We start from the raw sequence: 72,089 nt of genomic DNA, 5'->3' as shown, positions 1-72,089 counted from the left end.
CGAAAATATGATAAAACAAATTTTTAGGCTCTTTATAGGTTGCTATTTGGGTTTAGCAAAAGCTACATGTTGCAGGTCGTACTTTGACCTATGAGTGTTTACTCTTACAAATTATGACTTGGATGGAGAGTTTTCTCATTGGCTCTTATACCACATCTTCTTATTTCTATTCATTGCAAAATGCATCATTGAATTCACAGTCAGTTTTAAAAATATTTCACAACAATAGCTATAAAATTATCTACTCATGCATAATGTGGCGAGATGGTTTGTTTTATAAAATGTTATTGAATAATATAAATGGTAAGATGTATAATGTAGTGATACTCCTCCAAAACCATACAAAGTCGGATATATTTGTGATATGACGTATACATGTAGTGTTTTGTACTTCCTTTATATGTCTTTGAAACAATCTTTTTTTCCTCAGAAAAAGCCAAAATATCCAAATTCGGACTGCATGCTTAATCCACGTACTGCCCGCGAAATGCAAAATGGTCAGGTTTGGTAATGTTCACATATTTGTATATACAGATTGTTTATTTTCAACTTATTTCAATGGAGATTTTTTTAACGTATTGAGAAAGGTGTGTGTAATTGTTCTCTTGTGTTTTTTTTAGGGGGGGGGGAGTCGTGAAAAGTTTATGTCTTTGGAATGATTGTTTTTTTTCCCCTATTTCACGGTAATAACTTGGAAAATAAATTAGAGGAATTCCCATCTTTCCTACGCCGTCCCCACCACCAATGATGAAAATGACAATAATTATAATTTACTTATTTTTAAATCTGTTCTTATAATAGAAAAAAGAAGACGTGGTATGATTGTCAATGAGACCACTCTCCACAAGAGACCAAAATGACACAGAAATTAACACTTATAGGTAACCGTAAGGCCTTCAACAATGAGCAAAGCCCATACCGCATAGTCAGTACAAAAGGCCCCGAAATGACAATGTAAAACAATTCAAACGAGAAAACTATTTTGCTCAGAAAAGGTTTCCCTATAAATAAGTATCAAGATAAAAGGTAATAAAACAACAATACTCATAAGAGCCAAAATTGCGCAAAATGGGACTTTAAAATTTACCATAAAATATATTCAGACACATTTTTTTTTAATCTATTGCAGTTTTAAAGATAAACCTAAAATATTAAAAGTCACCGCCGTAAATCTTCACTTAGAAAAAAATAAAACACAACTCTCTATATGTCAGAGACCACCAGGCCTCAGTAAACAAAAACTAAATAAAGTATTTTTATGTTCATTCAGACACAAATCTAATTAAATTATAGCTACTGTGTGTCCAAGCTATGCTTACGCGGATCTGAAAACGCTCCATTCTATTTTCTGTTTAAAGACCATTGGGATTCTCGGTTTTGTCGGATTTATATACACCTTCAAAAATGTGAAGGCTGAATGTCATTGGCTTATGTAATATTTACTAGAACAGAAAGTATCAAAGGACTGAAGTACTGAACATCGGATGACCACAAGTTCTCGTTGATGGCCACACGCACTTGTCTTAAAGAAAATCACATCACAATACCTGAAAGTGAGGTTAACTTACAGAGACATATTTTTTTCTGAGACAAGTTCGTGCGTGGATGATGAACAGGCTCGTCTAGATATTCAACATGATATAGTCAGTATCAAAAACGAAACTACCTATTATTCGATATATAACAGTTACATGTATACATAATTTTTATCCAAATGCTATAGCATTCTATTCTACTATTCTAATAATAGTGCAGTGCAAGTGCATGGTGAAAACACTTCTATAATAATTCGGATTTTCTAATAGTTTGGATTTATGTAGGCATTCATTTTTCCCGTATAAACGTTCTTGAGATGTTCTTCCGAATGCGTTAACACAATTGTCCTGTATGTGTACCTAGATATAACTTACTTATAACTTAAAAATATATTTCTAACGACGCAACATTTTCATATAATTAATTTAATATGTTCTAAAAAATTTTTTTTTATTATGAGTATTACTTGAAGCGACAAGGAATGCTATTTTGCACTCGGTTATGTCTGCGTTTTTATACGATCGGTAACATGTACTAGTCAAAGTCGAAAGTCAAATCTCTGTTGCGACAATACATCGGAATGCCCTCACGGTCATCGTGATGTAAACATGAAGTGTGGGCAGGAGGACGTGTGCTTCCTTGTTCCAGGACAAACACTATTGTTTTATTTTTTCTCTCATTTTCTAATATTTATCAGAATAATCTGTCCGGGTAAGGTGAAATGAATTTCTGTGAAGTAGCATGTTAAAAATCCGACTCAGGGTGTTGGTCTATTACAAAACAGGGTTAATATTCATTTCACATTAATATGTTCCCGTACTAATATGCACCTGTCCCAAGTCTGGAGCCTGTAATTCAGTGGGTTGTCGTCTGTTGATGTGTTACATACCGGTTTTTGTTTTTCGTTCAGTTTTTGTACATAAATTATGTCGTTAGTTTTCTCGTTTGAATTGTTTTACATTTGTCATTAAGGGGCCTTTTATAGCTGATTATGCGGTATGGGCTTTGCTCATTGTTGAAGGCCGTACGGTGACCTATAGTTGTTAATTTCTGTGTCATTTGGTGTTTTGTGGAGAGTTGTCTCATTGGCAATCATAACACATAGTCTTATATATATATATATATATATATATATACAACTCGTCTAAACATCAACCCAACAATGTTAGATCTGTAAATTTGCTTTCGCAAATTTTTGGTTCTTCCCTCGCCGGGATTCGAACCCATGCTACTGTGATATCGTGACACCAAATCGCCTGCACTGCAGTCGTCCCGCTAGACCACACGACCACCTGGGCTCTCATTAAAAGAGCTTTCGCTGGCCGTGTGTTACCTTTCCACGTCAGTTTTAATCTAGCGGCGTACTGCAGTACATGATATATAAGGCATGAAGATGTTATTGTTACAGATCAGCTAAATTATCTATAGTAAAGGATCCTACAAATGAATGTAAGATACAGTCACAGAAAATAATTATATTCATAAGTACGACTGAGTCAGTGACAACCCTACAACAGATGTATCCATCGGATCGCCATCAATGATGGTGATACATGGCTGTGTACATAATGTATATACAACTCGTCTAAACATCAACCCAACAATGTTAGATCTGTAAATTTGCTTTCGCAAATTTTTGGTTCTTCCCTCGCCGGGATTCGAACCCATGCTACTGTGATATCGTGACACCAAATCGCCTGCACTGCAGCCGTCCCGCTAGACCACACGACCACCTGGGCTCTCATTAAAAGAGCTTTCGGTGGCCGTGTGTTACCTTTCTACGTCAGTTTTAATCTAGCGGCGTACTGCAGTACATGATATATAAGGCATGAAGATGTTATTGTTACAGATCAGCTAAATTATCTATAGTAAAGGATCCTACAAATGAATGTAAGATACAGTCACAGAAAATAATTATATTCATAAGTACGTCTGAGTCAGTGACAACCCTACAACAGATGTATCCATCGGATCGCCATCAATGATGGTGATACATGGCTGTTTACATAATGTATATACAACTCGTCAAATATATATATATATATATATATATATATATATATATATATATATTTCAATTTTCCACTGGACGTCAAGCATACATTCATAATCATGTAAGTGTGCAATAAATGCATGAAAACATAATAAAAAGATGCAACCAAGTGTCATGCACCGAGTTGAAGGTCATCCCATATCTCCTTTAATTCCTTTTTTTGGGGGTGGGGGGGATGGGGGGCTCGGTTGGCGAGTAGTCCATGTATCTAGCCTGTCAACACTTACATGTAGGTTGTGAGTTCGAATCCCACACGTGGCAGGTAAGCTCGACTCCAATCTTAATTTAATAGAATTATTAGTTAGTTTTTCCTACCGAAAGTCGGTGGTTCTTTCCGGGGACTTCGGCTTCTTCCATCAATATAAACTCACCGCCACGATATAGCATGATAGTGTTGAAAGTGGCGTTAAAAAGCAATAAATCAACAAATTAATCAACCAATCATCCATACCGGTACATTTATAAATGCAAGAGAGGATAATTTTGTAGCTATCGTTATTAAATATTTTTAAAATTGACTCTGAGTTCATTGGTGTCTTTTGCAATGAATAGAAATAAGAAGATATGATATGAGTGCCAATGAGACTACTCTACATCTAAGTCATAATGTGTAAAAGGAAACAATTATAGGTTAAATTACAGCCTTCAACACGGAGCTTTTACTCAAACCGAACAGCTATAAATAAGAGCCACAAAATTTGTTTTATCATATTTTCGCCGCTGCAGGGAAATTCTTCAACTAGTTCCTGTATCAATTGATCTTAATCTTCCGCCGAAATGTTTGTAACGTTAATTTTTGTTAAAATGCATTGTCTCACTTTATCTTAAAAATGCACTTTCGCTTAAAAGATTAAAGATCTATTTCTAACACGTAATAAGTTAACTGCATATGCTCAATATTGTAGATCTCGTATATTCATTATTGTAGACCCATCGATAAAAATTCATAATTTGACAATTTTCCATCAATAATATCTGGTGTGATTTTTAAAATGCATTGTCTCACTTTATCTTAAAAATGCACTTTCGCTTAAAAGATTAAAGATCTATTTCTAAAACGTAATAAGTTAACTGCATATGCTCAATATTGTAGATCTCGTATATTCATTATTGTAGACCCATCGATAAAAATTCATAATTTGACAATTTTCCATCAATAATATCTGGTGTGATTTTTTTCATCTTTAATCAAGGAACAAACATGTCAAGGTTTTTTCTGTTTACATCTCAACCATTTTCCAAACGATAGCTAAAGATTTGATCCGGGTTTATATTAATTCTGCAGAAGCAGATCGGAATCACTTCTGATGTAGTGAGTAGTAATCGCTTTGAGTAAACCAGTACCCATACCCTCCTTCCTTGATGGGTGCATTTTACATAGACAAATATAATCGTATAATATAATCAAAATGAGGATGTTAATTTGATGTATGCCTTTTTGTGCTTCTTCGTTACATTTGTTGTTTTTATAGTGATTAAGATGATAACACAATGTTGACTGCTGTACCCCTATTTTTGACATTTTTACCTATTATGTCTGTTTGTTTTGTTCACGCATCGGTGACTATATAATGGAATTTGATGCGACTGTCATACAAGTGAGAGGTTTAGCTAGCTATAAAACCAGGTTCAATCCACCATTTTCTACATTTGAAAATGCCTGTACCAAGTCAGGAATATGACAGTTCTTGTCCATTCGTTTTTGATGCGTTTTGTTATTTGATTTTGCCATGTGATTATGGACTTTCCGAATTGATTTTCCTCTGAGTTCAGTATTTTTGTGATATTACTTTTTAATCGTAATAATGTTCATTGACCATCAGGACGATGCATGCACATCATCATAATGATGTTTCGACATCATCATAATGTTGTTCAGACACCCTATAAAGATGTAAACCGAACCACACCCTATGATGTTACATTGTCATAATATAATGACATTACCACATCATATAACGATGTTAGCACATAACATAAGGATACGTTCACATCATATAAAGAAGTTTGCACATAATATAAAGACATCTGTACATGATATAAGACCATTTGCACATCATATAAGATAATTTGCACATCATATAATATAATTTGCACATCAGATAATGTCAAATTATCATCATATAAAGGTGATTGCACATCACATAATGCCGTTTCTACATCGTATAAGGAAAGCATCACATAATATAAGGACGCAATCACATGACATAATGGAGAAAGTACATTATATAATGAATTGTGGACATGATATAAAGATGTTTGTACCTCATATAAATGTGTTTGGACAGCATATAAGGACAACTTCACATCATATAATGACAAGTGTACATCATATAAGGACAAGTTCACATCACATAATGACAAGTGTACATCATATAAGGACAAGTGCACATTATATAATGTCTTTTGCACATCATATAAGGGTAAAATAACATCATATAAAGGCAAATGAACATCATATAATGAGAAATGTCATAATAAGACAGTGTCGGCGTTCCATAGTTCAACTATTTTATTTTATTACTTTAAATAACATACGTTTGAAAATTAGCAGAAGGAAAAAAATCGAATTTCACCGATTTTAACAATGCAAAAGTACAGGGCCCATTTTATCCTAAATATAAAAAAGAAGATGTGGCATGATTGCCGATATGACTATTCTCCACAAGAGTCCAGGAATAAAGTCCTTAATAAAATATGTTAATTATATTAAAATGCATCAACTTATAATTTAGAAATATAAAAACTTGATAGAAATGAGTGTTAAAAAATAATTTTGCTATCACAAATTGTGGAACTATTAACAAAGACAATTTACTTATCCAATAAAAAAAATGGAAAATGGTGTGATAAAAAAATGATATCTTAATTTGGTCTACTTTTGACCAGTTCAAACCAAACTAATGAAGTGTACAAATTTTCAAATAAATATAATTAGAATTATTCTATAGAATCTTCCCCATTTTTCAATTGGATACAATTGCTTTTTCTTAAGTCTTATTGATACTTAGTAATACCACACAAACATGAAAAAAAAGTATGAGTTAATTCTGTTTTTCAACTGCTAAAATTACTAAATAAACTAAATTATCGATTTTTTTGTTGCCAGTTACAAATATTTCATGAATGTTCCGGAACAAATTAGCAATAAATAAGCAGGGAGAGAGTGTGCATAATGAAGACATAACCTTTCAATTATAGTTTAATTGAGGTCTGGAGCTGGCGTTTGGCAGTAACTGCTAGCTTTATATATGTTAGTTCTTTGTTAATTTATATATCATTGTCATTTTGTTTAGTTTCTTTTCTTTCCTATTCTAACATAGGACTTTTTCTATTTTCGAAATTTTAATTAAAAATTCAAAAAATCAAACTTTCAAAAAGTGAAATAATCAAAATTGCACGTTAGGTTTAGTATTAAAACGATATTTAAAATTTTAAAATTTTAATAATTTGGTTGAAATTTCTAAATTTCAAAATTTTTACACAATTTGAAATTTTGATATTAAAACTTTGATCAAGATCCCAAAAATCTAAAATTTCAAAACTTTTTAAAACTTTGAATTGATATGTGTTACACTGACCACGGACATACAAACTGACAATGATGAAAGTTAATACCTCTTCGCTACGGAAATAGTCAGATTTCTTTTCATGATCTTTTTTTTTAAATAATTTTCAATTTTTGTTCAAATACTAATTTAAATTAAGGGATTTGTCCATATGCATAAGGTTTATGTATATACTTTCCCGCTTTTCACGTGCACTCTAGTAAAAGTGCAGCGTAATCGAGAGCGTAATGATTGGCATGAATACTAAAAAGATGAGGCTGTTACATGTATGATAACAAAATTCAAGAAGTCATTCAACCTAAGGTCACCGAAATACAAGGAAAGCTACGTCATAGTACTTTATCTGTACATGCGTATTTGAATCAGGAAAAAGTTTGTGATCGAGTCTTGTTCTTGTCTAACTTGGAAATTAATTAAACATATATTTTTTATTTTTTATTTCAGAAATCTCGCTTATCCGAAACACCCATTGACTTGAGCATAAGGAAATGCTCAAAAGCAATTGGAAGCTGTTAAAATCATTCAAACGAGAAAACCAACGGTCTAATCTATAAAAAAAAAAAAACAAGAAACGAGAAACACGTAGAAATTACATAAAATAACGACTCAGATTGCAAGTGTGCATTCAGACTTTAATTTGGTTAAAGCATGGGAAGTAGGTCAAAAATTAAAACGTTTGATTATTTTTCTTCAAATTCAGATGTAAAAGCTTACATTTTCTAATCTTTTAATATTGGTAAATTCATACTCCATTTCAGTCAAGCTTTTATATTCTATAGTTTTTTTTTAATCTTGCCAAAGGATCTCACTTGCTGTTTTTACGTTTTTATAACACAAAATTTTTAGCAAATAAACTATTTATTGTTGTTTCTTTGTTAAAGCATATAATTACATGAATTTAGTTTGTTGAAATTGACCGTCAATTCAAGCTCAAAATATTTTTTTTTATACCGGTACAATGTACATCAATTTTTGATAAGATGGCAAATTATGAGTATCACTTATTAGAATAAGAATATCTTTGCCTTTCGATTGTATATTTTCTGATAAGGTTGTGTACCTTTAGTAATGTAATTACTAATTGCACCGTATTTACCCATCCTGGTATTGCAAATGTTTAGATGTTAATGTTTCGAATAATGTTCTGTATAAAGTTATTTTAACAATGGCTGTAGAGTGTATTAAAGAACAAAGAACTGTTATAAAAAAAAATCATTTAAATTATAGTTTTAAATATTTTTTTTTTTATAATTTAACGAACTCGAAGGAAATACTCATTAGAAATGATTGCTCTTTCTTAAAAGGTTGTTTTTCATCCGGTTTCTATTGTGAACCGTATATTGTTTAAACAATTGTTACCAACCACGTGATAATATAGACATATGAGTTGGCAGGATTAAGGTCAACCTATTGTTAATGAAGCTTAAATATATAAATAACTAAGGCAAGGTGGTACAACAAACCCTGACTAAAAGTTATTTGGGTCGTTTAATTTTTTCAAAATCTTTACAAAATATCTACTTTGACCTTTGGCAAAATAAAATCAAAATACTTGACCCAGAAACTTTCTCGTAAAAAAATCATTGGATATATAGCAGTTTGACAAACAATAATTTTGATAATTGAGAAGCTTAGTATTTCCTAAACAATAAAACGTAATTTAAACGGAGTTATCTCCCTGTAGTGTTACGTACCACCTTAAAATTAAAAGAATACACGATTAGCTCTAATCATTCCAAAAATTAACCAATGATATGTACAGTATGAATAATAGACCCAAAATTTGGACTGTAAACAAAACAGGTGACCATGATGTACATAAAGCGACAATTGGCCTTTTTAGAATCTAAAGAATCATGGGTAATTTCATTGTTCGTACCCCAAAATGAAAATAACGTCACGTCATTGGTTGAATTTCCATTGTTTATGACATTTTTAACCAATCACGACGTTTTGTTGTACACTTTTGAAAATATTGCCCAGGATGCATTATATCCGAAACGGCGAATTGCCTACCTTTGTTCAAATCTCCATTAAAAAGGGATAAATTAAATCAAGGCAATAAAGAAAATCCAACTAAATTGAACACTTAAAGTAGAAAGAACCGTTGAGTCGACAAAGTAAAGGTATCATACTTTTTATCAGCACCTGTAAAATGTCATAATCGAAAATAAAACATAATCAGTAAATTTACAATTTAGACGACAATCATAGATATATATAGATAAAAATATAATACATTTTTTTTTTAAATTACTTAAACTTAAACTTACATAAACATGATAAATAGAATATTATGAATGGAAAAGCATATTGAAAAATTATCATCATTATATATCTTTGTTAAAGAAAAATGGGGGCAGAAAAGCCAAGAGATCATTCAAACTCATTAATTGAAAAAGAAACCGACAAAACCATGACTAAGAAGAACAACACAGGACAATAGACAAAACAAAAGAGAACATAACAGTCCTTAATTCCCAAAATATTACTTACCAATTCTAATAGAACACCATCTTTCACTTCGTCACGAATCTTATTGTGCATAGATACAATTTTATCTTTTTGTTCTTGGGATAACTCTTCAGCCATGAAAATGCTGACATAAATGACAACCAATCACAAGCAATCAAACACAAACTGATAATTAAACTTTTTTTCCGATATATTCAAGCTGCAATGAAGACGCTATATAATATATCAGGACCTTTGAATGTTTTATTTTGTTTCGTTATTCCTATTTATAGTTTACCTAGATTAACACGTGCAACTATTATGTTTAAGCGGAATAGTTCCAATTAACATAGTTAATCTAATTTTGGGATTGATGTCTTATGTTCAGATTGATCTATTACGCAATTCTCCTTCCACACGCCAATTAATACAGGTAAATCGGATGCACTTTTTTATATTTTGAAAGTGTACATAATCATAAAGAGGTTAATATCATGGATATTGATTCCTCTTAAGGTATTTAAAACAAAATTATAAAAACTAGCGTTGTCAAATTCAACATTTTGAACTAAACAGATTGAATGGTTTTACACTAGTACTTTTTGGGGCCCTTTATCGCTTGCTGTTCGTGTTGATGACCATACTTAAACCTATAATAAATTATTTTTATAAATTGTTACTTGGATCTAGAGTTGTCTCATTGGCACTCATACCTCATCTTCGTATATCTAGTTACTCCAATAATATGTCAACCGATTAACTGGAAAAGAGCAAAGATGTACATAATATATTGTTCACAACACTTTTTATGTTTAAGTTTAACGTGAAATCCTTCGGCAGTCAAAGGTTTGTATTTTTGACAATTTGTAATGAACTAAAAATAGAAACTAGTATTTTTGATCATGAACTTCAGGGAAAAAAAGGCATGTTTCCTTTAAAATGACTTATATCCAAGTACATGTAGACATAATTTCAGTTTCACAATCTATTAATCCGCCTTGTGAAATATGACCAAATTAGGATGATTAATAATGCATTTTATCCTGAACATGTACAATAGCAAGTTTATATCAACTATAAACAGTTCTCACTCTATGTTTATTCTCAACATTAAAACAATACAGATCATGTTTTCTTTGAATTCGTCCCTAATCTAATAGACAATTTTTTCAAGTTCCGAAATATCAATTTTTGGTTTATGGCACTACACTAGTATTGGTGTAATCCCCCTTACACTGCAGATAGCATGCATGTTGGTTTATATGATTTTGAGAGATATGTCCTTGGAGGACGTGTAGATAATTTGATATTGAACTGTTCTTTGTTCAGAGTTTATTGACGTTAAGGTATGAAAAAAAAAAAAAAAAAGATAAGTGCTCAAATTTGTTGCTTAAAGACATAATTATTCAATGAGGCCACGAAGGATTTATGATTTGCAAGTTTCATTCAGATAAAAAAAAATACGTTTTTGTACATTGAATTACCCTTAAATTCTTTGAGAAGACACTCATAGTGAAAGAATTAACCAACAAAAATAATATTACCACTACTACTAGTACTATTACTTTTACTATAGGTACAAGTAGACATATGCAGACACTAGATTTATATATATATATATATATAATTACACTTTAGCTAAGGATTACAGTTGTCGAAATACAAGGTGTCGTCTCAAAATTAAAATAACCTCAATAGAAATACATAGTACAGCATAATGCTTTTTTTTTATTATTAAATATTTATGAAATAAGTCATTTCCAAGTCACATTAATGCATTTTTGAATCGCTGCGTAAGATGTCTTCTCAAAATCCCCATACCTTTGTATTTTTCTAATGCTTTAATGAAGTGCTGAATCTGTACTCAATACTGTGTTCTAACTCTATCAAGTGTTCAAAACTCCCTCGAAATACTCTTGGATTTTCGAAGAATACGCTATTTTATATAAGGTGGCCATACTGTATGTTTGATTGGATATATTTTGTCGCACAACAAAACGACAATAGAGAACCATACGCGTTCACCGAGAAACAGTTCTTTTTTAATCTTATTTTTCTGAATATATATATTTAACATGTATAAGTATAGCAAACATTTATTTAATAGGATATTCTGCAAACGCTCCACATGAAAATCTTGGAAAAATGCGCAGACAAGGAACACAATATTGATATTAACGCGCCACAACGCAGTGCATTTGAAACAGTATTGATAGTTTTCTCTTAAGGTTTCCTTTGCATCTGCAGCTGCTCCCTAACAGACTTTTGTGAAAGGAGCTAGAACTAGGTTAAGGGAAATAACTCTTAAAATAATCACTATGTTAGTGTCAACCATTTTCAAAAATATATTCTTAGCTTTTAGGTTGCATGGATTGCTTCCAATCTGTTTCAGGTAAATGCATAAAATACACTGATAACTTGACTTTTTCAAACGCTTAGCTGATCTAAAGAGTTATCTCCCTGAACCATGGTTCGTCTCCTTAATTAGTACGTATTTTGCTTTCGCCTGATTTTGCACATTGTATTCCTTTTAGTTTTTTTTTACATGGACGCCGTTATAAGTGCAATCTATATTACTATTTAAAGTACATTGTAGCGGGACTAGTATCAGAAGATATTGCACATTGCTTGGATATACTCGACTCATCCTTGTGCATAGGAATGATGGGAGAGAAAAAAAACATTTGTCAATACTTGAATGAATTGCAAGATCTCTATAAAATTTTGCACAGAAAAGATAACAACTTGCCATATCTTTTTTGTTTGTTTAAAAAGAAAGACTTTAAACTTTTTGAATTCGCCTGTTCTCATATTTCAACAGAGTATGACGAATAGTTTGACCTATATACCTAGTAACTTATTTTAAGATTTTAATACTACTTCTACTAGTAACTTCACTTCACCAACAACTACTGCTACTTCTACTAGTATTACTACTAATAATTATACTTTTATGATATGTTATTATATTCTATAAATATTTGCATTTTAATTTTCCAATACAATAAGAAAAACAAGTAAACCAACACCTTCTAACGGCACAAATAAGTTGCTGTGTTTCTGTAGCTTTGTTGTCATATCAATAATACATCGGAAATATAAAGATATATAAGCATTCTAATTTTTGATATATTTCAATGTCATTTATTTTGTTTTTGAATATAATCTCAATCCATAGTGATATTGAAATGATTGAATCTAATTTATAATTCATGTAAAACTAATACTTTGGTCATTTCAACAAGCAGTAGACTTTTCAAGAAAATGTTAATATAGCAAAATATCTGTAAGACATTAATAATTGATAATAGCCGGAGTATGTGAGTCCTAGTGTATGATATTCTATGCTATAAACAAAAAATACTTAAGATGACCTTGGACAGAGGAAGAAAAATGTAGGATAAACGATGTATTGATTTGCATTGGTTGCAGATGTAGGTAACTGCATTCAATCAAAAACGCCTTCAATATTATCACGTGTAAATGTAGACATTGCAAAAAAAATAGTTGCCACTTGGAATCTGTACAACTCGTCTCTACCCACACAGGACGATATTAAGTGACATTTTTAAATCAAAATATTGAAGATGTATTTTTTTGATGAAAATGTTGGAATAAAATAATATATATGTTGAAATATCTTTGCGAAATTTGTATAAACTGGACACTAATGTTTTACATTTTTATAGTAAAAATGTTGTCATTGGTTCATTATCATTAAGTAGAAGTGGGCGTAACTTCTATATGTCGTAAATCGATAGCACTATGATAAATACATAACAACTGCATTACAACTGTCGTACGCTGCAAGGGTGAATATAAACGGTCTGATTGTAACCCCTGAGAAGCTAAAATGCTCACTCTAAGTTTCTCTTTATGTTCAATACTTGCAATTTTGAACACGACGTTTGCAGCTTTGGAAATAAAGCAAAATATACTTTCCGTCTACAAAGACAAAAGTATAGTTTTTCATAATGACAACAGAGCTCATAAGATTTTTTACAACCATAGAATTGTATGTGCCGTGCAATGTGTAAATGACATGAATTGTTGTGGAGCAAGCCATAATGTTTCCAATAATATGTGCTCTCTTTATTTGGAGACATCTGTGCGTTGTTCATATCTTATAGAAACAGGTTTAGGAAATAATGTTTTACACAAAGACGATACGAGATGTAAGTATTCAAATTGTCAGAGTTTTGCATGTGTTTTTGATAATTGTTGGTATGACGACTTTAACTTTAATTGCAAGCTTCGCCTGATAAGTATTAAGTAGCGTACTTAAGGTGGTACCAAACACCTTGAATAAAATCATTTGACAAAGAATTTCCTTTGATCCTTTGACAAAATATGAAGAATTTTATTTTAGAAATAAACACTTGAACCACACAACTTATCGGAAAATTTCAATGGGTATTCATAGTAGTTTGACAAACATTAATTTTGTCATTGAGAAACTTTATAGTTCCTCGATAATATAATTAAAATGGCCAGCTGACTTTTACAGAGTTATCTCTTTGTAGCGTAATGTACCACCTTAATAAATAATTGCAGTCTTTTATTAAAGCTGAGCCATCTACATGTAATTGATACTAATGTTTCCCCATCAATAATGCGAAATGATAGTATTTCTAGAGCCTTTTTTTGATGAACACTGTGATAAATGCAACAATAAAAAACATCTAATACAAAATAAAACTAATCAAGCTTGTAACGCCATGTTGGCTTATTACGGATTCAACAGTAGCATCATCACCCACGACATTTTTTAGATAAAGTACAAGTTCATGAAAATAAATGTCCATGAGTTCTTTAAACTGTCTGTAAAGAAGTATATGTCAGAGAGAATATGTTAAACAGAAAGGATCTTTTTTTTTGATAACAGTAAACATATTTCTACGTATTTTGTATTCAGAAGTTAGCTACTCCAAGTGCGAATTAACTAAATAAATGCTACTATTTTTTTCTAGTGGAGTGCTATCTAAATGAAAGCAAGAACTATAATGGATATGTTAACTACACTAACAGTGGAAAAACCTGTCAAATGTGGAATCTTCAAACACCGCACTCACATGAAATTACTGCACAATGGATGTCACGGATGTCGGACTTTAATTCAAACTATTGTAGAGATCCGGATTATGAGTTATCTCCTTGGTGTTACACAACTGATCCGTCTGTTCGTTGGGAATTTTGTCCAGTCGCAAAATGTTAAATTCATTTTAATTTATTAAAATATAATAAAATGTTCGTGTTTTATATTTTCTTAATCTATACAAAACACTAAACCAAAATATGTATGTTCTGTACAACATTTAAAAAATCTTTATTATTAAATACATATTTGTATATTTTATACAAGATTTACTTGAAGTTCATAGTCATCTTTGGATATTGGTCTATGGATATTTCATAACTTTTAAATATGTCTTGGAGACTGATATGCCTTGAGTAGATGGGTTTATTTTTGTTTTCTTTTTTCTCCTTCCAGACATTTATTGAGGAAAGGTCTTTAGTTGCCCTTGTTATAATAACTTAGCCAAAGTTACAAATGTTCATTGTGTGGTTTATTTACAGCTACCTATTAATTGTAAAATCATGTATTCTTGAGGCTGTATTGTAGAAGTTAAAATTTGTGTCGTTTTTTTTATTGTGTGTACATGTTCACAATCAACTTTATGGAGAGAAATTAATTTGGATTTTTTTTCAAATAAGCACAATGCATATCACAATAGTATATTATTGAAATATAATTCAATTTTGACAGTCAACAGGCTGTGAGTTTGGGTATTTCATGGCAAGATGGCGTGATTTAAGCTTCTTTAAAATAAATTTGATTTATATCTTTGGATGTGGTGTGATTGCTAATAACTTAATTAGAAAACTCGACCAGAGACCAACTGACAGAAATAAGCAACTAAAGATTAATATATAGCCTTGAACAATGAGCAAAAACCATACTTCCTAGTAAGCTGTAAAACCAGGATCAATCAATCATAAATAAATAGAAATTGTAAAAGAAAAAGACTATTGTTATAAATTTTTCAAAGTTACAGATGTTTATTTTATGGTTTATTACATGTCTTAAGATGTACTTTTCTGCTTGTTTTTTATATAATTGTTTTTTTTTTTCATTATTATTTTTGGTGTCATTTGAAATGTTTGATATAAAGCTGCTTTGTTGTTTTTTTTTTTTTTTTATTGTATGTTCTCTTTTGTTGCTGACAGATTAAAAAAGGGTTAAGATTATAAAAAGAATGTTCCTGACTTTAATCAGAAACCTTGAAAACAACAACAAATAGTCAATCACTTAGTTTAAGATAGATGTGTTATGATTGGCATTGAGACATCATTATATATATTATATGAAGTCTACATTAAGTTGCGGTCGATTTCAATGAGTATGTGGCTAAAGGTAATATCTTTGGTTTGCTGACTTGCTAGCTGAACATGAAAGTCATTGGGTTAGGTAAACTACCCTCCTCTAAGAGTAGACTAGTGTGACAGATAACCAATCTAGTCTGTAGGACTAGGCTACTTCGAAAGGAGGGTAGTATACCTTACCTAATAATGAATCCAGGTTCAGCTAGCAAGCAAGCTAAAAAAAAGATATTGCCTTTAGGTACATACTCATTAAAATAGGCTGAACAGCTTCCAATTGCTTTTGGGCATTTCCATATGCTCAAGTCAATGGGTGTTTCGGATAAGCGATATTTCTGAAATAAGAATGTTGGAAGGCAACACGTTTTTAAAATGAACTCAATATAATAATGTAATTAGACCTGTTTCTATTTTTATAGGACATTATTTATTGAATTTTTTTATTTTATCATCTTGAACAAGAAGAATAAATAATTAAATTATCAATGTTTAAACATAAGGAGAGAAACTAATGTTATCCGAATTTCGAAAGAATACATAATACATATTATCAAGGAATAATATCTGTTTATCCAAATTCGGATAAGAAGAATACATGACCTACCGCACATGGTTACGTATGCAATGTGACGATCCATATCCAAATTCGGATAAGTACTAGTACATCTATATTTAATATAAAGTCGTCTTGGTCGTTATCCGAATTCGGATAAGAAGAAAAACAAATAGTTCATTAAATTTTATGATTATCTTTTCCGAATTATAGGTACCAAAAGAAAATGTGTATATCAAGCAGCCTTATTATGAAAGACTAGATTACACATCAATTTTCTTATCCTAATTAGTTAATAATGTGATTGATGATTTATTATTGTTTGTTTTACGTCCAGTGGGTCATATTTCATGTACATGCACATTTGAAAGCAAAGGTTTGACGGCACATTGGGTTCTCCAAGTATTTCTTTTGTAATTGGTACAGGTTAGTATGTTAGACTGCAGTAGAAAAAATATCCTCCAATATGCCATCAAAAGGAACAATGAGAACCTCTCCACTGATTGTTGTATTTTGTTAAAAAAAGTTTTGACAGTGCTATATTCTCATTGTACATCAGAATATATCGAAACACCAAATCGATGCGACTAGTTCGAATATGGTTAGACACGGATGAAAGAAGTGAAGGAATTTTTCTTTTTCTTTCCTAGATCGTTCGTTGTTCTATTTCTTCAAGGTTTTACATGTCATCATATGTAATGCTTTAAATTCATAGAAAAATATAACATAAAGAGAAAGAAGATATTTCGAAATACTGTATTTTCATACAAAATAAAATAATATATGAATATGAAAGTTTTTGTTGAATTTACTGATTCAATGTTATCAGTTGGAAGAATGCATCTTGAAGTTGAATATTTAGATACGATTGTTCGTCTCGTTTCACATTATCATTTGGAGGACTCTTTAACCATGACTCTGAATCGTTTGCCAGTGAGTGTTTTGCCAGTGAACAACTTCGTCACGTATAGAAAGAGATGCAGATCCAAGGTTTTGAAAAAAAGGAGGGGGGGGGGGGGGTTCCGCTACCTAGAATAAGTTTGGGGTTAAATAAGTAAAAAGTGTAGATGATGCAACAGTATATGAAGCATCTCAAGTAGGTGGAGGTGATGCCCCCTCATTTAAATCTACCTCTGAGTGAAAAGATTTCTTAAAGAAGATATGAGCACACTTTTTTCATTGAGTTTTGAATTTGCTTGTCCTTCTGCGTGTTTTCAAACAATCATGGCGATTCGACCAAATCTGGTATTGTAGTTTAGACAATCAGTTCACACTTTATTTCTATGTAAAAACTGTCAAAATTTCTGTAAAAAATGAAAATATTTAAGACCAAATCAAAACATGAAAAATTAATTTATAATAGATAATTCTGTTACCTGACTGTTTTAGCTTTAATGTGACAAATAGTATCGTCAAATAATTGATGCAGCTCGTTGTTTAAACATTTAACATCTGATTACCTTATGTTGTTGTATGTTGCTACTGAAATCTTGTTTACATATATATAATTTACACCTTACTTGTACATGTTGTATATAAAAATTATACATATAAACAAATAATTTACCTTTTGTAAAAGAAAAAAAATATATATGTTTAATTAATTTCCAAGTTAGACAAGAACAAGACTCGATCACAAACTTTTTCCTGATTCAAATGCGCATGTACAAATAAAGTACTATGACGTAGCTTTGCTTGTATTTCGGTGACCTAAGGTTGAATGACTTCTTGAATTTTGTTATCGTAACAGCCTCATCTGTTTAGTATTAATGCGAATCATTACGCTCTCGATTACGCTGTTCTTTTACTGGAGTGCACGTGAAAAGCGGGAAAGGATATACATTAACTTTATGCATATGGAAAATCCCTTAATTTAAAAGAGGGACGAAAGATACCAAAGGGACAGTCAAACTCATTAATCTAAAACAAACTGACAACGCCATGGCTAAAAATGAAAAAGACAAACAAACAACAGCACACACGACACAACATAGAAAACTAAAGAATAAACAACACGAACCCCACCAAAAAACTAGGGGTGATCTCAGGTGCTCCGGAAGGGTAAGCAGATCCTGCTCCAAATGAGGCACCCGTCGTGTTACTTATGTGACAACAAATCCGGTAAATAGTCTAATTCGGTAGGTCACATTCATGAAAGAGAAGGGGATTGTAGTTACGAAGTAAGGAACATATCCGATATCATTTGTGAAACGGTTATTCCATAACGGTCAATCAACTCGTGATGGCGTCCGTAAAATTTACAAAGGGATGATTTCAACTTCACCATTTGGAACCCTTGGTTTAATAGCTTCCTTGTGAAGAGCAATCCTCTATCAAGAAAATCATGATAGGAAATGCTAGCACGGGAATATCATATCAATTGGGAGATATATACCCCGTATGCAGGTGCTGATGGAATGTTACTACTTAGAAATGGAAAGTACACAATTGGAAAGCTGAAATCATCTCTTTTGACGTAAAGTTTTGTTTTCAACCGACCCTCATTGTCAATTTCTAGATGTAAGTCAAGATATGAGGCCGACTTAACTGTATCTGTAGTATCCTTTATCTCTATCTCGATTGGATAGATGTGTTCCACATAGTCACCAAATTTTGAATTATTTAGTGAAAGAACATCATCTATATATCGAAAAGTAGAGTTGAAGGATATTGCTAACTTCTTATCGTTCTTCCTAAGAAGTTCCTGCATGAAGTTAGCCTCATAATAATAAAGAAACAAGTCGGCAATAGAGGGGCACAGTTTGTTACCATTGGAATGCCGACAGTCTGTTGAAAAAGACATCCTCCGAACGTAAATTATTATAAGAACAAAAATCGAGAATTATTTACAAAAAAGATCAACAAAAGAAATCTGACTATTTCCGTAGCGAAGAGGGATTCAGTTTCATCATTGTCCGTTTGTACGTCCGTGGTCCGTGTAACACATATCAATTTAAAGTTTTTAAAAGTTTGGAATTTTTAAATTTTTTGGAATTTTGATCAAAGTTTTAAAATATCAAAATTTCAACCAAATTATTAAAATATTAAAATGTTAAATATCGTTTGAATACTAAACCTAACGTGCAATTTTGATTTTTTCACTTTTCGAAAGTTTGATTTTCTAAATTTTTGATTAAAATATCAAAAAAAGAAAAGGGGCGAAAAGAGTGGTACCTGTATACACTGATCTGAACACGGCTCTGATAACAATCATTCTTAGTTATAAATAAATAGCACGAAATATATCAAATTATTCGGCGCTACTATGCTTCGGTATAAGCACATATTGAAATATAAATATACGTTTAAAAACATTAAAAAAAACATTGAGATGTGGTATGATTGCCGATAGTTATACTACATTTTGTAATCATAAATAGAGCTTTCTTACAATTTGATGAAAGGTATATATACTTCACGAATCATACGTTAGATTCATTTTAAGGGATCCTTTATTTTGACATATTTATGAAATCTTAATCGAAGTGTCATGGAATTTCGATGGTGTTTTATCTTCGTGTTTGCCTATTTTAAAAGGAATAATACACTACATGTAAAGACAAGTGTTAAACTTGATTATTCGTAAGACAAACGAATTGCAGGAGGTACGAAGGGTAAAATACTATAACTATTTTTTTCCGTTTCACTTTTGTTTTCTGCAATCGCAAGAGTCTCATTTTTTAAAAAAATATATAAATAGTAATATTAATAGAAAAAAACTTTATCGCAAAATCTTTTCCACAGATTTAGTTCACACTACTTCAAAACATCGCAGCATACTTGTCTCGCAAATCACGATGATCTGCGTTGACAATTTGATGATGACATACTCATTAAAAATAAAAATAATTGTGAATCTTGGCGTTAAATTTGGAGTATAAAACTTAAATAATTTCATTAAAATGTTAATTGTGAAAACCATTCCCGCACAAATGTTGGATCAAAACGTGTTTGGTTTTTTTCACATAAAGGTATGTGTCGCTCTTCGTGTTTTTCATCTAATTAGTGCAAGAAGTTCACAACAAATGGACGTTTTTAACGACCTTGACTGACTATACAGCCCTTGCTCAGTCAGCCCTGGCTTGCGTCTTTTTGAGTATTCAATAATTTAATTTTCTCAGAATTTGCCGTTAAATCGAATTTGATCGCTTGTTATAGTTTAGTTTTTGCGTTTTGTTCTATATATCATTTACTGTAGGCAAAAGGTCTACTTTATTTGGTGTATGGAATGATTTAATGTACTAGATGTCTAGCATGTAGTTCATTGCTCAGTGTTAAGATTTTGTTTTTTGTGATTTATTTCAAATTTCAGAATATATAGGACGTTTAAATGTTATCCATCTGCAATAAGTATTAACCGAATTTCTTTCTGTATCAGAGGTGGTTGTCAGAATGTTCTGAACTCATAAATTATACATTTCTGCACCTGCGACATCATGGACATCGACCTTGTAATTTCTCCATCACTGGTTGATTGTACAGAATTCAAGAATTATATCAATATTACAATAAATTTTTAATGATTAATCGATTACAAAAACAAATTCATGCACATGATCATGGTATATTAATTATATATTATATTATACAATTTAGAATAATTTATTAACGTACAATATGTGTTCGTTTATGTGCTTATATACAAACTATAATATTATGCTGTTTTAGTTTCTTTGAAAATAATTTTTCAAACTAACTTCCCTTGTATAACTAACAATTTACCAATTTGTTCTTCTTTCGGCTTTGTAGACTTGCTACAATTCCCTTTCTTTTATTTAATTTTACTAACTTATATGTTTACTGAAAACTGGAAGTATACTGATTGCCCTTGGAGAAAGGCTCTGCAGATGTCAGTATAATGGTACTCTTAGTTATAGCATAAAATTGTTATAGGGGAAAAATTGAATAAGAAAATAATACATATCTGAGAGTAGAAAATTGAGGTCATTTACGAATCTTTTCTCACGAGCTATCAAAGTGACATGTTAATGAGGTTAGATAAACCAGTTAACATGATTTTTACTATGCCCATCACTTGCTTGTTGCGGAACAAACTTAAGACAAACCTATGAATTTGTTGATTTATTAATAGATTTATGTAATAGATACTTAGGCAGTGGTTAATGAGGTTAAAACCAATTTCGTCATTTTGACTAACATTTGTTCGAGCAGAAATGAATTATATAGGTTAAAACAATAATAGATTATAAGGAAACTATTGATTTTATGATCTACAAGATACAGATGGGTGCGGTCCTAACCTTGACAAAAGTTAACTTAGAGCAGACTTGTTGACTGCTTTCTAAGTTAACTTGAGAATTTTTAACCAGACAAGCAAGTTAACTTCGTCGTTGGTAGACCAGACATACGGTCTGCTTTTTAAGGACCACTGGAGACCAATCGACAGGTCTGCTCCAGACCAGACATTTGGACAAATCTGCTTTTGACCAGTCCTGAGGACAAGTCTGCCCCAGACCAACCCTGTGGACTAGTCTGTTTGACCAGTCCTGAGGACAGGTCTGCCCAGACCAGACCTGTGGACAGGTCTGCTTCTGACCAGACCTGTGGACAAGTCTGCTATTGAACAGACCTGAGCACATGTCTGCTTATGACAGATTATCGTGTTTACGAGTTTTCATATCAGACTTGAGCTTTAATTAAAATATGTCAATAACATTCGAATTTTTTTCCCCATTGCATTTTCTTTACTCGCTAGACTCTGCTAGATATTATACATATCAACAAAATCTTTTTTTTTTTATTTCATTTATTTTTTATATACATAAAACAATGGCTATACAATCACATAGAGCTATCATAAAGGAAATGATTTTTTTTAATTAGAAGGTGGATAGAAAGGTTATCCAACAAATCGGAAGAATATTCTAATAATCATAGGATATCAACATCATTTTCGACGTTGCTTCGTTCCCCGGATTTTACCTGTCTCTTCCTAAATTTTACGTTATGCATTTATATAGTACAGCCTGTGACATTCTCTTAATTATGTCCGCCCTTTTGCATGGTCAACATCCAATGGTGGTCATTTATTGGGGTATTCAATCTTGAGATGTTGGCCATTTATTGGGGTCATAAAACATAGGTTGATGTTTTATCTAGTAATGTAACCTGTTGTAATCAATCAGGGTTGAAGTTTTCAACTTGTATGTTTCTTTAAAATTTACCTGTACAGGTAACTTAGGTTTCTTTCAAAATTGACATTTCACCCTTTTTTGAAAATGTAGAATAAGACATTGTTTTAGTCTTTGTTAATTAATATTATTTTTGATTTTTCTGTCTTTTTTATTTATTCAAATTTTTTTTTTTTTAATTTTTTTATTTGATTTTATTCATTTTAGTATGATTTTGTTTCATTTTCTTTTAATGTCTTCTTAGTAAGAATCTTGAGAAGCAAAAAGACAAAAATATCAAAGATAAAGTTATTGACTAGCATTTGAAAGACAACAGACTTTAATTATTTTTTTTTTAAATTAAAAATAAAATTAATGTACATGATGCTCATTGTATTTAATGGTTTATTTCCATTATTTAATGAATTATCATTAATAATAACTAATAATCGAGCAAATGATATTTTTAAAGAAACCATGAAGGAAGTAATTTTTAGCAAGCCTGTTTCTTAACAAAATAAAATGATCAATCCTCTATATCTTATAATAAATTTTTATAACATCTATTATTATTCAGGAAAACTAACAAATATCATATACGGTTTTAATAGGAAAAAAACTATTTTTGTCTATCTTTTTTTTTTTAATCTGAAATCAGGAGTTAACATAATGGACATGTTGAAGAGACATATTATCCAAAAAAATATTTAAAGAAAAAAACTGTCTTGCTTTGCCTTTTTGAAACAACTGTGAACTAAATATGACATCTTCAGTTTGGCTAATATCTGTCAGTAAAAAGCCAGAATTTGACAAAATACACTTATATAGATGGTTACACTTTTACGGTCTATTAATTAAATCATTTTTGTCTGTGTACATTTATATTGTTGGAAGTGCTGGACTGGTATGATACATATTCTTGGTATACATTTGCAAATGTTTCCCTAAACGCAGGCCTTTTAGATAAAGTTAACAATTTCAGGGACTTGAATGAATTAAGATTTTAAAACCCTTGGTGAAAAATCAAGATAAAGAAAAATATAAGAACATTTTTGAAAATAGATTTTAAGAATAAAAACTGTATACTCAAATGTGTCACATAGAGAGTAAGTGGTCATAATTTAGAAATAGAAATTAGTGGACAATATAAAATTCCTAGAAAAGATAGAATGTGTAAACTGTGCCACTTGCTGAACAATAAAGATCACTCCTTCCTTAATTGTAAAATTAACAAAACAACTTGAGATAATTTATTTGAAAATTGTTTACCTTTTCATAATATTGTCTCTTACTTTAGAACTAAAAGTGAAAGAAATGCTAAACCTTTATAACATGGGTATGTTGAAAATATTGGCTCCCTTATAAAATAGTCATTATTAGAACTGAGGGCAGAAACCTAAAAAAAAATCCATGCGTTTTAATTTCTTATAGAATTGTTAATTCTTTGCATTATAATTGGTTTTTGTTTATTTGTTTGTTTTTTGTCACAAACTAAATACCATATGTTTATATGACAATACAAATATTATCAAATTTTGTTGAAATAATGAATATTTTGAATATATTTATTCAATAGAGAAATAAAGAATTGCCTAAATGTTATTTAGAATAAGGTCTAAAGACAATCTTTAACATTTGTAAAACAGTATTGAATGCAGATAAGTCTATCTACTATGATTTAAGTATGAATCATTCTTATTTAAGAAAATTATTTTGAGAAACAACTTTTCAATAGAAAAAGGCAGGCATTGGGAAAGTTTGCATTATATTAGAAGATGATATTCATTTATTCTTCACTTACCATAAAGTACATGTAAAAAATAACTTAAATTGATTAAAAAGGTATAATGTCAAAACAAATAGTCAAATTAAAAAAAAAAACAATCAGCTATTTATTCCACTAGTTTATTATTTCATTTTATTTTTGAATTTTCTTGTCATAATCACAGTAATTAAATTTCACGAACACATACATGTATATTTTACCTGAGACACATGACCTGTAAGTTATATAATTTTACCACTTCAATGCAGTCAAGATTTCCCTGTATCCTTAACTATTTTTTGATTAATACCTTGTGTATTAATTAAGCGACAGGGGGTATAATACTGGACACACAGGGCCCTTATGGTGGTCATAATTTTTATGGCCACCATGAATAAGATAATGTCACAGGTAGTACTGTACATGCATGGTTATATTTCATTGTTATTCAACTTGTTTGCATGGGATTTACTATTCTATTTTCCGCAGAATATTCTGACGAAACTTGTACAGTGTCCGGATACATACGGGGTGTGGTAATACTCGTCAGATTTGTCGAGAGATTTGGGACGTCCCAAAATGATACTCAATGCACTTGTGCACTTGAATGAAATAGTTGCCACTTGACCTTTAACTACAAACAAAATCAATCAACCGACATAATAGATTAACAGTATACTATAATTACAATTGCTTCGGTAATAATTCCAAGAAGAGAACCTTATATACTTTTTTTATATTAAAAAGTACAAATGAATTCAGACATGTCAGATGATCATGTCAGTGTTGGTACTTGAATGATGCGGCCTTACAGTTTTGTTTTACACACCATCCTGAACTACTATTCAAAATTATGAATACAGAGACAAAATGCTGCCACTCTAAATTTATGTAGAAAAAAATTGCATTAATTGTTTTCCAATATTATTGCTTAGACATTTGCTGTCCTACTAAAAGTGAACAGGAGCGCCAGGAAAAGACATAAAGGCGCCAGTTACGTATCAATATTTTGAATAAAAGGAGGACATTCTGGCACCCAAAATTTATGCGAACTATATAAATTGAAGTACACATGTGGTCAGTTTTGGTCAATGCGGTCAAATAATTTTGTTGTACAAGTCAGCATGAAATATCAAAACTACTGAAATATTGTTACGTATCAATATTTTGAATAAAAGGATGACATGCTGGCACCCTAAATTTATGCGAACAAAAATTTGTAGTCATGTAGTTAAAATGATGCTTTCATTTTGTATAGTAAATTCTATCCTAAAATTAAATATTGCTGATTGTGGCTACATAGATCAAGGACATATAACTAACAAGGACGTATAACTAACATCTAAAATACGTCCTTTCATAGATATACATATAAATAAAGTGCAAATATGGTTGAATTTGATAAGTATTGGAATATATATTCAGTGCCCGTTATCATTGTAAACAAGATTTTTTAATTTTATAGATTGGCAGATCACAGATAAATTTGTGTTACAAGCAACGTTTTCTGCATACTTTATTTTCAAAAATTTGTATTAAATTCTGTTTATATAACGGAAGTATTGATTTTACTTTGTTTTCGATGTTTAAACTACGAAACAAGTATATTAAAAAATATTTTTAAAAACTCGGTGTAGAGCGGTCCTGGTTACAAGTTAACTTAGTGTTGAGCAGACCAGTCAAAAGTTAACTTGGGAACAGGTCTGGTTTCGATCGGATTTGTCAAAGCAAAAGTTAACTTATGTTAACTTTGTGGCAGGACTGGTTTTGAAGTTAATTAACTTATGTTAACTTTACGGCAGGACTGATTCGAAGTTAACTTATATCAATAGCGGACCTGTTCCGAAGTTAGCTTTTTGGCAGATATAAAAACAGTCCTAGGACCAAATCCGCTTTTCAAGTTTATTAAATATCGATAGCGCTGAAAAAGTTAAAACTGTGTAGGCAAATATGGAGTCGTTTAGTCTAAATCACATTAAAAAAATTATGAATGCAGATGTTTTTTATGGAATGGCAGTCTTACTAGGATATCATTATGAACGAGAAGTTTGACAAATATAAGAACTACACAGACACAGTCAGGATTCTTCTTCGTCAAAATTATCACCCCATTACGCCAGTTCATTTTCACAATCGTAGAAATGGAAGCCATTGTAGGGATGACGCGCTGCCAATTTTGCTCTTGGAAACCGATAAATTTATCCACATTGCATCATTACGATCCTTATTTGTCAATTGTATTTTCAAAGACAAATGTATCAACAGATAATGAGCATCAGTTAATGATCTTGACTGCATTTATTTAACATAAAACTGTTTTCTGATCGGTCGTCAGGTGGAATTTTCATGAATTCATAAACATTTAAAAAAATTCTAATTAAATATTTCGTTGAAGGGCAGACTTGATTTTTTTAGTGGTTGAAGACTATAAACCTTAGTTTTCACACACAAAAAAATGTAATTTTTCGAAGATATGCATTTTCATCATCCAACTTGAAAGACTGTCGTCAAGTACTTTTAGTAAAAAAAAGCTATTCGAACACATCTACTCTGTTTTTGTGATTCATTAGATAGGTATTACACTTGACCAATATAGTTCATCTTTTAGTACTGTGATGCTTTTATGTTATAAAGTCAACCTGTAGCTTTGGTATATAAAAATGATAGAATCTGAAGAGAGACGATGTATGAAATATTCTTGCTTTGTGCGATACCAATCCAAATATTCAACTTAAACACGACCTAACATAAAAAGGTGCTCTCGATTTTCTCTTTTCGATACAATTATTACCCATTTTTTGGATTTTTTTCTTGAGTAACATAATGGAAGAGCAGACACGAAAATTACTGAACTAATAGATTGATATGTTTTCCGTTCGTGGTAACTTTTTTTTTTAAATCGGAGGTTATGCATTTTCTTCATCCAACTTGAAAGATACCTATGTCGTCGACTTGATATCTAATTGTTCTGCTTAACTATGTACTAAATAAATTGAAAACTTGTGCAAATGGTGTTTTTAGAATAAAACACTTCGTAATTGAGAAGAAAATTGTCATTTCATTTGTTTCTATTGCCTTATAAAAATTTTGTCACTATAGTAAACATTACAGTAAGCATTTATCGCCTTTTCTAACAAAGAGCTTCGATTCTTCTGTTCTATTTCAACCGGGTTTCCGCCTGGACAATAACAGTTGAAGGACGAGTTTTTGAAATTTTAGGAAAGGGATTTTAAATGATTAGTGTTTAACGCTAGTTTCAACACTACTAGGCTATTCCGTGGAGGTCAGTTTAATTGATAAATGGAGGATTGGGGATTAATATGTCGCTAATCATGCCTATTTTTCATATCTTGCCAGGTAACCTTATTCCTATATAAAATCCTCCTGTCCCCCACCCCAAAACATGAATAAATATCAAATGATCTAAGGATGTATTCTTCTGACATGTCAGTCTTGTTCAGTCTCATTGAAATCTCGTTCTGAAATTTTTTTAAAACATGTGATATTAGTGGAAAATAGCAATGAATTTGATATTTCCAATAATTAGTTTTTGAGTAATGAAATTTTCAAATTTTATTACTAATCAAGTCAGTCTTTTAGAGTGAAGTTTAGAGAAAAATGGGTGAAGGGTACAAAAATGATTTTACCAAAAACATAAACACCCCATATAACTTTTTCTTTTGAAATTTCCTAGATATATATTTTTTTTTCAATCATTTATAACAAGGAAGTTGAAAAAATATGCATTTTGTTCTTCAAACAGAGAAAAATCACAAATTTCCAAAATTGACAACATGTTAAATTTGACACTAAAAAGCATCAAAATATGATAAAACTTTCTTATATTAACACCTACCTATAATTTTTATTAGTTGAATTTATTCAGATTGGTCCCCTTCGTCTTTATTGAGATTATGAAAACAAGTTTAATTGAAGAACTGTGATTTTTTTCACAATAATAGCCCAAAGATGGGTAAAATTTGATTAAAAATGGAAAAATTACCAAAATATGGTACGTTCAGAGGGCTGTAGCAACAAAAGAAGTGCACTACCATATGATTTTTTCTTCACCAATTATTTTTTTACAGTCATATAAACCCAAAAATCAGGTTGAGAAAAAAAGTTTAATTCTAGAAATTTTTGGCTCCTTAGAGGTGTACATCCTTAACACATGTTTAAGTTGTTTACTGCTAATTTTTAACGCCCAGTGACAAATATTTCACTCATTTTTAAAAAACACGAATGCTTAAAGTCAGGTACTAGTATATAACTAAGAGATGTGATACGATTGCCAATGAGGCAACTATCCACAGAGTTTAAATATGAAGAAGATGTAAGCGTAATGATGTAGAGTCGTCTATAAAAGGCTCGACATGAAAAGTGTAAAACGAAAAAACTAACGTTCTAATTATACACAAAACAATTTACAAAATATCAAATATGAGTCGAGACATGAACTAACGACAACCATTTAACTTAAGGCTCCTAACGGGATTTCTCTATAATTCTAGATAGTTTTTCAATACAATTTGCGATACATGCTGTTGAAAACTACTGCCTCAAGAATACAAGTTTTGATAACAATATAAATCGATATGAGATGTTGATAGATGGTTTTCCCTGGTGCAAGTTGCATCATATGCTATCCTCCATCTTCAATATAGTTGGTGCAGTTCACTCCGGCATTTAAGGGTTCAACATAAAAAAGATTTCGTAATTAATCAATTGTTATACGAATTTTGTAGGACGCATGATGCATAGGATAGCTAATATGTCTAGGACATTTGTCTTTAATTATTTGTGATCGCTTAGAAGTTTTCGGATATTATTGTTGATTGTTATTTATGCTGCACGACCTGCTATGTATTGGAATCTCCCAAGAAAACCGGGAAAACTTTTTCACATTCAAATAATTTTATTTTATTTTTAAAGAAAATAATTTGTACATTATAAACAAAAAACAAATGTTTCATCGATGGTAATAATAATTACAAATTGAATTAACAACTGAAAGTTTGCCGCCAACCAACTGTCCGGTTTCCGGATGAGACCTGTTTTTTATTCCGTGTATGCTTTTCTACGTCTTTGGTGCGTTTGTGTTTATCTCTGAAAATAAAAACATATTCAACAACATTTTTTAAACGAAAAGCGCAGGTTGAAGGTCGATAAGTACTTCTTAATTTCAAGCATGTATGGATTCAGAAGATGTTGGAATTTATAGAAAGTGCTGTTACAAATCAAAATAATTGTAGTTCATTTTTCTAGCACCATTGAAAGGTTATTGTTGTGGTTTATAAAACCATGTTACTCGTAAAATGACTCGTTTTTCATCTTACAGTTAAAAATTGAACTTGTAACAGCAGTTTTTATAAAAAGTAGATCTAGCAGTTTCTGAAATCCTAAAGCATTTGTACGAGGCTATTTTCCACCTGCACTTTTCACTTTTGTGATCGATTATGTTGTTTGTGAATTAGTGGTCACGTGACTACTTACACTTTACCGCAAAACTGTACAATGTAATAAAAATGTTTACATGTATGTTTTATGGAAATAAAAACATTGACATATAATTTTAACGAAAGTTATTGGTGATAAACAGCGTGATTTTGGCAGATACAAATTAAGCCTTAACCTCGCTGCGTGAAAAACCATACTGCTTATGGGTTTTAAAGTCATGTCAAACTTACTAAATTTAAACTATAAATCAATGCTAAATCTAGGATTGCAACACCTCTTGGACATATGGTCACATCTAATTAGGAAAAGTCCTCAATGATTTTTAAGCCATAAAAACAAGGTCATAGGTACTCAACATTGTGCAGAAAATTTGTTTCCAGATGGTAAAATAAAATACTGCACACGGTATTGCATCCTAACTCTCATATATAAGATAGAAAAATCTAAATAGATTCTTAGGTTCTTCTGTTGAAGTCCAATGTCGTATTCGATAAAAATAGATTGTGTCAGAAATCATACTTTTAATATAAACAGAAAACAGCTCTGTCTCATGTCACTGGTTGTCTAGCTAGCACATGTAACATGCTTAAAAAATTATTAACCCACTCATCTTTATGGTTTGTTAGTGAGCATAGAATTTCTGAGTTTGTTGACTAAGATATTAGGTTTTTACATTAAGATATAAGAAGATGTGGTATGAGTGCCAATGCGATAACTCTCCATACTGTTATAGGTCAAAGTACTGCCTGTAACACGGAGCCTTCGTTCACATAGAATAGAAGGCAATAAAGGGCCTCAAAGTGACTAGTGTAAAACTATATAAACAGAAAAACCAAATATTGAATCTAAATAAAAAACAAAAAACGAAAAACACTGATGAACTACACCAACAAAGGACAACCACTGAACAACAGGTTTCTAACTAAAGACAGGTGCAAACAAAATGCAGCGAATTTAAACGTGCCACCAATCCAATCTTCACCCTAACATGGAACAGAAGTATAACATCACAACATAAAAAGACACACTATGAAACATCAATTGAAATTGTTTAACAATAATCAAAAAGAAATATTAGCAAGAACAAGTAAACATAAATACAATATAGTATAAATGTAACATGTTTTTGTTTGTGTGTGTTTGATACTTTCAATAAATTTAGATTGTGACTACTTGCTTATTTCTTAAGTGTGCCGTATGTAAAAACATTCATTCCCATTCCGCGAAAAGTGGTGACAGGGCCACATACAGTCATCACACAGGTCTTTTCATTTTCCACATGCAACCCGAAGTTTTTCTCCTTGTAGTGTCTTGAAAAAAGCTGAGCTGAGCTAATTATTAGTATTGACGTACACCCCTTTTCAGTCGCACTTTATGAATAATACTTGTGTCTACCTCTTTTTGATTACAAGGACCACTCATACTCATTATGTGAACTCATAAATATAAAGTCGAAGTTAAGAATGGCAATAAGATTCTCTAGCAGAATGATTGGTTCTGGTTTTGTTTTACGATATGTAGGTTTCATATTCATGTAAGCATCAGGTAGGTCAGGTACCTTTTAAGATTTTGGTATACAAAGGAGGTTTACTATCACTGATATCTTCGGAGACCAATGATCCGGAAAATATTGCTTTCTTGCTTGCAGCGAATAATTTCTGCCGTCTTTGCCATAAACATGGTGTAAGTGTTATCACAGGCAAACGAAAAAGCTGGTCCTATATCTTTTTCAAACTTCAAAAGAATATATATGCCTTTTGTGTGTGCTTTTACTTCTGGCATCTTCTATAAAACCTTGTCCTTTATATTAAGCGCGTGGAGTGAACATGTGCAGAAGTAGAACCGAATTGTGTCAATCTTTCTCGTATAGGTTTGCCAGGTCTGCTTATTAAAACACCACTGACTACTCAGAATGATTTTGAGTTTCAAAGATGTATGTAACAAACTCAGCTAATGCAGTTTATTTCATAATATTTCCTGAGTACAACAGCTTTCGGTCTTTTTTTGTCTCGTCTTTGCATTTTGTTTGTGTTGTAAACAGTAGCGAGACATGACGGGTAATAATTTTTTCTTGTTCTATTACAACGCAATACTTAGTTTTGCCAACTTTTAGATGGCGTTGGTGACATATGGCGTTTCTGGTCTCTCTCAAATTTTGAATTGTTAAATTTTAATCTTCACATATTTATGATACTTATCATAATTCTTTTTCATTGTGCTTTCTATTCCATCTATATTGTTTAATCACAGAATATCTTAAGGGATAGGGGTGCATTTACTTCATCATGTTCATGAAAAGGGGTATGTTTGATTTTAATGTTTATAATATCATATTGAGCTTCACTAAATTTTGTGCAGCATTTTTAAAGAATAAGATAAGGTTTTAGTTTTGAAGTATTTCAAATAATATCATAATACCAAATTGATAGAAACAGCCTCATTCCTGACTTAATTTTCATCTGTTCTGCCGATATAATCGGAGACAAACATTCAGCGATCAGAGGAATCGACCAAGTGTTGTTTCTGGCATCAAATGGTATAAATTGTACATGTTGTATTGCACCATATGCTTATGTCGACAATTAATGTCATTTCATTGATGCTAAGGTCGAACATATATGACAATCAAAATTATTTTACAAATATTGTAGATCTGAATAAATTAAATTTGTCATCTGATTAGGGACTTTCCTTTTTGAATTTTCCAAGGGATAATATATTTTTGTGATTTATCTTTTTAGTATATCAAAAATTTCTTTTATAGAATATTCTTACAACGCTCCATTTGATAATCTAGGGAAAATGAGATAAACAAGAACACAATATTGATATTAACCGCAGTGCATTTGAAACATTACTGGTGGTTTTATCTTAAAGTTTACTTTTGACTACTACACCTTTGCATCTACAGATACTCCCTAACAGACTAAAGGAGAAATAACTAGGTTAAGGTAAATAACTCTTAAAATAATCACTATGTTAGTGTCAACCTTTGTCATAAATATAATTTTAGCTTCTAGGTTACATGGATTGTTACCAATCCACAAAAGACCAAAACAACACAGACATTAGCCTTATTTATGTAAAAATAAATGAACGAAAACAAATATGTAACACATAAACAAACGACAACCATTGAATTACAGGCTCCTGACTTGGGACAGGCACATACATAGATAATGTGCCGGGGTTAAACATGTTAGCGGGATCCTAACCCTCCCCTAACCTGGGACAGTGGTATAACAGTACAACATAAGAAGGAACTATAAAAATCAGTTGAAAAAGGCTTAACTCATCAGATGGACAAAAATACAATTAGACGTGGCCCGGTACTTATACATCCCGACACAAAAAGACACAATGAACAGATCTGAGAGTACTCGCAGTTATCTGACAGCTAGTTCAAAGCCACTAACACCTAATAAAAAAATCATGCAACTAAGACTCAACAATTAATCCGTACACATCCAACATCCAATGGATTTAGTGTAAAGACGTCATCAATAGCCAGAGAAAAACATGACCTTGTGCAATGCCAAGTTACAGGTATCGACAGATTGTAGATCCATGAATATCTATATACATATAACATACTAGTAACATTTAGTTAGCTTTTAATTTACTGATAACAAAATCAATATCTATAACAATAAAAACAATATTCAATGATCTCATTACAGTGTTGAATGGGTAACCTTTTAGAATAAGTTTATTTAAAGGAGCTACAAGTGTACATGGATCATTTCTAAATTTCCGGGCACGGTTAATAGCATTTCCGTAAAAATGAGGATGCGCTATCCCGTTTGAAATAAGTTTTATACAGGTAAAACCAAGCTTCAAAACCAAATCTTTATATCTATGGAAAAATTTAGTAAAGGTTTTAAGTAATTTGTGGTAACGATATCCCTGGTTTATTGATTTACCAGTAATACATAGGTTGCGTTCGTTAAAATCAAAAACGTCACAACAGACACGGGCATGGCGAACAAGTTGTGAAATATAAACACCGTAAGATGGTACCAAAGGAACATCTCCATCTAAAAATGGAAAATTAACAATAGGGAACGAAAAGTCGTCTCTTTTGTCGTAAATTTTAGTGTGGAGCTTCCCGTTTTAAACCGAAATATCTAAATCCAGGAAAGGACAGTTATTACCGAATAAATTTGATTTATTTAAAGTAAGTTCCTTGGGGTAAATTTCCGCAGTATATTGAGAAAATTCTTGATTATTTAACAAAAAAATATCATCAAGATAACGGTAAGTGACTCATCCTTGTGCATAGAAATGATGGGAGAGAGAAAATATGTCAATACTTGAATGAATTGAAAGATCTTCATAACATTTTGCACAGAAAAGATAACAACTTGCCATATCTTTTTTGTTTGTTTGAAAAGAAAGACTTTAAACTATTTGAATTCGCTTGTTCTCATATTTCAACAGAGTATGACGAATAGTTTAACCTATATACCTAGTAACTAATTTTAAGATTTTAATACTACTGCTTCTTATACTAGTAACTTCCACTACACCAACAACTACTGCTACTTCTACAAGTATTACTACTAATAGTAATACTTTTATGATATGTTATTACATTCTATAAATATTTGCATTTTAATTTTCTAATACAATAAGCAAAACAAGTAAACCAACACCTTCTAACGGCACAAATAAGTTGATGTGTTTCTATAGCTTATTTGTCATATCAATAATACACCGGACATAGAAAGATAGATAAGCATTTTAATTTTTGATATATTTCAATGCCATTAATTTTTTGTTTAATAAAAAAAAAAGTAAAATCACAAAAATACTATACTTAGAGAAAAATCAATTCGGAAAGTCCATAATCACATGGCAAAATCAAATAACAAAACCCATAAAAAACGAATGGACAAGAACTGTCATATTCCTGACTTGGTGCAGGCATTTTCAAATGTAGAAAATGGTGGATTAAACCTGGTTTTATAGCGCTAACCCTCACACTTTGATGACAGTTTCATCAAATTCCGTTATATTTACATTGATGAGTTTACTAAACAGACACAATTAATAAAATGGTTAAAATATGGGTAAATCAGTCATCAATCCATATTGATATTGGAATGATTGAATCTCATTTATAATTCATGTAAAGCTAATACTTTACTCATTTCAACAAACAGTAGATTTTTAAAAAAAAATGTCAAAATAGCAAAATATCTATCAGACATTAATAATGGCAGAGGTATGCAAGTCCTGAGTGAGGTATGATATTCTATGATATAAACAAAAATGATTTAAGATGACTTATTTTAAGGAGTGAACAAAATGACGATTACTTGTAATCTTCATCTTTGCAAACCAAGGCTTACGTTCTGACCTGCACCACTTGACCTTGGACAGATGAAGAAAAAATGTGAGATAAACAATGCATTGGTTGCAGATGTAGGTAACTGCATCCAATCAAAATGTAGACAATGGAAAATAAACTATTGCCATGTGGCGGCTGTGCAACTCATATTTACTCCAAACACACAGGACGATATCAAGTGACATCTTTCAATCAATTAATTGGAGGCCTTTTGTATTAATTTCCCTGATGAAAATGTTGGAATGATAAATGTATATATGCGGTTATTCCTTTACTACATGTGTATAAACTGGACACTTTTTTTACATTTTTATAGTACAAATGCTGTCATTGGTCCATTATAATTTAGCAGGAGTGAGCGTGACTTCTATCTGTCGTTAATAGATAGCACTATGCTGTATACACAAATGCTGTCTTAATCTGCCAAGGGTGACAGGTTGAATATGACCGGTCTGATTGTAACCCTTGGCTAGCGAGGATGCTCACTCTATTGACCTCTTAATGTTCCATTCTTGCTTTCTATTTTCGTACAATATAGAAAAAAATATCTGATTTAGGAAAAAAGGGGGAGGGCCGAAAAAAATTTAACATGACTTTTGCAGCTTTGAAAAAGAAGCAAAATATACTTTCCGTGTGCAAAGACAAAAGTATACTTTTCAATAATGACAACAGTGCTCACAAGCTTTTTTACAATCATAGAATTTTATGTGCCGTGCAATGTGTAAGTGAAAGAAATTGTTGTCGAGCAAGCCATAATGTATCTAATAATATGTGCTATCTTTCTTTGAAAGCATCTGCGCATTGTTCATATATTATAGAAACAAGTTCAGGATATAATGTTTTACAGAAAGACCACACGAAATGTAAGTATCAAAATAGTCAGAGCTATGCATGTGTTTTGGTTATTTGTTGGTATGACGACTTACATTCGCCTTTTTAGTGATGGTGTCCATAAAATTTACGTAGTGTCAATTTTAATCTGTCCTTCCTCATAACTTTGTTGAAGCAGTTTCTGCACACTCCTCTTTTTTCAATTGGGATTTAAATATTATAAAAAAGCAAGGCTCATGCATATGCATGATAAGAAAAAGAGAATGTGTAGATATTCAATATAAAAATCAACACACAAGGTTTAATCTTCTGCTATTTATTTGAATTAAATAATTTAGGCGACTAGAACCTGTGGTGGCCTCACAGTTTAAGTGTCTTTAACAAATCCGATGTGATAAGTGGGTGTTACAGACAAACGTTTACCTATTTGGACCCAGGCGATTGATAACTCTCGTCCATACTGTGATGAAAGAAAAATGTTTCTGCATTTTTCACGTTTTTTTTGTGTTCAATATTCTTGTTATTATCTGATTATACCACAAAATATTGTGTTTATTTCGATGAACTTACCGTATATAAATCTTCGAGACAGTTAACCAAACAGTTCTTATAATGTTCTCTTTCCAAGACATATTCAAGCATCATCTTTACAAATTCTACTCTATTTTTCTCCAAAGAAGGTAAGAATAGTTTTGATAAATTGCTCTCTTTTTTGTCTAACTTTGCCTATAAAAATATATCTTTATTAACTTCTGTCCTATCACATTATGGTACATATTTTCAGGTTATATAAAGTTGATATGAATTACATTTACCTAATGACTTACATTATAATTTTATGAAAGGATATAAGTCATGTCGTAAATATCGGAACACGAAGCGAACTGCTATTGACACTGGCATTTTTAACTCTTTCGGAACCGCTAAGTCAATTGGATCCTTTCTGGTACGCTTTTCTATCTGTTTACAAATTGTTGTTAAACTATAGGGGTCAGCCGACTGATGATCGTGTTGTCCTCTTGCTATCTTCGTACATATGTTCTTTAATATATCATCGAATACTGTTACTTCATAAATGTTAATGAGGTACTTATCTTTGTAGATTTTGTGCTTATATGTTTTAACTAAATTGAGATGCTATAAAATGTTCCATTTGTGTAATGACTGGTATGCAAACTGTTTTCGAAGACAGGAAATTATATACCAGCGAAATACAAAGTATACAACTATAGGTAGCCATAAAGTAAGGTAACAAGTAAAAACACAAAAATACTGAACTCCGAGGAAAATTCAAAAAGGAAAGTCCAAAATCAAAAGTCCAAACACATCAAACGAATGGATAACAACTGTCATATTCCTGACTTGGTACAGACATTTTCTATTGTAGAAAATGGTGGATTGAACCTGGTTTTATAGGTAGCTAAACCTCTCACTTATATGACAGTCGCATCAAATTCCATTACATTGTCAACGATGCGTGAACAAAACAAACATACTCACAGAGTAAAAATGTCAAAAATAGGGGTACAGCAGTCAACATAGTGTTATCATCTTAATCACTATAAAAACAACAAAGGTAACGAAGAAGCACAAAAGGGCACACATCAAATTTAACATCCTCATTTTGCTTATCTTATACGATTTTATTTATCTATGCAAAGTCTACCAATAAAGGATGGAAGGTTATTATTACTGGTGTAAAATTGCGCCTTTGAAATTCGCACAGGTAGACATAAAATAATTTTGTCGTTCAAAGTATGACGGCATATATACATAAATGCAGAGTCACGTAAGTAGATATAACAAAAAACAGTAAAAGTAATAATAATAAATAAAATAATTGTGTGGTTCAAAGTATGACGGGATACATAAGTACAGAGTCACGTCAAATGTATATCATAAAAACAGACTTAACAGAAAAAGTAGTATTAACGAATAAAATAGTTTTGTCATTCAAAGTATGACAAGATCCATAAGTAAAAGTAATATTAATAAATGAAATAATTTTGTTGTTCAAAGTATCTATCTGTTATTTCGGTGCATAATTGTATCTAAGTGTTTTGCTTTTATATATTTTCCACGAAACATATGCAGGCACACACATGTGCATAAATCAATATAGTGGATGTTGAAAACGATGATTGTCATTACCATCCTATATAATATTTAACTCTTTATGAGGAAATATTTGTTTTATAACACTTGAAATTTTAAGCGTTCGTAATTAAAACAATAACTTCATAGGAAATGGTTCAAAGTGTTGCGATTAAAATTATTAATAATTATTAAGTACTGACTCAAATATTTGATTTTCCCATAGTTAATGTGTGTTGCATTTCACAATGCCTGTAATAATATTCACATTTTCCGTTATTGTATCTGCAGGATATGCACAATTTGTTACTAAAGGTAAGTTCTGACAACTCCCACCTTTTCAAATATATAACGGCCCTTTATGGCTTTTTGTTAGGTGTGAGCCGAGGCTCCGTGTTGAAGGCCGTACATTGACCTATAATGGTTTACTTTTATAAATTGTTATTTGGATGGAGAGTTGTCTCATTGGCGCGCATACCACATTTTCCTGTTTCTATGCATATGCTAGCATGTATGTCAATTAAGTTCGTGAAGCTGAATTACAAACTGTTACACGTATTTAACTCTCAGGAATTTGTCATTATATTTAATGTGTTCTCAACTAAAATTTGTAATTCTCATATGCTTAAAGAGAATTTTTTGACAATTTTTGAATTTTTAAGGTAAAATTATGTTGTATTCTACTAAATTTTTCAATGTCCAGAGAAAATGTTACGGCCATGTTCCATATTCGGAATATTTCTACTATATTGCATTTGTTTAAGTATCAACATATGCTCATTTTACCAAAAATCATACTGATTCATTTATTTCTATGAATAGTAGATGCTACATAATGAATTTTATTGGGTCTTAAAGATTATTGATGCTCTCTCGATTATATTAATAACTTTTGTATTTGTGAAATTGTTTTGTATAAAAAGCACTTCTTATTTCTGTACATAGCATATTTCAAAAAAGTGTCTGCAGACAATGAAGAAAAAGATTAAAATTGCATCTTCACCTTTTATAGATGCTGATGTAATTCTTTTAATTTATATTGAATACCTCAACGTTTGGATGCTGGCTTCCAATTATTTATAGATTCTGGCATCCGAACATATCAGGAAACTGACATCCCAACATATCTGGATGCTGGCATCCCAATATATCTGGATGCTGGCATCCCAATATATCTGGATGCTGGCATCCCAAAATATTCGGATTCTGGCATCCCAAAATATCCGGATGCTGGCATCCCAATATATCTGGATGCTGGCATCCCAAAATATCCGGATGCTGACATCCCAAAATATCCGGATGCTGGCATCCCAAAATATCGGGATGCTGGCATCTCAATATATCTGGATGCTGGCATCCTAAAATATCTGGATGCTGGCATCCCAAAATATCCGGATGCTGGCATCCCAATATATCCGGATGCTGGCATCCCAAAATATCCGGATGCTGGCATCCCAAAATATCGGGATGCTGGCATCTCAATATATCTGGATGCTGACATACCAAAATATCCGGATGCTGGCTTCCCAAAATATTAGGATTCTGGTATCACAACCTTGCAGACATGTACCATTTTTCATTATGACATACGAATTTAAATGCTGCTTCCTACTTAATTGGATTTTAGTATTTATCCACCAATATAACACCTATTACATTTCCAGTTTAATGCATATTGAGAATGTGACATCATAGGTAAGAGTGTGAAATGTATAATTGACCAACAAACTGAGTCTGAATTGTAAAGTGCTAGTTGACCATGTGAATGCTGATGTCAACAATTTGATATTTATAAAACTATGTCAATGTACTACCGGTAAGTTTCCAATAATTAGCCAATTTTAATGTTATTTTTCTGAATTTGATTACCATTATGTAAGACATGATGTATACATGTTATTGACTATTGTGGTCTCGAGACAATACATTTATATATGATGACATCAGGACTATAATTTTCAAATCTGATATGCTCATGTTTACAGTGTTCATAGAATTTTTTTTTTAAATAAGCTTAATGCAATTGCCAGCTGAAATCGTATCAAGTTTAGTAGTTCCCAAGGCTTTCAGAAATCAACTGGACAAAATTTTTAAAAAATGCTTCTCATTTTGTATGGCATTTTATCAATCAAATGAATTTGCCCAATGACCATCAACCTTGGGAATGTCTGATTAACTAAGTCATCCAGGACAAACACTGACTCTACAAAACGGATTTGTGACTGTACCTTTATCAAAATGCTAAATGTGAGGTGCCTTATATTTAAACCTGCATTATAATTTTTGTTTTGTGTCTACATTGGCATCCAATGTATAAATTATGAGATTTGTTTCCCGCAATTGCCTGTATACAATAAAACGTGTACCACAATGCAATATTTAAAAATAATCTATTATTGATACTAGTGCACAGTGTCTATGATCTGCACGTACTGGATATTGTCAGTATCTCTGGACTTGCTGTATACATCTTCCAATGAGTCAGTACATCATGTCAGGATCTTCTAGTACTTGAGCCTTTCATTTTATTAACAAAACTTACATTTTCTTTATTACAATCATTATTAAACTTGCATCTTTTTTCTGTATTTTAATATTTCAATATTTGTTAATCATTTAATCAAATCAGTTACACGAACTGGAACTTTCTATTATCATGTATTGCTAGTTATCTGATATCAGCTGGAATCACAAATGATCTGGTGCTGTTTGGATGATTCGTCGTCTGAGTTTAACCTGTCCAATAACTATAAAGTGTTGCGATACATTAATACACAACACATGAATAGTAACCAGAAAGGTGAAGCCACTTCTTTACAAATGCTGAAAAGAGAAATAATAATTATTATATATACATGTATGAAAGATTTTCAACAATAAATTTTCGTTGTACAATCACAACACTAGAGAACGAGAAAACGCATTATATATTATTCGAAGAAAACCTTCATTTAAACTTCTTTTAAATTAAGTTTTCCACACCAATATATGCCTGTTGTTAATATTCAAAACACATACATTTAACATATGAACCACTAGTTCAATTGATTTTTTTTATAGAACAACATCCAGGTCTATACTGTACATTATCAAAGGGAGAAAAGATTTTTTTTTTAGAAATACATCCTACATGTATTTAGCGACTTTCGTGAAATTTAATTCCCATCTAAGGGTGTATTCGGTTAACACCTTTTTTAAATTTGTGTGGTTTTTTATTTTTATTTTAGCCTAGTCCTGGAACACAAAACTCTTGTAGCGATATTTACATTTTCTTTAATTTTCGTATATTCTTTTCATTCATTTTGCAAATTTGCTATATATATGCATTGCTTTTATTATCAAGCTTCCACCGAGCTTCGTTTAAAAAAAGAAGAAGAAATAATCACGAAAATATCAGCTTAAAAAAGATGACTCCGAGGCATATTTGTAAGACTAGCTTGACCCATAAAACTATACATGTAACCTATTATTATTAATTCTTGCCAGTAAGCTAACTCAAGTACAAAATGTATATATATTAGAGTAAATTTATTTTGAAATCGGTAAATCTGTTATGTATGATAAGCGTTTCTTTCTTTTAAAACATAGTATTTCAAATTTTACATTCAATCTGATTCATATATGACTATGCAGTATGAGTTTTGTTCATTGTTGCAGGCCATATGCTGACATTTAATTGTAAACTGCTTAGTCATATTAGTGCTATATTATTTGGTCTCAGTCCGGTGGAGAGTTGTCTCATTAGCAATCATACCATTACTCAGATATTACTCGGACTTCAAACGGCTGTTTTGCAAGACAAGCTAGGCCCATGAGCGTAGGAAGCCAAGACTCAGAGTAATCTCGGACGGGCACAAGCTAACTGGTTTTAGACCCTTGCAAAAAAAGGCAATCAACACGTCAATTTTCTAGACCGAAAATTAATCTGAAATTAAGTTTTTCATACTTTATTTTTCTTGAACTCAAAGGACTCTTACCAGTGATGCATTTTCATGGTTTTCTTATAGGTTGTCTAGAGGTAAACAAATTAATTTTGCGGACCTAATATTTTTACTGGCCATGGCCATATTGATGGTGGTTAATCGTCTCGGTGGGGTTATGTCGATCATATTTTTTGTCAAAACTATTCATAACTTCATGAAAAAGTACATATTTCCATAAGGCAAAATAAAAAATATATAGCCTACATGTATGTGTATTTCCTATTTCCATACCTACCCTAAACATAGAAATAGTGTTCCTTCAAGTTTTTTGGTAATTTGGCACTATATAAGCACTGTTACAGTCATAATTTCTCTCTCATAGACTCGATGTAAAAAAAAAAGGTAAAAACTCTCATAGTCATATGGTATGTCTGTCTTGGAGGCTCTTCGCTACCATAGGCGGATCCAGCCACCCTCCTTTTTCGTGAGAAAAAAATTTAGTTTATTATACAGGTAAACACTAAAAGATGACTTTAGCGGGTCCCTTTGTTATGGTAGTCAGTGCACCCCCCCCCCCCAAATCCCATTTATAGAAAGTTCTGGAATCACCATTGGCTACCACAAACGGATCGAAGTGCATCCCTCCCCGACGACATGGGAGAATCTGGCGACTGACATTAATCATTGTTGCCTAACCATTTAAGCCTGTTATTTTCCCTCTGGAAGTAATCAGAATTATATTATCCGGCTGGCGTATCAAGTCACTGAAATGCGTCCGATATGGCTCGGACTTCAAACAGCTGTTTTGCAAGACAAGCTACATGTATTTTTTTTATAGGCCCATGAGCGTATAACGTCAGAGTAATCTCGGACGGGCACAAGTCAAATCGTCTCCTATAGAAAAATTCGACATCTGATAATATGAAACCATTACAGACATACAGTTATCGAGTTGAGTAGGATATTCCTTATGAATGGCTAAATCTGAGAAATCTCGGACTACGAAGTGCATGTATAATATAAGCAAATCTAGTTTGTCTTACCTTAATGAGTAGCGTTCTATTGCGTATATGTTTCTGTTATATCAAAATGATAATAAATTGCGGCATACTGGCCAAAGAAGTGTTTTTCGTCCTTCCCCTTGCGTCCATTTCGCCGATTTTAAACATTCTTTTTACATGACGTCATGCGGGTGGGATTTGCCGCAATTAGCGTAGAAAAATAGTGCAAGCGCTTTCAGTATTAAACATAAGAAAAACTAATAAATAATAGAATATTAAAAGGGTTACCTGTTTTAATTACTTTTCAAAAAATATTTACATCGGTATAAGTGATTCTTGAGATTTGATTTCTTATCATGTTTACTGTCTCTGCATGAATCTCTACGCATGATGGTAAAACACCTCTTACGTCATAATATCCCTGACGTCATTAGATAAAGTGTTGGGAGGAAAACAACAAACGGATTTTGTTGTTGTTTTATTTTTTGCATTACACAAAATTATGCATTGGAGTACATCTATAGAAATTCGGCCAACAGTATATCAAACAGAACTTGTAGGATTACTGCATTCGGATATTTTGCGATGTCTGCACTCCTACAGTTTTGGATGCCAGCATCCAGCTTTTTCGGGATGCCAGCATCCCAATATAACGGGATGCCAGCATCTCAATATAACGGGATGCCAGCATCCCAATAAAACGGGATGCCAGCATCCCAATATGACTGGATGCCAGCATCCCAATAAAACGGGATGCCAGCATCCCAAAATAACGCGATGCCAGCATCTCAGTAAAACGGGATGCCAGCATCCCAATATGACTGGATGCCAGCATTTCAATAAATAGGAAATCCAGCATCCCCCCAAAAAAAAAAATATTTTTAAAAAAATATATGCAAAACTAGCATCCTAGTAAAAGTAAGATGCTCCAGTACATTATTATTTTAACAGCAGCATCTACATCAAATTTTAATGCTGGAAGCATATAAAATCAAACAGACAGCATATGTACCATAAAAAGATGCTACCTTATACAAAATATGAAAGCAATTAAAAAATTGAGAAATACTTTGACAAATTATTCAAAATTAGCATCTTTTCATTGACATATGCTATTTCCTAGTTATTTCACGGAATGTATGACAAAAACTGTACATGAGAATTTGAAATTTTAGTTGAGAACGCATTATTTGTCTGATACATTCAAATAATTATCTGTTTTCCATGGAAATAGAAACAGAACCTTTGTACAACTAAATTTGTTTAAAAAACCAGATTTGTACATTCATTCACAACATTGAATGAAAATCTATTTTAACGAATCAAATTGAAAAGTGAATATACATATTCTTGTACACAAAAGATACCAAAGGAAAAAACAACAACCAAAAAAGAAGAGAACAACACCGTAATTATTCCTAGATTGCACGAACGAACAACCGAACAACAGATCCCCAACAATACAAACACAATAAGCAACAAAAAAACTTCAAAAACCGATGGTGAATTTTATCACATTGAAGCCAAAAGTGCATTTTAATGAAGTGTGCTTTACTAGAATGCAATAGCAGCAAGGAGGTTGTTAGTCCCCGGTTTATAACATACCTTTACCTCAATTCTCCGTTAATACATTTATAAATCATTACACAAGTCATGTGAAGTTTCATTTCACAAAAAAAGGGGATTGTAGACGGATTTTCCTATTATTTATGCTAGTTACTTTCAATTGCAAATAGCCCAAAACGATTAAAAATACATAAACATTATTGACTTCTACAATTGTGAAGAGCCTTTAATAGTCGATTTTGCTTAAACATGTTAAAGTGTAATTTTGTAAAGTTGTCATCGTAACATTTTTCTATCATCATAATGCTGTACCCAGTTTTATTAACATCTTTTTTATTGAGTTTTATAGACTGATATTTCCACACTGAGTCGATATTTCGAAAAGTACATAGTGTGCACCTCGAGCTTACGAATACTATCAATTTTGATATTCTACTCGATAATGACACCGATGAACGACTGTAAATACTAATGGCTATGCTAACGCGTTGCCAGTAAACTTAATTTGTGTTCCCAAAGTCACAAATGGATGCCATCGGGTCCTAGAATAAAATACAGTTATCTCCTGCAGATGACAAACGTACTGATTTAAACTATTCAATTGTCAACTTCACATTTTGCGGATCTTAAGATTTCATTATAAACAGTGCCCTATTCCTATTGTATCTATTTAATGAATGTGGGTTCGGATTTCGGATGATGTATCAAATCTTCTTCTGTAAACATGTTTGGTCTCGTTTCTTTGTTGAATAGTGCAAAATGAACATTGTTAAACTACTCTTATCAAATTAAAAAAAAAAAACACAAGGTGTCCAGCATTCCGTCTTAATGCGATAGACAGGTACTGTTTTAAAACTTTAAATGATACATTGTCTTTACAAATTGTGAACTATATAAATTGCAACAACGCACTTGTGTGACTCGATTCTAGAGATCATGATGTTTATATACAAAAGCATTGCATTTTTGGTGTTTTTGTATTATTTTATATAATATTCATATGAGAGAAAACAATTGAAACTGTGAACTGCTGCTCACTGATGATACCCTTCTGCATTTGGATAATTTTAATAGTGTAAAAAGATGTCAGTGTTTGGTAAACAGAAAGTTGTTGAGTGATAAATCTGACGACGCATCACGCAGTAAATCTGACTTATATAAGCCTTGGAACCATATTTTGGAATTCCTTGTAATGTAGTTCCGGATAAAATGTAAAATATATTTCAACTTGTGTAAAAGCATGAAATCCATATGATGTAGTTCCAGATCAGAGGACAAATATTCATTTGAAGGATGGACGAACTGACAGACTGACTGATGGGAAAATAGATGGACAGAGAGAGGTAAAACAATATACCCCCATTTTTTAAAGCTGGGGTATAATAAGTATTAGAAAATAAGTTGACATTGCTAATGTCTCAAGTGATGAGGAATACCTACCGCGTTGGTTTAATTTTCAGACCGTTTTTCTTTCAGGAAACACTCAGACAGATCAAGTTTACAGTCGAATCGGAGAGGAAACAATACTGTTTTGTCCTAGAAGTGCAGATGATTATTCAGTGACGTGGTTGGGACCACCTAATCTTATTCCATATACTGATGGTAAACAAATAAATAATGATCTAAGGAAAAGTGATCGATTGGAAATTACCGGAAATCATTCTAAGGGAGAATTCAATTTACAAATTGTTAATATTACAATTGAAGACGAAGGGATATACAGGTGTAGTGTTATTGTAAATGGATCTCCTCGTGAATATGATACAGAATTAAAAATAGAAAGTAAGATATACTATAAAAGTTTAGACTGTTTTGTTTCTTTCAACCTCTGAAAAATGTGCTATAACACAAGGGAAATAACCTAGCTTGTAAATTTACAGAATCCACAAGTATATCATTCCTGCTGCGTAACTTTTTGAGTCAGTGCAAAACGTCAATTTACGTGTGTTGGAATACTTTTGTAAAGTCATATTGTTTTATACTAAACAAATTCATATTAACAACATTGTCAGCATTGATAATACAAATATCATTAATTGAAAGTAAAAATAGCATACATTTTGTGTTAATGTTATTGCAATAATAATAATTAAGTTAATTGAGAATTCTTTAAGGCGCTGTGCATTAAGCATGGTAATTAAAACAAATCAAAGACAAACACGTAAAACATATATTGTGTCAGATTACAATACTTATCTAACATGACTAAGAAATACAACAAAAATACCAACGATAAAAAAGGTCAATACTAACATAACACAGCATTTTTTACAATAAAATCATGTTTAATAATTTTTTTCAGGGTTACCGACGGATCTGACTATTACCAATATGACAAACACACATTACATATTTAGTATTGAACACACTGAGTTAATTTTGTCTTGTTCAGTCAGAAGGGGAAATCCTGTTGAAACTTTACAGTGGACGCGAAACGGCATCCACATTCTGAACCACAATTTGTCTCTATCAATCTCAAAAGATAACATTTCTGAAATAGCAATCCTCCAGTATTCATTTGTATCATCAAGGGAGGACAATAAGGATAACTTCACATGCTCAGCAGAAAGTTCCATTACAGAAGAACCGCTCTCGAAGACTGTGTACCTCAATGTTTACTGTATGTACTTGAATAGATACATGTGTCGTATCAAAAGGAAATAAAATGCAACCTTAACCGTATATATTAATTTTTAATCAATGATATGATACCATGAAATATTTTTTTAACAGTTCAATACCTATCAAATTTTGTAGGAATGATTATTGATGATTAATATCAAATATAGGAAAATTGAAATAGAAAAAACGATAAAATGGATGATAAGATTATTTTGCTTCTTTATACATGTTATACCTCTAACAAACATATCCATATTGAAAAAGAAAATGTTGTGTTCTACTTTAATAAATTAAGTCAATCACATTAATGCATGTTAGACAATGAACTTGACAGGGGAAAGGTGTTAACGTACCATTATCATGAGGTAAAATAGTTTTTAAAAAATTACCGCGCTATTCTCGCAAAACTAATCAGGGTGTATATCGTGGCATTCCTTGGTATATCTTTATACTATACTTGTAGCAGTTGTGTAAAATTTTGTTAGAATAGTACAATTATTATAAACCCTAGTTAAATCGACTATTCACTTTCACATGTTTCAGTTAAAGCGCATTTTTATATTCAAAATTCACAGAAGTACATATACGTCATGCATTTATTGTACATTTCATCATTTTTAATTGATATAAGTATCCTTTCTTTGTTGACAGATACACCTACGGTTATAGCAGAAGTGTATCCTTCCAATGAGATGAGAGAAAGTTCGGATATATCATTGCAATGTAATGCAGATGCAAATCCTGAAGTTAAGAAATACACATGGCAAAAGCATGACCGAGTGCTAGCGAATGTTTCTGTTTACAATGTGACAAAGATAGATCGAGCACAAACTGGGGAATACACATGTTCTGGATATAATGAACTTGGTGACAGTTCATACAAAATCAACATCTCAGTACTTTGTAGGTATAATAATCTTACTTATCTTATAATCGCTAATATTTTTTGATAATGAAAATCGTGGTAACCCTTCCATCTATAAGTGTCATGTCAAAAAATGACTTATATGTCACCGTCTTTTCAACACCATTTGAATTTGAAAAACTAACTGCATTATATATTTACTCACATGAAACAAACTGGGATGCCGTATTCCGTTCGTAGTTGACGATATCTCTCTGAATACACACAAGAACACCTTTATTGTTTTGAAAGTCCCATAAATTCAAAAGTATCATTTGTAAACACATTACGAAGCACAATCATCCTGTAAATATTTTCAAATAGTTCAATTTTTAGAGGTTATTGATAAGCAGCCTGTGAAATCATTTTCAAAGGTTGGAACCATCATGGAAAATATTGGAATTAAATTGGATTCCAAAATTGCACACAGTCTATCCACTCAGTCCTAATGATAATATCATCGGAATTGGCTCTTAAAAATAACGACTTCAATATTACACTATAGTGCCTAACAAGATTTTGTGAGGTAGACGAAATTGACCTTAAAACGATCGTATTGACTTTTTTGCTCTAAAAATAGGTAGATCGGACATATTTTGACTTTATTTAATGACTTACTTAGTTTGGGATTAATTGTAATTAGCATGTTTCAATGAGACTGAAAAATGTTGTTTTTTTTTGAAAAGATGAATAATAATTTTACCTAGCGTAGCGGTGTGTAAAGTGTATTTCGGCATTTCTCTCCGAAAAATGACTTGTTGATTGGAATAAAACGTCTTATTTGAAAACTTTTTCTGTTTTTCTCCGCAATTGACTATTAAAAAATAATCTATTTACTGTGTATTTTGAAAATTTTGTGAAAATAGGAGAATTGGCATTTCTTACCTTTCATACCTATACTTTCATTGATAAAACATAACATGGACTCATCCAGTGTCCAGTTTGAAGGTCATTTTAGTTACTATATGCACGTCCTGATTTAATCAAATGTATGAAAAGTATAAACAGTTTGAAGGTAAACCAATTATAACTTAACCCAATCAAATTGCGTAATATTTAATAACAATGACCGGTCCACATTATAATAAGTAATAGGGGTAAACTGGGTAGGGAGAAAATGTAAGATATTCAATATCTATTTTTTAGCGATAACGAATAAAAATTTGTCAACCAAAAGTTTTGCTATAATTTCATTAACATATCGTTCTGTATTGGTACAGTTTTTTTTACCTTTCATTTATGTATTTAAGGCCGTACAAAGTTTGGGCTTCAAAAGTCCACATAATTATTGACTTTATACAGAAAATTTATCCTTTTAAAACATAAAATGTTTCGAAAACAATACGTTTCTACAAAGCAAAATCATTTCTCAAAACACTGCAAAAAATTTCATTTCGATTGGTACAGGAGTATTGTCATAAAGTGTGTTGAAATGAACAGTGGTATAGCAAACATCGAATTCCCTCACACAATCTTGTTAGGCACTTTAAAGAGAATTATCCTGCTCAATTGACTTTAAACATGTTAAACAAAGCTATTTCTCTGAACCACTCTGTGATATACCTATATTAGTAATCAAATACCCGACCATAGAAAAAACAACAGCAGAAGGTCACCAACAGGTCTTCAATGTAGCGAGAAATTCCCGCACCCGGAGGCGTCCTTCAGCTGGCCCCTAAACAAATACTTACTAGTACAGTGATAATGAACGCCATACTAATTTCCAAATTGTACACAAACTAAAATTAAAATAATACAAGACTAACAAAGGCCATAGGCTCCTGACTTGGTACAGGCGCAAATATGCGGCGGAGTTTAACATGTTTATGAGATCTCAACCCTCCCCCTATACTCTAGTTAATGTAGGAAAGTAAACGCATAACAATACGCACATTGAAATTCAGTCCAAGAGAAGTCCGAGTCTAATGTCAGAAGATGTAACCAAAGAAAATAAACAAATGGCAATAATACATAAATAACAACAGACTACTAGCAGTTAACTGACATGCCCGCTCCAGACTTCAATTAAACTGATTGAAAGATTATGATTTCATCATATGAATATGAATGTTTAAACAAATGTTTTTTTCTAATTTATTATGTTACCTTTTAAATAACAGTGCACCAATTCTTTGTTTTGTAACGTAACATGACAATGATTGTTAGCGTTCATGTGTAAACTAATCAATGTCGTTCTCACTTCTAATTGTGCAGTTGGGAGTAGTTATATCTAATTGCAATGGAAAAGAATATCCCAATGTAACTTGATCGACAAAAAGGATATAATTTTAATTCTAACATGACGTCCTTCAAAGGCTTTGAGTACCCACCCGTGGTAAAATATGAATATATTTTTTAGGCTGTTCCGATCGTACTCCCACGGCATATGCTTTTTTATGAATGAGCTACCTGACGTCATAGAATAATGACGTCAGAATATAAGCATTTTACGGGAAAATACACGCTTGTTAAACTGAAAATCATCACAACAAGAACACGTAAACAAACGATGCTAAAATGTGTTACTTATATGTCTTATTGGCTATGTATAAGACATTCGTGTATACCAACATGACCAATAAGACATATAATTACAATTATCATTTAGATTCATCCAAACCTATCTAAATATGTTATTGTAAATAGTTTAAGCTTGTCACTTTTTCAGTTTGCTCCGTTCTTTTACGTCAATTGAATAGTGCGTCTATCGCTCAGGGAAAAATATTTGTCATAAAGGGACAACCCGTGGTAAAATCACGATATATTCAAGCCCCAACGAATTATTTCTTAAACAAATCTATGAAAAAATTTATAATTTTTGACGGAACATAATTCAAATATTTGATATTTAAAGGTTTTGTTGTCGCATAACACACATTGGAGTGATATACGTTAAGATCAACTCCAGAAAAGTAGAATATGCCTTATTTATAACAAAAAGTTTCATATGTGTGTCTTTCATACTTATTGTATTTTGTAGATGCACCAGTGATAAATGTGACTCTAATATTCTCCGAAAAGAAGTTCAAACTAGTATGCTCTCCAAAAGGAAATCCAAATAGATATCGATTTGATAAATGGCAACACATGTCATTTTTTGGCCAACATATCCGGTACCTCAATGGTTCAGCCAATGGGGAGTTGATATTTCCATTAAATTTCAGTGATCAAGACAGGGGGATTTATAAATGCAAAGCTGAAAATGGTATTCTAGACACAGATGGGCATTTATATCAACACGGTTCTGCATCTTTTGATTCTGGAGGTAGATACAGTAATGGTTTCCATTTATAAAAATGTCTATATCTTCTTAAGAATATATACCTTACAAAATAAAACTTAAAATCCCAAAAAAAAACTTTAACTAACTATGTCAAAAATAGTTTCCCTAATTTTGCATTGTGGTACTCTAGATCTGAGCCGAATATTTGAGATCTATCAGAAAACGATGTTTTCAATTTGCAGTCTAATTTAAAAAATCATCATTTTATCTGTCACAAGTTAATCATGTATATATATTGGATGGAACTTTTTTTAAAAATTAAAGATAGAGTTATATTTTAGGATTACCAGTGTTTGTTGATAGAAATGAAAATGTACAATATGGATTATACCACAAGATTGCAACCCTTACCTTGTTCATAACAAGCATTCCAAAATATGACAGATTGTGTTGTTCTACAAACCAATGGAAACTTTGCAAAAAGAATCACATTCACCTTTTTCAAGAGAGAAATGCAATTTTCCGAGATACAGCATATGGAGTTAATGCGCTGGTTGATGGATACCAAATTCTGTTTGTGACTCCTCCGTTAGAAATTTCAGATTTCACTAACTATACATTTGAAGCTGCAAACTCTTTTGGAGAGGCTTATTTTACCATACATTTAAGAAATAAAGGTACATGTATGGACGTTTTATGTTACTATATCTTATGTATATTGAGGATATAGAAAAACTTTTCATATATTTGATTTGATATCAAAATGTAAAAACAACTGCTGACAAATGCACTAATTTAGAACAGAGGAATAATAAAGATATTTCCCCCTGCAGAGAAGAAATAAAACGTTGTGCAAAAACTCTACATGTATGAACACTACAACTTGACATTCTATAAAAAAAGGACGAAAGATGCCAGATGGACAGTCAAACTCATAAATTTGAAATAAACTGACTACGCCATAGCTAAATATAAAAGACAAACGGACAAATGATAATACTGAAGACAAAACATAGAAACCTGAAGACTAAGCTACACAATCCCACCAAAACCTATCACAGGTGCTCCGGAAAAATAAGCAGAACCTGGTCCACCTGTGGCACCCGTCGTGTTGCTTATGTTATCACAAATCCGTTTAAAAGTCTAATAGTCGGTAGGTCACAATCGTGAAAAGTGAAAGGTATTGTAGTAGTTACGACATACATAATATAGCCGATATCATCTGTGAAACGGTTATTCCGTAATGGTCAACCAACTCGTGATGGCATCCGTTAAATTAACTATGGGATGATTTCAATTTCCATTTACATTTGAATCTCTTGGTTTAATGGAACAGCAATCATCTATCAAGGAAATCATGATAGGAAATACAAGCCAGTGTCACGAAATAGAAAGTCCTTCATAATAGAAATTACGAATGAAAAACACATGTTGGGATAGTGTTTGCAATGCAATAAATATAACACATGCTACTGTACATGCTCCTAACTGAATAATTGGTAAGAATATTTGTTCCAACTTTGTTTATAATATTCATTTGAATCTTCTTTTAAATGGAACACATAAACGTCGACAGCAGAAGGTATAGTCTGTTTCAAGATATATTGCATCAGATAAAAGTGGTAATTATAAAAAAGAAGATGTGGTATGATTGTCAATGAGACATTTCTCCTCAAGAGATCAAATTACACAGAACAACCTTCAACAATGCACAACGCCTATACCGCATAGTCAGCTATAAAAGACCCCGAATTGACAAATGTAAAACAATTCATACAAGAAAACTAACGGCCTTATTGATGTACAAAAAATGAACGAAAAACAAATATTAAACACATCAACCACCGACAACAACTGAAATAATGTTATCCAAAATAATAATGACTTTTAGTCATACAAAAATGTATATTTTATTGATGTATTTTCCTCTTGTATTAAGGTTATAATTCCAATAAAACTGAACCAAGTGCGTCATCCGGTATGTATATAATTAAATCCATCATAGATACCAGGACTAAATTTTGTATATACGCCAGGCGCATATGTTACTTCATTTTCTGTTGGCGTTGTAAACAGTATTTTTCAAACATTTTCACAATTAAGAAAAATAATCTTTAAATATATTCATCGTCACTTAAAACTTTCTTTAGACATTTTCTGTGTGTGTTTCATTACATTGTCATTTGTTTTTTTTTTTTTTTTGTTGCACTAAAGTGTTTCTGTTGTTTGTCGTTTTTCTCTTATAGTTGATGTGTTTCTCTCGAATTTGTTTTCTGTCAATCGATTTATCATGACTTCCGAACAGCAGTATACTATTTCTGACTTTATTTTTTTATTTACTACTTGTTAGCTGTTTTAGCTTGCGAAAAGGCAGATTAATATACAAAATTTATTCATTGTATTACCAGTTCAATAGAACATGTAATCCGAAATTTATACGAAATATATGTATTTAGGAAAATATCATTCGGACAAACCGTCTCGTAAAAAACTATGAATACTAATTAAGTATTTTGTCCATTTCTTGTTTTATCAGATGTTGATACAGGATTACAATCAAAATATTTCTTCGAAATCGCAATTACTAATCTTTTGTATTATTCCAATGTTCATTTTTTTGTAAAACAATGAATACAAATATTTCTAATCATTACAAAACTTTTTGAAATGAAATAGAATTGAGTTAATATCTGGAATGCTTAAAAAAATCCATGGTAGGTACTGTTCAATGTCGTTTCAAACTTTTGATGTCAAATATGTCTATGAGATCTGCAAAAGACAATAAAAGGACATTCAAACTGATATATAAAATAACAAATTTTTCAATTGCAAAACAGGTCATAGACAATCAATAGCAAACAAATAAAAAAAAGAAATATAAGGACTGAGAAAACGATTTACACAAAAAAACAAAATTGATCTTAGGTGCTTCGGAACGGTATGCAGATCCTGTTTCTTATGTGGTAACAAAAATGTTCATATAAGAACCAACCTTTGATCTAATTCGGTAAGTCGATTTAGGGAAAATAACGAAGAAAAAAGATAGAAATTTCGTTCACAATGATTGGATCTGTGAAAAAGATATTCCGTTACGTTCATAATGACATCCATAAAATTATCGAAGGTGCAATTCAATTTTAGTATTTGAAAACACTTGGATTGATAGTTTCCTGAAAACCAGACCCTGGAGTATTCTGTCAAATATGAGGTATATACTCCATATAAGAGTCTGCTAGATTTTGCTGCACAGAAAGGGAAAATTCACAATTGAGAAGCTAAAATCATCTGTTTTGCGTAAAAGCTTGTTCTCAACCAATGCTCACTGCAAATTTCTAGATGTAAGTCAAGGTGTTAGGCATTCCTGACTCTATCTAGTGTATCCTTTATTTCGAGTCCATTGTCATTGTTCCGTTCAATAACGTCCTTCAACTATGAAGTATTTAGTGAGACGACATTGTCTTTATTGCGGTACATAAAATTAAAGAATGATGCTAGCTTTGTTCATGATTCACAAGAAGCTCTTGTATTTCTGTATGAAGTCAGACTCATATGAATTAAGGAACAAATCGGCAAGAAGGTCAGTACAAATGGATTCCATTGTAATACCAATTGTTTGTTGAAATAGAAAACGTTTGTTTTTTTGTTTTTTGTTTCATTTAATCTATAATTCAAGGTGAACAAAATTCAGTTCTAAGGATGTTTGGAATATTCATGTTCTAGTATTTAATTTTGATTCTGTTTTGCTGATAAAATTGATAACCTATAAAGAAAGAATGGTTGTAAGTGGTTTAATTAGAATAACAAGAAAGTTTGCGATGATTTGAAATTATTAAGAAACTTAGGTTTCAACTCACTTTCACAAAAGGCTTTACTTTAATGGTAAGTTTTTAATACTTTAGTTCTTATACATACTTGGCTGTCACAATTCGGCTCTGAGCGTTTCTGGTGAAGGTTTATCCAGAGAAGCGTTTTGGACGCATTAAATTTATACGTTTTGTTTTCATTTTTTAAAGAAACGGGTCGAAGCCTTTGCATTCCCGAGGATATCACCAGCTCAGCAGTCAGTACTTCGGTTCTAACATGATTAACACATTTTACAAACCTTTGTTAATTTGCCCGTTAATACATTTTGAAATTTTAGGGAAACTTAGGAGTCAACTCCCTCATGCAAAGTTGGCCATAGAAAGATTTTTTATATTATATAGCTTTTCAACTGTTTCGGATTATACATTTTTAGCTTTCAATTATTCGACTCCTGATGAAGATAAAATCAAAAAACGCTTTGGACCCATTCAATTTATAACATGTTCTTAATATTTTTTTATGATTAACTATTTTAAATGTTTAGATAGAGTTGAAACTTAAAGGTATACCTTTTTTATACCAAGACATTTCAAATATAGAACGGGATGCTCGCGGTTAGTTTGTATATTTTATATCGAATAATGAATAACAGATCGGTATTTCAAAATAAATCATATAATGTTTCATTTAAGGAAAATCCTACCTGCAGTATGCCCTCCTAACTGTGGGATTTGTTATAGTTTTATTCGTAAGTCACGTGTGCAGTTGGTACTTCAGAACACATTATCGAAAGACTGTAGAAACGGAAGGAAACCTCAATGAGGCCTCTGCAATTTACAACACGCAATTTGGTGAACACTATGAAGAGATTAATATGAGCCAGGAAATACAAACTCAACTTGAAAAAGACACTGATAGAAGTTTCAGTTGTATTGCTGAATACGCTGCACCGGTTAATGATGATAAAGTAGAAGTAGACGTTTTAGATGAAGACATTCATTGCCAACAATGTGCCACTGTTGTATCTAGAAATCAATATGAAAAGCTGAAAAAGGTGCAAACAGACAATCCTGAGCATGCTTATCACGAAACAAGATCAAGTGAAACCTTTTTGAAAATCTTTTGAATTACTTAACATCACTTTTATCACCAATGAATTCTTTATAGTTACTTTAAACAACACAATCTAGGGAATCCCTTTACACATGTATGATCGTTCTATACTTAAAGAAAAATGGAATTAGACTAATTTTGTTCAATAAAAAGAGGTGGTCAATGTTAGACATAATCGGCAAAATTATCAGACTTGTGTAAAAACAATAACAAATGGAATAAGATCCTTATTGTTGTACAGTGGTTAAACTCATCATAGATACCAAGATTAAAATTGTGTATTTGCTCTAGGCTCGCGATTTGTCTACAAAAGACTCATAGTGACACTCGAATAAAAGAGAGTTACAAAGGCCTAATACAGTACGAAGTTGAAGAGCATTGAATTCTAAAACGTTTTGCCAAATACAGCTAACGTAATCTATTCCTGAGGTAGAAAAGTCTGAGTATTTGATGTTGTTTACAGATCGTCGAGTTAGATACAACCCATGAACACTTATCGGTCCTTTGTATACATTTATTGTCAAAGTTCATCAACTTTATAGTATTATATATGACGTGTATATGTGTCTTGGTATTTGTTTATCCAAGTTGTATTTGTTATTCTGATTGGATATTGTTTTATGTCTTATCTTTTGTAGTTATGATTCTATTTTTTTCTTTTCTATTCGTATATAAATAAAGGCAACCGTAGTATACCGCTGTTCAAAATTCATAAATCGATAGAGAAAAAACAGAATTCGGGTTTCCAACTTAAACTTAGGGAAATACATAAAATATAAGGTAGCAATAAACAGTTAGGAAAAAATATTAAAATTTGCCCTTATAAATTTTACCATCCCCTTTTCATTGCTTTCTTGCAATTTCAAGCTTACTGTTCATGTCATATATGGGCATATGTATGTAATCAGAATCTTCCATAGATTTTATATTCAGAATATAAAATGGTAAAATATAATTTCTTTTTGGTGAATCCATGGCAACAATCTGCATGTTTTTGTTATAAAATATTGTAAAAAGCAGGGAAAAGATGTCACATATTTCCCCAAAATTTTGCTAAAAGTAGAATTTCAATCGTTTGAAGTGATACCTTTTCTGAAACTGTGTACATATATCTTTCAGCAAATCCAATGAAAATCATATGTCTTTCATCTCATTTTTTTTTTTTGTAAAATTGCGTCAAAAACTCCGTGTAGAAAAAAGTGTTTGTAAACATAACATTAATTTCTGACCGATGGCCGGTCTAGCTATGAAAATACGGATTGTCAAACAGAAATAGCCCATAAAACATGTAAAAATAATCTTGATGCTCTTATAAACAATCTTTGAAGACCTAATTAGTACTCAGCTGTCTAAAACTAAATTTTTTTACACAATAATTTTCATATTTGAAAAATCCACCGGGGACAAAATGCGAAACTAAAATCCTAACTCAATGTAACTGTGTATTGCTACTTAAGATGTAACAACAGAGACACAACACCGAAAGGTAACACACACATAAACGAATTATAATGTACACATATAACAATGACCATTTTCCTGACTTGGTACAGGACATTTTATGAAAAAATGGCAGTGTTAATTATAACATTAATATGACAACATTACACGTTACGTTACAATAAATAAACAGATAAATTGGAGAAAATATACGACAGAGAAACAAACGAATAATAGCCATCAAAAGGTAACCGGTTAAAAAATATTGTTATACGCCAGACGTGCGCTACAAAGTTGAAGATCGCCGAGGACCAAAAGTTCCAAAAAGTTGTGAGGCCAGGGTTATCCGCCTGGGACAAAAACATCAATATTATCAAGAAATATACATAGTTTCGCAAACGGTAAATTTTATAAAATAACTGTATAATAGAAATACATAATTAAACTGAAGTGGTGACTAGACCTAGCTATACAATAAAAACAAATACATTACAAAATCGCAACCCTGTTAGCCATAGTCAATGCAACGCCCAAAATGACGTCACATTTAAATGTCTAAAACGTGTTCCGAAAATTAAGAAAGAATTAAGATGAAATTCAAGATTAGATTTGTATGACTTATCTAACTTATTTTAATAGTAGTAGCAATTAGATAATTAATTGTATTATCTAGCTTTGTGGGTGTTTCTTCTGATCCAAATGCAAACCAAATATATATTGTAAATTTCGTTGATCCAAAATTAAATCTACCAAATGAACTGAATGAGTAGTTATCCCCAACACAACACACGAATACAACAGAAAAAAATACGATTTACAACAACAAACGTTAAGACATTTGACAAAATCTGATGACAACAACAAACACAACATCAAAACCCAACAAATTAATTTGGGATTGAAAAGTACCGTGCCACGTCTTAAAGCAATACGAATTCACAATCAGCAAAACAGTCACATTCGAGAATAAGTCACGTTCGCTAATAAAAACATCAAACGACGTAATGACAAACCACAATCTAAAACGTTGTAAAAATGTCCATAGTTAGTTTCGACAAAGATACAGCATATCGATCAAGCAATTCGTGATGGTGTCTGTGAAATTAACGGAGTGTCATTTTTAATCTGTCCTCCTCATAACTTTGTTGGAGCAGTTTCTGCATTAGGAGCACACTCCTGTATATGAAGTCCGTATAGTGTGAACATGCACGAGAATAACGTATTAATTGAGATATGTAAACACCAGGCGAAGGGGCAGAGGGTAATGGTACTATCGAGAAATGGAATATTGATAATTGGGAAGTTGAAATCGTCCCGTTTATCTTAGAGTTTTGTGTGAAGTCGTCCATCTGTGTCAATATTGAGGAAAAGATAAAGGTATGAAGCAGTCCTTCTAGTATCAGTAGTATCCTTAATTTCAAGTTCACTGGGATATTTGAGATGCAAGTATTTGCTGAAATATGGGTTATTTAGTGGTAGGACATCATCAAAATATCGGAAAGTGAAATTAAAGAATTACATAAGCTGCTTTTTTCTGTTTGTCTTTTAGAAGGGTTTGAATAAGTTCTGCTTCATACGAGTACCAAAACAAATCGGCTAGTAGGGGTGCACATTTAGAACCCATTGGCATATCGATTGTCTGTTGAAATATGAATCCTCTAAAGTCAACAAATATATTGTCGATAAAAAAGTGCAGCATTTTGATAATATCATCTTCAGTATATTTTCAGGTAGTATTCAGTGTGGTTCTTCACAAAAAGTGAATTATTGTAACCAAAAACAAGAAATATGTATCTACGATTCCCATTTTTATAGAAATAGCTCTGTTTAATGAGATGGTGGAGTCGATCTTTCAACTGAGAATGGGGAAAAAGTACATGGTAGTAGTGTAAAGGTTCGAAAAATAAAAAAAGTCTTTATGTTGCTGCAAAATTGCAAAGATTGTGATTGAAGATTAAGCAGTGGATCTTTCGAATTTTTTGAGAATCCACATCTGGTTAACACCACTTGTATAATATATCACATCACAATATTTTTGAAGCCCATCTTTAACTGTAGAAAGAATAGTAGTCAGTATTTTAGAAAGATGTTTAGTCGAACATTTTGACGATCCAGCTACATGTATGCATCGCTCTTTATATGGAGTTTTGTGTAGTTTTGGTATCCAGTATAATGATGGTAAATTTTCTTCGTTTTCCTTGATGTTGATACCAACAGAAAGAAGGACAGGTTTGTGATTTTGTAAAATCTCGTCCTTGGTAAATGATGTTAAGGAAAAAGTAGGATTACCAGTTGTTTTATTTATTCCAAGCTCTGTTGTGAGGCATTGCAAATAAGGGTTTTTATATAAAAGTAAAGATAATTTATCGCTTAGTTCATTTGTATGGTTTAAGTTTAAAGCAATTATGAACACAGGATTATTTGTTTTACACAGTTTAATTTGGAAGAAAGGCTAAAATAGTAAGATAGTGCAGTTAGTTGCACAATTCTATATTAATATTGTTGTATTTGTTATAAAATACATCAGTTAACATAACCTAATATTGATTTATATCCAATTAATAGAAATTTACCTGTGACGTTACTTTTTGTGACGCTGATACATTCGTGTGACATACATACAGTTTTTATTTCTATTGTGCTGTTTTTGTCTACTGTCCTTATTCATTTTAAAAATTCGATGTTATTCTGCAGTGAATATGTCAAAACAAAAGGTATTATTACATGTATTTTTGTTTATTTTTGTATTTTTCTGTTTTGAGTGTTCTTGTATTTATTTGTACAGTATTCCCGTGAATTAATGTTGTAATTTTAGCAATATTTGCAACATTGCCATCAAGCGTGAAGTTTGACTAGCAAAATTCCAGATTTAACTCACAATTTTTATTCTTACGATGTCCTGTCAGGATTATGGCAGTTGTTATTAAATAGTTCGTTGCTATGTATGTAGCATTGTTGTTTGTTTTTTTGTTGCACTTTTGTGTTCTGTTATTTCGTTGATTTCCTCTTTTATTTGACGTTTTTCACTTGGATTAAGTTTGTAACCCGGATTTGATTTCTCTCAATCTATTTATGAGTTTTGAACAGCGGTATACTACTGTTGCCTTTATATGTAATATTAGATTTTTAATACTCGCATTGCTTCCATTGGCATAATCATCGATTATTTACAATAAATCATTAGTAAGTGTTTATCGCTATACAGTTAAAGAAGCTTACTGCTGTACTTCCTGAATATTCTTATTTTTGGTCTTGAACTTTTTGTTCAGTAGTTGTGATTGTTTTTTTTTTTTTTTTTTTTTTTTTTTTTTTGGTTTTTTTTTTTTTTTTTTTGGTGATAGGCTTTAAATAAATGGTAGAACTCTTAGATCGGTTCTTTGTCTTTCGGGTGTATTTGGTTGTTTTGCACTACATTAGCCTTATGAGCCAAACCCTTTTGAACTGGTTATGTAGCATGTTATATTGTTGTGCTGTCTCAGTATCGTCCTAGGCAATATATTTAAGCTTGCCAAATTTGGTGTGTGGCTATCCATGCCCAACAGCTTGTAAATCAGTGGTGGTTTTCATTTGCTGATTATCGTATTAGTTTTTCGTCTTTTTTATGTTCTTGCATATAAAATCGTTAAAACTCGTTTAAATTGTTTAAAATTTTGATCATTTCGGGTCTATTTGTAGCTTCCTTGCCGACTTTAATTTTGTTGATTGTTAAAGACTGTACAGTTACCCATAGTAACATGCACCCACTCATCATGCCACATCTCCTATTGTGAATTTGACAATAGGTGGTAAAAAATTTTAATCGTACAAGTATATAAGTCTGGTAATGTTGAGTTTTTTTTTTCATTTTATTGCACATTGGATTTAAAAAATAAATTATTAATAAATAACAATACTATGTGTTTTAATGATTGCAAATATGTGTAGTAGCCATTTCACGGTCTTATAGCTCAATAAATCATTAGTAAGTGTTTATCGCTATACAGTTAAAGAAGCTTACTACTGTACTTCCTGAATATTCTTATTTTTGGTCTTGAACTTTTTGTTCAGTAGTTGTGATTGTTTTTTTTTTTTTTTTTTTTTTTTTTTTTTTGGTGATAGGCTTTAAATAAATGGTAGAACTCTTAGATCGGTTCTTTGTCTTTCAAGTGTATTTGGTTGTTTTGCACTACATTAGCCTTATGAGCCAAACCCTTTTGAACTGGTTATGTAGCATGTTATATTGTTGTGCTGTCTCAGTATCGTCCTAGGCAATATATTTAAGCTTGCCAAATTTGGTGTGTGGCTATCCATGCCCAACAGCTTGTAAATCAGTGGTGGTTTTCATTTGCTGATTATCGTATTAGTTTTTCGTCTTTTTTATGTTCTTGCATATAAAATCGTTAAAACTCGTTTAAATTGTTTAAAATTTTGATCATTTCGGGTCTATTTGTAGCTTCCTTGCCGACTTTAATTTTGTTGATTGTTAAAGACTGTACAGTTACCCATAGTAACATGCACCCACTCATCATGCCACATCTCCTATTGTGGATTTGACAATAGGTGGTAAAAAATTTGAATCGTACAAGTATATAAGTCTGGTAATGTTGAGTTTTTTTTTTCATTTTATTGCACATTGGATTTAAAAAATAAATTATTAATAAATAACAATACTATGTTTTTAAATGATTGCAAATATGTGTAGTAGGCATTTCACAGTCTTATACCTCGTCTTTGTTTTACTCTTTAAATTTATTGCCGATATTTGTTGAATACATCTTAACAGGCGATTAGATTATAAAATCATCAATAAAAGAAATATAAACATAAGTTTTTCCAAAACTATAAAAAACTTAAAAACTCTCAATCTTAACTTTGTATTACAACAACAATATACTTTAACAAATATACACTAAGATATTTGCATAAATTAGAACTGTAATGTTGAAGCAAAGCATGTGAATACAAATATTACAAAAAGAGTTGTGCAAATCATTTCTTTTTGTTCTATCTTTAGACAATTTTTAAAATCAAATTAAAACTCAACGACTGAAAATTGTACTGACAGTCAATACATGTATGAATAAGTAATTCATAGCAGATTTATAGAAATTGGATTTCCATTGAAGAATAACATTTTCTAATGTATCCTTGAATTCATCATGTTACCCCTTCTTTATCATTTTGTAATGCCATTTCTTCGTCTATCTTCCGGTGTTGTTTTAATGAATCTGTTGACCCTTGCCTCTTCTTCTGTGGGCAATTATGTCTGGAAAATAAACAAATTAATCAACACGTTGTGTCTTGTTAAGTACCAAAACACATATGTGTTGTATGAATGAATTATTATGATTTTTATTTTGCAAAATATTATTTAAATTTTTACGCATACATTTGGGTATTTCTTAAATGCATAGTACATGTAGTAGTGACGTTCAGAATATTTGACATTTTTCATTTATTTCTTTACATTTTGAAAATATCATTCATATATATCACTATTTTTAAAGACGTTGGACCATGACTTAAATTAGATTATTTCCCATTTACAAAATGATATCAATGAAAAAAAGGACTCCAATGTTTCAACATCCAACACAAAGCCATATAAGCATTTATATGACGGATTATAAATGAGTCGAGTTTTGTAATGGGATAACAACATAGAAATGTCAGTATTTATTCAGGAAACTGCCGGGGTATATACCACGTTTTTATCCTAAATTGGAACCTCCAATTAAAAACATGTATAAAACAAAGCTAAACACACATAGAAACAAAACATAAAACCTGAACTCTAAAAACGGAAAAAAATTGTCCAAATTAGATAGATTACTTAAAATAGTAGTACACGATAATCATGTCATGAATAGTTGGATTGGGAATGTTTTAAAAATTTCTGCACTTGAAAAATAAAAAGACAGACGTAATCCATAATTTATGTGTATTTTAGGTCTCAAACAGGTTATACTGGGATATTCCTGGCTAATAGCTTATATGCTCTGATATTAATCTGAAGTCGGGAATGTCAAGGTATAAACCCTGTCTGAGACATAAATAACATATTATACGCATGTATATGTATATAATTATATATATACAGATGATACAAATTTTATGTATGATAACCTCTGCAACCCTTAATGTATTTAACGGAATTTTTCAGAAAGTGGTCAATCTTAATGACGAATTTGTATTTGTTAAATTTATAATTAATTATAAAAGGACTCTCAAACCTGTCAGCAATAACGAACTGACAATCCAATGACAAAAAAATGAAAGAAAAAAAAACCCAAAAAAAAACTTCTAGTATACAATACTAAAACAAAACGAAAATCTACACAATATATACCCTAAATTTTCTATTGTAAGCAGACCTCAACATTACAACGACATTAAATATCCACAAACATTATAGTTTCCTTTAATGCTCGATAATTGGTACTTACAAAAATAAATTAATCCACAGTGTTGACCTTCTCATTTTTTCGAAAGCGTTACACTTAAGGTAATTATAAATGCTAATTGTGTACGTGTTATAAGATTCAGGGTTATGGAACATAATGTAATGATGCCGGGTTTGAGAATCATTAAAGATACAAAACTTATAAGGCAAAACACGCAGTTCGCCAACACTAGACACACCAGTGATGATCGTACAAACACATTAATGTGATCAATAAGTCGGATATGTTAAACATTTTCGTCTAAATGAGTTTTTCTTAATTACAGTTTGTGTTCTTTGTTTGGTTATTTCATTGACGCCTACTGATAAATACAAATTGGTTATTAAAGGAAAGTTGACGACTACTGATAAATACAAATTGGTTATTAAAAGAAAGTACTTACAAGAATACTAATAATTTCGATTTGTCGTTCTTAGAGAGAACGCACATTAAACACATAAATGGAATAGACATCAAAAAGCAAACAGAAATAATTCCAGCAACACGTTGTATATCAATTCTGGTTTCCATTGTACCTACAAGTACACTATTAAGGTTGTAACTCATTGTTGACTGCTGTACCCCATTATTTTTTAATTTGTTTAACCTCTTGCGCCGATATGAGTTCTTCACACTTTGTTGCTAATATAATTGAATTTGTCATTGTTTATGCGATAGTTATGAAACCTAGTTTTTACCTCCTATTGTATTTTTTTCCATATAATGAGTTAAGCCTTTTTCAACTGATTTTTATAGTTTGTTCTTATGCTGTATTATTATACCACTGTCCAATGTTGGGACGAGGATCCCACTTACATGTTTAACCCCGTAAGATTCTGTAGGTATGCGCATGTCCCAAGTCAGGAGCCAGTAATTCAGTGGTTATCGTTTGTTCATGTGTTACATTTTTGTTTTCGTTCATTTTTTGTACATAAATAAGGCACTTAGTTTTCTTGTTTGATTTGTTTTACATTGTCATTTCGGAGCCTTTTATAGCTGACTATGCGGTATGGGCTTTGCTCATTGTTAAAATTGTTAAAGGCCGTACGGTGACCTATATTTTCTGTGTCATTGTGGTCTCTTGTGGAGAGTTGTCTCATTGGCAATCATATCATATCTTCTTTTTTTATATATATTAATCCACCATTTTCTACATATGAAAATGTCTATATCAAGATCGGAATGTGACAGGTGAAATTAATTCGTTTAATGTGTTTAATATCTTCACATTTGAATAGGGACTTTCTGTTTCACATTTTCTTCGCAGTCGGGTATTTTTGATATATTGAAATTCACACAACAGGTTTTATGGAACGATACTTTTAGATGATTTTAACCGAAATAAATGAAAGGAATAATCAAATGTACTTTTGTAAAGCTTTAACTATATAATACATTTATAAGTATTTTTTTTTTCCATCAAGTGTTTTTGTTCATTTAAACATAATGTAAAGAATTTCATTAACAAAAAATAACCTATATTTACTTCTGAAATAACTATTTCCGATCATAACCTTATATCTTTGTTTTGATTTAACTCTTGCAGGGTTTCAAGGATAAATTAACTATGTACATGTATATACAAATACAAACCTACCATTTAAAGTACAGTTCATCGTTTCATTAATTACAACAATCCGTTTACTCCCTACATCACAAACAACAATCAGTTTTCCCATTTCAACATGTGTTTGGACCAGCTTAATGTCAGTAGTAAAAAATAACCCACGTTTTTCTGTGGTAACTTGAAGAGATGGTAACGTAATGTCCCTTTTCTAAAAAAAAATTATCAATTTTATTGTTTTAATATATTTTAGACAGTTCTTGTCCATTCGGTTTTTATGTGGCATTTTTTAATTTGATTTTGCCATGTGAATATGGACTTTCCGATGGGATTTTCCTCTAAGTTCAGTATGTTTGTGATTTTACTTTTTTTTCGTAAATAATAATAAATCTCTCTCTTTCTGTCTCGTCTATGCTAGAAGTGACTTTCAGGTTTTCGCTTAGGATATATGAAGTTAAATGAGTAACACTTATACATACTAAAATGATATGATTAAGTAAATCATAAACATCGACTCTAGGTGCTTACTGCAGATTGGTCATAATATCCTTTATTTTAAGTTTTTTGCAGTATACCTCAAGATAAAAGAGGGACGAAAGATACCAAAGGGACAGTCAAACTCATAAATCTAAAACAAACTGACAACGCCATGGCTAAAAATGAAAAAGACAAACAGACAACAGCACACATGACACAACATAGAAAACTAAAGAATAAACAACACGAACCCCACCAAAAAACTAGGGGTGATCTCAGGTGCTCCGGAAGGGTAAGCAGATCCTGCTCCACATGTGGCACCCGTCGTGTTGCTTATGTGATAACAAATCTAGTAAATAGTCTAATTTGGTAGGTCACATTCATGAAAGGAAGGGGATTGTAGTTACGACGTAAGGAACATATCTGATATATCATTTGTGAAACGGTTATTCCATAACAGTTAACCAACTCGTGATGGCTTCCGTAAAATTTACGAAGGGATGATTTCAACTTCACCATTTGGAACTCTTGGGTTTGGATTAATACAATCTAGCTTCCTTGTGAGCAGCAATCCACTATCAAGAAAATCATGATAGGAAATGCAAGCACGGGAATATAGTATCAATTGGGAGATATATACCAGATAAATGTGTGCGTTTTGTATTTTATATAGTGATTTCTCTGACAAATTACTCTGCATTTTGAATATTTAATAATCAAAATACACTTATCTGCTGCGATTGAGTCAATATTATCTTTCTATTAATTGAATGATAACATATATTGCTATTATTTTGTTGTGTGCGGTTTTTTCGTCTATAATACATGTAACATCTCTATTGTCTTGGCCCTAATATGGTGAAAAAATATTGTATTCTTTTCTATCATTTTCAATAAATTTTCATTTACTCACATTCAAAATAGATTTACAATCTGGTTGAGGAAAAACGTTTTCTAAGGTAATATTTCCTCTGCAAGTACATTCTGTGTCAGTCTCAACTGTTGCTTTCAGAAGACTTTGAGGATGTTCTTAAAAATGAGAGCAAAATATTACATTTTTGCTTTCTTTTTGTCTTATTGTACATAATAATAGTAATATATTGCAGCCACGAATAGTGTTCAATGTTCAACGCATGGAAAATCTATATAAAACAATCATGGCTCTGTAAATTCCCTTTTTTATGTGCTTCTATTTTACAAAATTTTAAAGTTAATTAGCTTGCGATCATCAATCAATGAACATCACATTATTTGTTGACTTTATGTTATATATTCGTCGCAATATATACATATATATATGCATTAGCTGAAGAATTTCGATAACATTTTATTACAGGAATCTCCTTTTTCTGACAGTTACAACAATTAAAGCTTAAACTAGAAAAGAAATGTACTAGCAGGTGACTGGGACAGTACATTTTTATTGTCATAAATGTGTAAAACATCTAAAATTTAAGACTATATACGAAAATCTACGAATAAATATGTGTGAAGAAATTTATGTGGTTTAGTTGAAATGATATACTCACTTTCAAAATTGAATTTAGACAGTATGAGAATCTTTCTGTCAATCAAAAACCCATATGCACATTCGTAAATGGTATTTACGTCATGTAGACTAAAATTGTAAATTCGTAACGTTGACACACCATTTTTCTCATCCATATGCTCACTATATTTATTTGGATATCTAGATACACCGTTCAATGTAATGCCATGAATGTTTCTTCCAATCGACCATCTTCGGTTCATCTTTGCTTGACTTGTAAAATTTGGAATGAAGCATGCTAATTGAACATCTTCTCCAAAAACCGCTGGTACTGTATCCAATTTCCATGATAGTTTTTCAGCTGAAAGGATTCATTTGGTAAATGATATTGGCCCTTTAGACTAAGATATTAACTCGAATGTATTCATTATATAACATTTAAGCTGTCTTTTCTATTCCATGCGTATACAATACAACCAAAACGAGCAAAACGTAATATGTTCTAACCGATGGTTTCGATCATACGATGTTGTATTATCGACGAGCGTATCAGTAAATTGCTTTATTTTTTTTTTTCATTTTTCAATAACATGAATATTCCTGTGCTCAGTTTTTATTCGTATATTTCAAGGAAGAGATGCTATTCAATTTCAAAAGATAAAAAATGTTTCCATTGAAATTCAGACTAGCTGTTTTAGGTGACTTTACATCCTTAAACAATAAGAAATGCATGAAGGTATAAAAGGCCCGACATAAAAACAATACAAACAAGAAAAACCTACCAGTTTGTTAAATATTGCCTTTTCTCATTTATGCCAAGAGATCTTTTTGTTAAAAAATGTGACTCAAATAAAAGAAGGGCTTAAGATACTAGAGAGAAATTCAAGCTCATAGATAAAAAATAAACTGACAACGCTCTGGCAAAAAAAGAAAAAAAAACAGCAAAACAATAGTGCAACACGAACCAAACTATGGACATGATCTCAGGTGTCATGAAAAGGTACGCAGAACCTACTCAACATGTGGCGCCCGTCGTGTTGATCGTGTTATTACAATGTAATTCGTATCTTATTTCTAGAAAAACAAATTGTCTGCAATTGACTTTAAAACAAGAATTTATATGACGTTATAGTGAGATAACAATTGTATTTGTAAATTGAAATGGCAAGATTCCACCTTATTGAAATGAACAAAATTTTAAAGATGAAGTATGTTACTTTGCATGCATTGCAAAGTCAATTTTCCTTTATCAAAATGTTTTCAAGACTTCTTCATCTATGTTCATTAAGAGAAATATTTAAAGTATTCTTTGTTCATGGTTTATCCGAAAAACACAAGGTGTACTTGGAATCTCAAATTCAAACGTTTTACAATACAAATCTAAATTTTAGATAATATACAGTTTAGGTTAAGAAAATGCCACCACAAGCTGTGATTTGCTTACCTGATGTGCTTGTCTTAGAAGAACACACCAGGGTATACAATAAATATATAATTCCGATAACCATATTTCGTGAAAAAAAGCTGCAAAACAGAAAACAATAAATCAAAATACTAATAAAATTAATTCAGTATTTATAAAATAATACTGTATCATTAAATCAAAAGTTAGTGCTCCTGTGCTGACATGAATGTAAATCACTAATTGATACGGTCTGTTACTGTTTCAATTTTGGAATTTTTGGTTCTCAATGCCTTCAACGTTGTACTTATTCGACTTTATAGTCTGAGCGTCTTTCATGATTCTTATGTAGACGAAACGCGCGTCTAGCGTATTAAATTTTAAGCCTAGTACTATCGTTAATTAATAAAACGTTCATGCGTTTCTATTTACAGTCATAGATGCATGAAATAAGACAGATTTGTAAAAAATGTCCCAATACTTTGTTTCTGATGTGACCTGTTTTTATTCAAGCACCACATAATGATCAAATGTAGGTGAAATGCCAGTCTTTAGTTTTGAATAATTACCTTGATGAGGCATTTTTTCAATTATATTCATACATTCAATATTTTTGTAATTTTCAATCTCATTTGTGATACCTGATTGTTCAATGTTGTTATTTTAGGGTCTATTTACAGTCCATTCGAAATAAATCGGACTAAAAAGTAAAATTACAAAAATACTAAACACAGAGGTAAATCCAGACAATCATATTTCAAAATCAACATATCTAAAACATAAGACAAATGGATAACAACTGTCATATTCCTGATTTGGTATTGGCTTTTTCTTATGTAGAAAATGGTGGATGAAATCTGGTTTTATAGCTGATAAACAACTCATTTGTATGACAGTCACAACCAGGGTTTTTCATCTATTTTTCTGGACATTTCAAAAGGTGGCAGACTCTGATTTATTTCTAACTTTTTTATATTGTTTTATTTTTCTTTATTTTTCTCAGTGGATTTCAAAGATACTTGATATCATAAGGGTTGTAGATACCTAAAATTATATTCGTATGAAATATATTTACATCTTGTCTTATTTTTATGGTAAGTTTTTCACTTTTTTTTTTTTTATCATACTGGATGTTGTAGTTTAAATTTTAATAGTGGTTTATGGATGAACTGTATTCATTGTTACGAGAAATAGTTGTAATATAGGACATAATTCACTAACAATCATGATGAGAGGGACGATATCATTCTCATAATAATAGACAAGAAATTTATAGATTGTATCTCGATGGCAATATAATGAAGACGCGTTCAATGGTTACTCTGTGGTGCCCTACTTATGCGGTGTAAAATTGATAACAAACACGGGTCATTGAATATAACTACATTCATTCACAATAGACGAAAAGGAAATGAAAAGAATGTGGCTATGATCCAATTATAGTATAATGCTGATTCTATTAATTAATTATTGACGATTATGGTTTAAAAATATTAATACAAAACAGAGAATATAATATTCAAGTGGATATGGATGCAACATTATCAGAAGTGGATTATGCAATGATGTAAGAGAAAATGCATCAATTCATCAAATAACGACTAAGACAAAACATCCCCGTTCTTTATTTGGATATATGCATATTTCAGTGAGTGTTATCTTTTGATCTAACAGTTTAGAGAATCATTGGAAGAAGTATTGCTTATGCATAACTCAATTCAAAAACTAAAATATCATTTCAAATGAAAAGTTTACTTAAAAATTTCAAATATTTGTTACGAATGTACAGACTTCGAAAACCAGCATAATAATTGTAAAGCTTGTATACATATAATAAAAAACTATCGAATTAAGGTATGAATTTTAAACAATCTACCACTTTTGAATAAATTGTCTGTTGTTTAGCATGTATAGAAAATATTGAATTTTGGGCTAACCGTTTCTAAAAACATTCATTTTTACTTTGACCATAGTGAAGTTTTCGTAACATCTTTCATTCATTCATAATTTAGGTCAAAAACTTTGATATGTTCTTAAATTTTCCCTTTAAACCCGGCTGAATCATTGCCAATCACGTGATAATTCTTTTTTGAAACCAATGTTAGTAAACAATGATGAGTATTTTTTTTTATTATTGAAAACAAACACGAGATACTGTAGCATACATATTGTTTAACTAACTACACTTTGTAGTACATTTAAATTTATTTAAAAAAAAAACAGCAACTAATAAACAAAAACTAATGGAGTAATTATAAGGCTTAGAAATTTAAATTGAATTTATTGAAATTAAGTATAAAATATAAACAACATACCACTTTAGAATAAATTGTCTGTTGTTTACTAAAAAAATGAGCTTTTACTTCAACGTATGAAATGAAAATTTTCAATTGGACTTTAACCAGAGTGAAGCGTCAATAACACACGTGATAACTTAACAAGGGAAGACGATATACTTTGTATTTTTGTTTCATTTATGTATAGTTTACGTCAAAAACTTGGATATGATCCAAAATTGTCCCTTCCTTTAAATTTAAACGGAAAACAGAAAATCACGTGACAACTGGTTGATAATTCTATTAATAAATCAATGTTAGTAAACAATGTTGAACTCTTTTTTTTTAAATCAAATACTTTATTTAACATGTTTAATATTAAAACGCATAAAGCAGAAATATATTTACAGCCAACTGGAGATATGTTTGTAAACATTATCGATTCGTTAATGCTGTTTAGATAAATATATTTATTTTAACATGCACTTGTGTACAACATAATGAGAAGGGTCATTTCATTCATTTCAGAAAAAAGGAAACACATCAAATGATTCCCAAATGCTTCGAAAATGTTAATAATAAAATGCTATAAAAAGACTTTGGACTAGTTTAGTTATGTTTCATTCTGCAGTATAAATGTTATACATCAAATTGGAAAAATAAAGTGACGAAAGTTTCTCCAAATA

The 72,089-nt window shown here is 31.4% G+C and overlaps 1 protein-coding gene and 1 long non-coding RNA gene across 3 annotated transcripts in view; one reads left to right on the top strand and one right to left on the bottom strand.

The window, feature by feature from the left end:
• The first annotated feature begins 38,382 nt into the window (after positions 1-38,382).
• On the top strand, positions 38,383-57,026 carry LOC143059022 (kin of IRRE-like protein 1). Its single transcript, XM_076232484.1, has 8 exons — positions 38,383-38,492; positions 46,144-46,449; positions 46,970-47,287; positions 47,941-48,192; positions 51,174-51,458; positions 51,758-52,093; positions 53,356-53,394; positions 55,913-57,026. Exons 1-8 carry the CDS (start codon positions 38,426-38,428, stop codon positions 56,344-56,346), a joined length of 2,037 nt encoding a protein of 678 aa, XP_076088599.1. The 5' UTR covers positions 38,383-38,425; the 3' UTR covers positions 56,347-57,026.
• Positions 57,027-62,342: 5,316 nt separating this feature from the next.
• The window catches only part of LOC143057978 (uncharacterized), a 9,889-nt gene continuing 142 nt past the window's right edge, over positions 62,343-72,089 (bottom strand). Inside the window, exons 1-7 of one of the 2 annotated variants that reach the window (XR_012972899.1) lie at positions 71,443-71,581; positions 69,170-69,249; positions 67,766-68,086; positions 67,150-67,265; positions 65,793-65,970; positions 64,599-64,731; positions 62,343-63,018 (exon numbers count right to left, since the gene is read on the bottom strand). This is a non-coding gene — a long non-coding RNA (uncharacterized LOC143057978). Of the gene's footprint in view, positions 63,019-64,598; positions 64,732-65,792; positions 65,971-67,149; positions 67,266-67,765; positions 68,087-69,169; positions 69,250-71,442; positions 71,582-72,089 lie in introns of those variants that run through there. The other variant, XR_012972900.1, reaches the window with a different exon arrangement.

Source organism: Mytilus galloprovincialis, chromosome 14 (genome assembly GCF_965363235.1).
Source record: "Mytilus galloprovincialis chromosome 14, xbMytGall1.hap1.1, whole genome shotgun sequence".
NCBI classification, from domain to species: domain Eukaryota; kingdom Metazoa; phylum Mollusca; class Bivalvia; order Mytilida; family Mytilidae; genus Mytilus; species Mytilus galloprovincialis.
Note: the sequence above shows the minus strand (reverse complement) of the source record. Positions and strands in the feature narration are given on the sequence as shown.

What these genes read in the sequence shown, in the direction of transcription:
- LOC143059022 (XM_076232484.1), top strand. Translation starts at nt 38,426, where the DNA reads ATGCCTGTAATAATATTCACATTTTCCGTTATTGTATCTGCAGGATAT. An exon ending in TACAGAATTAAAAATAGAAA is followed by an intron (nt 46,450 to 46,969) that starts GTAAGATATACT and finishes AATTTTTTTCAG; the next exon opens with GGTTACCGACGGATCTGACT. An exon ending in TGCATCTTTTGATTCTGGAG is followed by an intron (nt 51,459 to 51,757) that starts GTAGATACAGTA and finishes GTTATATTTTAG; the next exon opens with GATTACCAGTGTTTGTTGAT.